Consider the following 72,089-nt stretch of genomic DNA (forward strand, 5'->3'; position numbering starts at 1 on the left):
CCGATAGTATTTGGGTGAGTCCAGTACACGTTGTTCCAAAGAAATCTGGCATTACAATTGTGCGCAATGATAAAGATGAATGCATCTCTGCTCGTATTCCAATGAAATGGCGAATATGCATTGACTATCACAAACTTAATGCAGTAACTCGTAAGGATCACTTTCCACTGCCCTTCATCGATCAGATGCTTGAATGGTTAGCTGGTCATGCGTATTACTATTTTCTAGATGGTTATTCAGGATATTTTTAGATAGTCATAGATCCTGCTAATCAAGAAAAGACTACATTCACCTGTCCTTTTGGTACATTTGCATATAAACGAATGCCTTTCGGCCTTTGCAATGCACCTGGTACTTTCCAACACTGCATGCTTCATATTTTCAGTGATATGGTTGAACGTTTTATGGAAGTATTCATGGACGACTTCTCAATATACGGAGATTCTTTCGATAGCTGTCTATCAAATCTTGAAAAGGTCTTTACACGTTGTGAAGAGAAAAACCTTGTTCTTAATTGGGAAAAATGTCATTTCTTGGTTACAAAAGGAATAGTTTTAGGATATATCGTTCCAAAAGATGGAATTGAAGTCGACAAAGCTAAGATAGAAAAAATTGCTTCACTCCCTATACCAAATACAGTTCGCGACATTCGCGCATTTTTAGGACACGCATGTTTCTATAAGAGACTTATTCAAGATTTCTTAAAGGTTGCTCGACCTTTAACCAATCTCTTGCTTAAAGATGTCATTTTTTACTTCAATTTCAATTGCAAACAAGCTTTTGAGACTTTCAAATCCGCCTTAACTACCGCTCCCATAATTCAACCACCTGATTGGTCTAAACCTTTTGAATTAATGTGTGACGCGAGTGACTATGCTATTGGAGATGTACTAGGGCAACGCCGAGAAGATAAGCCAATTGTCATTTACTACGTGAGTAAAACCCTTAATGAAGCTCAACGTAACTATACCACCATTGAAAAAGAATTTCTCGCCGTTGTATATGCATTGGATAAGTTTCGTCCTTACCTAGTGGGTTCTTCCACAATTGTCTACACAACCATGTGGCACTTCGTTACCTATTTGCGAAAAAAGATGCAAAACAGAGGTTAATCCGATGGATTCTCCTTTTGCAAGAGTTTACTCTAGAAATTAGAGATAAAAAAGGTTGCAAAAATATGGTTGCAGACCATTTATCAAGACTTGTCAGTGATGTTGATACTGATACAGAACCTATCTGTGATTCCTTTCCGGATGAACACTTATATTCCATTTTTTCGTCCACTTGGTACGCTGACATAGTAAATTACTTAGTTACCGAGGAAGTCCCTTCATCTTGGTCTCGTAATGACCGAAAAAAGTTCTTATCCACTGTGAAATTTTATTTCTGGGATGATCCCTACCTCTTCAAGTATTGTTCCGACCAACTAATCCGTCGTTGCATTCCCGACTGGGAACACAATGACGTGTTATCCTTCTGCCATGAACAATCTTGTGGTGGTCATTTTAGTGGTAAGAAAACAACGGCCAAGGTTCTACAATGTGGATTTTATTGGCCAACACTGTTTAGAGATGCACATGAACATTGCAAAACATGCAACCGCTGCCAGCAGCTAGGACGCATTACTCAACGAAATATGATGCCCTTAATGGGTCCCATTTTAATTGTGGAAATCTTTGATGTATGGGGCATCGACTTCATGGGTCCCTTTCCAAATTCTCATGGTTTCCTTTACATACTGGTAGTAGTCAACTACGTGTCAAAATGGATTGAGGCATTGGCATATCGTGCTAATGATCATAAAACTGTCGTTTTTTTCGTAAAAGAAAATATTTTCTCTCGATTTGGCATTCCAAAAGCTATTATTAGTGATGGGGGAAAAATTTCTGTAATAAAATTTTTGAATCATTAGTAAAGAAATATGGAGTCACGCACAAAGTGGCAACTCCGTATCATCCTCAAACCAGTGGCCAAGTAGAAGTCTCTAATAGAGAGATCAAATCTATTTTGGAAAAAACTGTTAATCCATCTAGAAAAGACTGGTCTCTACGATTATCTGATGCCTTGTGGGCATACATAACAGCTTTTAAGACACCTATGGGGATGTCTCCTTATCGCCTCATTTTTGGAAAACCTTGTCACGTGCCGGTTGAACTTGAGCATCGTGCTCTATGGGCCATCAAAATCCTCAATTATAATACTAATGCGTCAGGGGCAAAGAGAAAATTACAGTTAAATGAGCATGAGGAAATTCGGAGTGATGCCTATGATCTCTCAAAATCTTATAAAGCCAACATGAAAAAAGTGCATGACAAGCACATATTGAGAAAATATTTCAAAGTTTGTCAAAAAGTTTTGTTGTACAACTCAAGATTACACATTTTTCCAGGAAAATTCAAAACTCGATGGTCTGGTCCTTTCATTGTCTCTGCTGTCACCCCTTATGGGGCTATATCTTTGAAAAACAAAAATGATGAAAGTGAATTTCAAGTAAATGGCCAACGCGTAAAACATTATCATGAGTTGTGCTCTCCAGATGTCGAAGAGACTCTTCTCAAAGATCCAGTCTACACAGACTAATAAATTCACTGGTGTACTTCTTTCCATGTGATATAAACAGGGAAAGTATGCCATTAGGGTAGCCGGGTCCTCTTCTATTTTCTTTTCTAAAAATGCCTAGAGTGTGTGGTTGCAAGCACCAGAACCTTAGTCCACAAAAACTCTATTCAGAACTGAGTATAAATGTCTTCTGTTAATCGAGCAAACGTGCCTTCTGGTAAACAATAGGTACCAAAAATTTCAACTCCTTCCTTCTCTTCCCTTTTCTATTCTCTTCCTCGCAAACTTCAGCTCATCATTTGGTGTAAATCTCACCCATCTCGAATAGGTAATGGTCGTAGTACTTTTGCTCGAAATCGATGGGCGAAAAGGATGGGGTGGTGTATGAATTGTCAAACACCTTTCTATCCAGGTCTTGATCTACTATCCGATATGAACCGGTATAAGGTATATTATTGTCTAACACCAGCTCAGTAGGATAAACTTCATCGTCGTCCCGTTGCTCCCACAGGTTGGGATTCGTCTTGAGGATCTGACGTTAAAAGACTCACATTCGTCTTGAGGATCTGACGTTAAAAGACTCAACTTGTTTATACTCGTGTCTTTTATTTTCACCTTTGCACTAAGTGTTGTGCACAAAGAGAGTTGTGATATACAACATCGGATGGTCCCTCATTCGCACAAGCAATGGATTTCACCAAGCCAACCCCGAATAGTTTTCTATTTGATTACAGTTCGGGGCGGTTTGAGGCTATACCATATGTACCAAGGGTAATATTATTATTAGACCATTGCACATTGGTCAGGGATGGTACCATCTTGAACCCTAGGCCCCCAAAACATAAAGGTTAAGCCACGATCGCTGGATTGGTTGGGTTAAGCCAGGCCAGACATGACGGTTGCCTCATATTACAATAATGATTTTCTTCTTGAAACCGGTGTTGTTAACACGTTCATCTCCCTTGTACATTTGTATATATAATTTGTAAATAAATAAACTTCCTTTAAAAAGTGGGGTTTGCCTTCTGTTTTTACAAGATTCAACCCCCCACCCCCAAAAAAAAAAAAAAAAAAAAAGGTTTGAATGTGATTATGTCATATTCTAGTGGATGGCATTTTTAATGCCGATCGTTTTGATATCTCATTCGTTCAATTTGGAGTTAAAACGAATCGAAATTCTACGTTTGAAATTTCGGAACATTTCGGGACATAAGGGAAATTTATGGAAATCATTTGGGCTTGGGCCAAAAAATGGGACTTGATCCAAAATCACGGATCCGGTCACAAAACACAACCCGCGGGCCACACCATGCGTCAGCCCCTCACTTTTCTTCCCCCCCAAAATCCGGATCTTGGTCCCCCCCCCTCAACTTCGCAAGACGCGCTTTCAGCCCTGATTTTCACCGCAAGACGCGGGCACAACTCCACCAATTCAAACCCCCTTGCTCCAGCACCATCTCCTCCATCACTCCTAGCAATTTCCACCCTTAGAAAATCATCTAGATCTCTCTATAGCAGCACGAAGAAGAATCACAGTTGAGAGGAATTTCAAAAATCTATTCGATTTGGGCATGTTTCATCCCTTTTTCGATGAAGAAATTGCAAATAGGGAGTCGGAGTATCTGTTGCACAAGGTGCCGGCTAATTACTCGGAATATTTGGTTTTAAAATTTTACAACAATGGTGGTTTCCGGGGTGATGAATTTTGGATTACGGCGGATGGGTTGGAACGTGAACTCACGCTGGAGTTAATATCGAATACATCACATATTCCGATAAACTCAGATAGTCCGACCCTGTTGTTATCAGAGTATCCGACTACGATGGACTTAATGTTTGACACGCTTCTCGAAGGAGAGTATAATAATGGCTCGAATTGCGTGTACCAGCACTCACTCAGACAAAACCAACTAGCCGTCACTCAATGACTGGCTTACAACGTTATTAGAACTTCAAAGACGTCTTACGTGAACAAGACATTCTTGCGCCTGCTGTGGATCCTCCAGGAAAAGAAGAATACTTTCTGTATGGTCCATTTCTTGGGCCATGTTCTTACGACTGAGTCAAACAGGTTAGCTCCTCTTGCTGTACTTGTTACTCAGCTTATGCTTAACTTAAGATTCCAGTCTGCAACTCCTTTCATTCCAACAAGGTCTTTCAAGAATTTTGGAATTTTCGAGATTTGTGTTTTGGACCACTGGGACCCAATAGCTAGAGATGATATTGAGCGTGATAACGTACCTCCTCCTCCTCCTTCACCACCCAACTGTTTTAATGGGATATCATGCGCCGAATCAGCACTCCCATGGAAGCTTTAAGACACATGAATACCAGCATGCACAAGATGTTTCTTCATCAGGAAGAGATTCTTACTTCCCAAAATGACATCCAGCAAGAAATGTGCAATCGCCAAGGCCGTTTCTAGAGAATGATGATGGCAAATCAGCAGCAATTCCAAGATCAACTGCTACAGTCTTTGGGCCACATTCTAGACTAGTCAGCTCAGCTAGGAGTTCGTCATAACCGACGAAGTAGAAACCCTGGTTCATCTTCTGCTAACCCTGAGGATTCCCAGTAGCTGTTTATTTCCCTTGGCTTAGAAATGACTATGTCATTTATTTCCCTTATGCATTGCATTTTTATTTTTCTAGTGATAAAAAATTATATATCGTTTGATTTCTCATAATTTTGTATCTCCAGACGGTTTGAATGAGAAATTATTTATGTTATGCAATTATTGTACTTCTTAATATATTAGTTTGTTCCTTGATGCATTGGGCCTACTCTCAAAGCCCAACGGTCAGAACCCAACGGACTGATCCAAACGATCAGATGCCCAACGGTCAGAATTCTAATTATAAATACAACTCTCCTTTTCCACTTTCACTCATCCACTTCTCTCACTCTTCACAAATTCTCATTTTCTTGAACATAATGAATCCAATCGAGCGATGGAAAAAGGAACAACGCGAATGGGCTATCACATTATTTGTGATAATAGTGTTTATCATTGTTCTGCTGTCACTCATGCATAACATGATCCAAAACATCTAGATCTATGTAACCGACATCTCTCTTTCCGTCTGTCGTTTTGTATATTAGTATGGTGTGTTAAATAATTCTCACACATTTGTACGGGTTACGTATTAAATGGAGAAGTTTCGTATTAAATATTTGTGTTTATTAGTTGTCTTTTCCTCCAAAAAAAAAACACCATCCAAAACTCACCAAAATAATTAAATCGATACTCATGGTGTTCAGAGAAGAAGATCGCACTTCTGAGATGGCACGATAACACTTGTCTCACATGCAGCTCGATTATTCTATCCATATGCTATTACTGAGGTCAGATCATCATTTCTAAAATTACATGTAAGTCTAACTACCCTGTGAAACTTTCCTCCGTATTTTCTAACATTGAAACATCTCATTAATTGTTTATGGAAACCTGACATGACAAGACTTACTATGGATCCCCATTGTTGCTGTTCATAATCACATGGGTCATTAACTACACTTGGAATCCAGATTGGTACGACTCATAGATTGGCTATAAATCTCTTCTTTTCAGCCATTCTCATTTCAAACAATTTTCACTATCCTTCCCTCCGTAATAGTACCAAATGGATCAACCAAGAAAAATAATGTCTGAGAAAGACTACCTAAAAGTTTTTGAAGATGGCAGGTTTTCTCCTTATTTTGACACCGAAATTGTACATCGGGGATGGACGACGCCTCTTCTATATCATTCAGCAGCTGGTTATTCCCGAGAATTGGTTTTGATGTTCTACTAATTTATAGGACCTGAGAATGGAAAATTCTACTTCAATGCTTATGGATGACGATTGGAATTGACTAGGGAAATTATCTCCGACATACTTCAGATCCCAATGAATTCCCAGGAGTTCCTTTTTCCAGAGTCATCATTTGATTCCGTCAAAACTTTACTAAGAGCTACCGTATCTCATGGCGAAGTAGGAAATAGACATCACGTTGTTCTTCAACGCTCTTTGAAACAGAATCAATGAGTTATGCTCCACTGGTTGGGACACAATGTGATAGGTAAATTTCACCAATCAGAAGTCACAAAGTCTCAACTTCACCTACTTTGGGTTTTGTAGAGTCAAAGGGATGATTTTTGTCTAAACCAACACCTCTGGAATGTAATCACCAGGAAAACAAGAAAGTCAGCACCTCTACCTCTACCTACTTTAGTCACGCAAATTATGATTCGTTGGGGTTATCCAGTAATTTCTCCAGAAACACCACTTCAAAGAGCATATATTAGTGTACTCCAAACAAACTACTCCATTGGTTTTTGGACTCCTGATACTCTGACAGATGAACAGAACGACCCAAGCTCAAACCCTGACCATTTCTTTGATGAAAATGCCATGCTAAATTTTTTTAATCCCATGGAAGGCATTCAATTTATTCATCACAGCATGCGGGATACGCTCGTCAGAATATCATCATTACAACTCTTAAGGAATTCCAAGAACGCAAGCAATGCATGATGTTGAACAGGAGGAAATCTTGGAAAATCATTCTCAATCCTTGAAAAATCACGCTCTCCTAATGGAGAATCAAACTACACTCTCGCCACCAAAGGGACATTCAGGATCGACTTAGACAACAAATTGAAGAACTAAACACTGTGGTGCATGATATACGTCTTCAATAGCTTCATAATAATCCATGATTTTCTTATTGAATAAAAATGGAATAATAATACTAAGTGAATAAATAAATAATCATATATATTATTACGTTTTTCGTCGTATTATTAATTTTGTTCTTATCTTTGTGTCTTCTTTTGTAAGAAATGTTTGCTAGAATTATTTATGTTGTGACTAACTAATTTTAACATGTGATTTTCAATGTCATTACAGGAGGGTTTATTTTCTTCCATACTCATTTATCCATCCAGTTGCCTTTCTCATTGCCCATTTCTTTACTTCATCCACCATGGCATCTTCATCAAACATTGTATCTTCATTAAACATGACACCTCCAAAACTCATTCCTGAGCAATTCTTTCAGTCTATGATGGATTCCAATATTTATGGTCATCTCTTCCGTGACTACATCACTAACATTGGGTGGTCTTCCCTAGTTCTTCAACCTGACCAAACTTATTCTCCGAGTTTGGCCGGATACTTTTATGCTAATATGGAGGACACACCAAAGCACTCAATCATGCACATGGCTTCTACTTAGACGGGTTCACAATCCTAGTTGGTGACACACATCATTTTTTTTCTGAACAACAGCTTGCCCTAACTTTGGATCTTCCATATCACTTAACCGCCGCATCATGGCATTACATCTATCATAATTCTTACCGTTCCTTTCAGTGGCAAGCGTTTCGCAAAACTTACGGTGATGGTCTTGAGATTAAACGAGAAGGAGCTGGCCATGTACCATGGCGCGACATCACCATTCCCTTAGCAAGCATGACCATGAACATGGGGACTGCGATGTTGTTTGTACTCCTGAACATCATGGGAGATTGGCATTTTTCTACTGCCAATGAGGCGCCTGCATAGTATTCAATGCACTAGCTCAAGGTCATACATTATTTAACATCTTAGGTTGTGTTATCTCCAACCTGAAACGAGCTCGCACTTTTCAGGATCAGTATATTCTTTTACCTGTAACCGCTTGCCGAATCATGAAGACACATTTCCTATAGTTTGCAGCTACTTTTCATGACTAGGTCAAGGTAGATTCTATGTGCCCAGCAAACAAAATCATTCGTTCATTAAGGTTTAGGCAATGGAAGCGTCCCGCTCGATACCTGAGGTATGTTCGTTGTTACCCGATGGATGAAAATATGAAGAAACATTTGAGGAAATCCAGAGACAAAGAATGGGCAGAAATTTGGCAGACTATTATCTTTTGGCGCGATGCTAAGGAAATGCATTTCCTTATTGAGGACGCCAGACCTACACATCCTGCTGGATGGTAAATTTGAGCTTGCCATTGTACATATATCTAGCTAAAAATTATGTTTCGTGTGCTATTGTCTTTCATTATTCCGTGTGCTATGTTTCGTGTGCATTGAACATTTTATTGTTTCTTTCTGAATAATATATTATGTTATCCAACCTTTCTGTTCCAGCAATCTAGCCCTAATTTTGCTCACGGTTCTCAGGTAATTTCTCTATTTATTTATTGATACTTCGAGGACTAAGCATCATTCAGTTTGGGGGTGCTTTTAAACCTGTAGCAAAAATTAGGCATATTGTAACCTCGTGATATAGTTTTTATTTTCTGGTTAATAATTGTACTTAGTGACAAAGTCTTGTTTCCTTTTCAATGATGAAAATTGTCTAGAAATCTCACATTAGTATCCGAATTAGGATTTGTTTTAAGAAACTTAAGATAATACGTATGCAATAGTTTATACATCTTTTCATGAACATTCATGCACTGAGTATCATCGATTGTACATAGCAGTAAGTTTCTGGAACCAACGGTTAGTTACTTAAACTATAAATCCTGTAAGAATTTAACCAAAAGCCTTGACATGAGTGATTTGTGTGTGATGACACAGAGGAGTAGTTTTTCCGATTAGAGAAAATCACGCGTCTACTTACTTGATCACCACTAGAACCCTAGGTGAGAATTTAGGCCTTCTTTGGATCGACATAGTTAAAAATTCTTACCTGTTAAAATTTTTACCGCTAGTCACTCCACTGAACCTTTCATCAAACCTTTCACTTCCACCAAAATTCCTTACCCATCTATTAAACCAAATAAAAGAACCTACCTAAGTGATGAGTATGAGAAATAGGATGAAATATGGAAAAATAAAGAGAAAGACTTGTCCCAAATAAAAGTCAGTTACTTGTTTCAGGAAAGAAAAATAGAATCATGTTCTTAAGCAATCTAAAAAAAAAAAAAAAAAAAAAAAAAAAAAAAACAAAAAAAGCATCAGTATCCAGAGGCTTAAGAACAAGGTTGGAAAACTCAGTTAGAAGAAGGAAAGAAAACAAGAAATTCTCTAGTATAAATATCTTAAAGACCCTATTCTCTCATACTCGTAAATTTTGATTATCTATTTCCATTTTCTTGTACACCATCACCTGAGCCCCACAATACCTAATAAAGACCTCTAGCTCAATTAGGAGTAGGGTGGTGTGATAATAAGTAGTAGACGTGATTTATCGACATCGGCTCCTCTGATTGTCATTGAGATGTGAGGAAACGTGTGCCCACTGCACACTAGAGTTAACAAAACCTGAGTGGTAAAATTTTGAGTGGAATTGTGTTTTGACATATACCTGTGAGAACCCATTTAGGTACGCTCTCCAAAGGATCCAGAAACGGCCCTACTAGTACATTTCAATGCAAAGTTCACTGTATGCATTATCATATGTAGATGTTTTAATTATTGAATGCATATTAACTTGAGTTTCAAAGAAATCAATCCTCGTTCCCTGCTAAGGAGATGTATGGATATCTGAGATTAATTTAGGAAACGAGTTTTTGTCACTGAGTCGTTATAGTATAAATGAAGTTTGTGAGTATCTTCTCTGGAAAACTCTCACGAGGCTATAACTCGTCCACTAGGGAATTATTAGTGGTTTAAGGCCTTGTTGCATATGGTCAATGCAATCGCACTCTGCGAAATGAGAATTAGTTAGGACTACACATTTTGGCCACTTATCTGTTTTAATGTCTCTTCTTTGCTTGAGGACAAGCAAAGTGCTGTTTGGGGGTAGTGTGATAAGAACCCCAAAACTATAATATGAAACCCCATTGAGACATATAAATTTGGTTAATTATGTGTTTAATAATCATGAAATAAATATATTTTCGTACTTTTGCATGTATTCGCAGTAAACATGAAAATATTGGTTAAACCTGCGTGAAAGCACGGGGAACGACGTATATATGAATTCTTCCAAATCAACCATGTAAAGCCCAAGAAATCCGCACAGAAGCATCAAACTTCCGAAGCTCTTACCTCTTGAACCAGGATTCCGAATGCGACAAGTGAGCTGCTCAGACAATCAGGGCAATGAACTCTACGCATAGGCGGGAAGTTGTAAAATTACCGAAAGACCGGACCACCACTAGACTGCACGTGGACCCACTATACGGGCCCTCAAGATTTGAGGAGTCATCAATCATGGAGCATGTCAAGACAAAAATGCCAAATTATTGGTGCAAAGTTGACACCTTGCATGTAATTAATTAGATTAGGTGTTAATAGTGAAAAAAGGCAAGGTGTCACTTTGTTTTAATGTGGTGGATAAAAAGGAAGTAAATGTGGTTTGATGTTTCACATGGGAGGAAATGAGATTTCTCTCAAATGGAGAAAAAAACAAAACAAGGGGCGGACACTCCATTTACTCCCTTGACTTATTTTCCTTTACCATGTATTATTTTAGTTCTTTAGTTTTTAGATACTTTTAGTTTTTGGTTTTGGGAAAAAAAAGTTTGTAATAGTTTTAATGGAGGAAACCTTGAGTTCCTCTTGAAAAATTCTCACTTCTTCATGCAAGTGAGTTTATAAATAAATAGTTTCTTCTTTTTGTTCTCTCTCTCTCTTTTTACATTCCTCACTTGATTTAGTTTTAGCCCAAGGATCATGAGCTAAACCTTCCCTTTGTGGGGAGTTAATAACACTCATGTGAGAGAAAAGTCTTGTTATTTGGTTTAGTAAGTGTTTAGGAAGAACAACTAGGCCTACATCCTATTCCAAAATGATAGTTGGTGTAGAGTCTAGTTAGGGATCAAGTGATGAGCTTAGAGATAAGTCATTGCTTGGTTCCACATGCTAGCATGTCTGAGCTTAGAGACGAGTCATATTTGTTAGGGATCAAGTTTCTTTTAGTAGAACTTGTCTATGAGTTCTAGGAAGATTTTAATGCACTTATAAAAATCAAATAACAAAAGTAATCTTCACATGAGGAGAATTAACTCTTCACTTTTTTTTTAATAAAATTTTATTGTGTCTTAGTTGCATGATTTCGTAACTTAATGTTTTTAATTTTTGTGTAGTAAGAAACCAAATATTTAGTATTAATATAATCATATTTAAACTTACTCACTAGTTCCCTAAAAGAGTAAAAACCAAGTTGTAAGTGGTCCTAGAATTTAGGTTGGTTTGAATCCTTCCTCCAAACCATATAAACACGAAGATCGTGAGTAAGGAAAATCTTTGAATTCGCACTTTCGCATAAGAAGAGATTCAAATCTCTAATGTAAAAAAGGTGAATATCAAGGACGACGATGACAACGCTCACGTCTAGAATCAGAATAAGAAGGTGAACCTCCTGGTTGGGGAAAATGGCTCAAGACCTCGGCCTGAAAGGCTGCCTGCGCCTCTTCCATGTTCTAAATGGAATTAAGCATGTCGGCGTGGTTATCGGCTATGGTTTGAATGTTATGCTCTAAGTTGCGTTGATCACGTTGAATGGAACCTTGCCACTTCTGTATAGTCTCATTGAGCATAGAAAGGGTTCACTGATGATCGTAAAGCGTATGCATCCCGCTATGGAGTAGGGAAAAAATGTGCAAAATCAACAAAACAAACTAGATATTCATCTTCATCCTCATCGTGATCTATCCCATCAGCTCTCTCTTCAGGCAATGTCCAATTCCATTGGACACACTCACGATATGCCTTTGCGTTTGAGTGAATCTTAAGATGAGTCCTAGGTGACTCAGGCACGCAACCTAAAATAACATAATCTTAGTAATTAAAACAGGGAGGGATGCAATAGTAAGGCCTACAGCCATAAGCTCATTGCGTAGAAAATCAATGAGGCAAAAACCATACCTCTTGTTCTGCAAAACCCAAAGAACGTGCAAGAAAGACAAGTTGCTCAGCTTCGAAGTGCTACAGACGTTTTTGCCTAGCCATCGCGGTCACGACCCATTTGGTTAATCCCTTTATCATCGTTGCACGGGTATAGTGAGAACGATCATTGTATCGACCCTCAAGCATCGTGTCTAGCATCAACTGATGCACTTCATCAAACTGGGATCGCTGTAAGGTCAGGGTGACCTATTTTGCTGGTATCCTAATGATGGTAGCGAGCAAATCATGAGTCACATCCATGTGAACTCCGTCCAAATCCATAAACATTCTCCCTGAAGGAAGGATCCTCTTATTCCTATAAACTTCAACACCAAATCATCAGGGCAGTACTCCTCAGTAGAGTTCCACATTCTATCCCACCCTCTAGCATGCATCTCCGTATCGTAGAATGGCAGAAATATCTCCGCATTAAATGCGAATTCCGGTAAGATTTTTATTGGTCGGGCAATTTTATGGATGAAATTTGAATACGGGTAGGGGTTTAAATAGGGGATGATTAGGGGAAGGTTCTGTAAAAATTTGGAGAAGGTCTGTTTCGATGGAGGCATGGTGCGCGCATGGATTCAGTTCTGAGTAGGCGCAATGCGCGCTGGTATCGATTTAGGTTAGGTTTAATTTTGTTTAAGAAAATGAAGTGAATGGACATATTGGATCTTAAATGGGATGGCCGGTGGGGTATAAATATCGTGGGTTGGGTGGAAAAATGAATTTTGGCTCAAGCCCAAATCTTTTCAATAATACCCATCCTGTCTTGCTGCCTCGTAAACTTAAAACTAAGATTCCCGATTTGCTAGCGGTCTGATTTTGGTGAATGAGGTATGAAAATGATTAGCATGAAAAATACTATCTATTGATCTAGAAAAAACTCAAATCTAACCGTGGGTGACATATGAAATGGTAGAAGAACACATCGAAATGCGTAAATGGCATAAGTTATGAGGGCGAAGGAAATCTAAGAGACTAGATTGTGTCACACGAATCTATAGGACTTAACGCAGCATAAACAAAGATAAGAAGTTGAGATAATAAGGTGGGGTGATTACCCAACCTCAAACAAAATTTTAGAATTGGATGAATTTTTTTTTTGTTGTGGTGAAAAAAGGTCTTTTAAAGTCAGATACCCTAGAGTTTCTAATCTATCTAATATTTATGGGTTTTATATTTTCTAATTTTTATGAAAAGGATTTTTTGAAAAATACAAGAATAAAGCAAGTAAAAATGTAAATCACTCCATAGAGAAACACTACTCAAAAGAAATGAGAAAAAGTGTAAGAAAAGAATGCATGAATTACATGAACGTGGACTAAGGATCTAGCACTTACAACCACACACTCCGAAAGGAGGGTCCGGTTAACATAATGGAGCACTTCCAAAATATAGAATTAAGATAGGAATTACACCAAGCATAGAGGTCAGTCCTCATAAACAGGGTCTTGTAGAAGGGTTTCTTCTACAGCGGGCAAACGTAATTCATGAAAATGTTTTAAGCGTTGGCCATTTAGTTGAAAGGTACTATTGTCTTTGAGATTTAGGAAAGTAATTACTCCTTGAGGAGTGACATCAGTAACCAGAAAAGGTTCGGACCAACGTGTTTTTAATTTACCGGAAAAATATGCAAATGTGAGTTATATAGCAAAACCTTTTGACCAAGGTCAAACTCTTTATGCAAAATGTGTTTATCATGAATACATTTTATGTTAGCTTTATAATCCTTTGCTAAATCGTAAGAATCGCTACGGATTTCATCAAGCTCATTTAATTGTAATTTGCACTTGACACTAGCGGCGTTAATGTTGAAATTTAAACTTTTAATAGCTCACAGGGCACGGTATTCCAACTCAACAGGCAAGTGACAACCTTTACCAAAAACTAAGTGGTAAGGGGACATACCAATAGGTGTTTTAAAAGTCGTTCTATATGCCCATAAAGCATATGTTAGGTGTCTAGACCAGTCTTTCCTATCAGAATTAACTATCGTTTCTAAAATCTTTTTAATTTCTCTATTGGACACCTCTACTTGACCACTAGTTTGTGGGTGATACGGAGTTGCCACTTTCTGGGTAACTCTAATACTATATTTTTATGATCATTACTATGACAAGCCATGGCTTCAATCCATTTAGAAACGTAGTCTACAACTTCAAGAATATAAATGAAACCATGCGAAATGGGAATTGGGCCCATAAAATCTATACTCCAGACATAAAAAATCTCTACTATAAGAATGGGATTTAGCGGTATCATATTACGTTGAGTAATACGCCCAAGTTGTTGACATCTAATACACGCTTTACAGTGTGCATGAACATCTTTAAACAAGGTCAGCCAATAAAAACTGCATTGAAAAACTTTGGCAGCAGTTTTCTTTCTATTAAAATGATCCCTACATGATTGTTCATGGCAGAATGATAAGACTTCATTGTGATCTCACTGGGGAATGCAACGACGAATTATCTGATCTGCCCAATATTTTAAAAGGTAAGGTTCATCCCAATAGTAAAACTTAAAACTTAACTTTGGCCAAAAATCTCTTGCATTCATTCCTGGTCCATATGTCAGGAATGATCTCGGACATTAAAAAATTTATTATATCTGCATACCAAGGTGTAGAAAAAAATTGAATAAAGATGTTTATCCGAAAAAGAGTCAGATATTGATTCAGAATCATTGTCATCCTCATTAGCTAACCTAGATAAGTGATTTACAACTACATTTTCAGCTTCTTTTTTATCCTTAATTTCTAAGGTAAATTCAGTTAGGAGAAGAATCCAACGGATCAATCTCTGCTTAGCATCCTTCTTCGCGAGAAGGTACCTAAGCGTGGCATGGTCTGTATAAATGATGGTCGTGGAACCAATTAAGTAGGGACGGAACTTATCTAAGGCATAGACAACGGCAAGAAATTCCTTTTCAGTAGTAGTGTAATTACATTGAGCATCATTTAAGGTTTTACTAGCATAAAAAATAACAGTAGACTTATTATCTAACTTCTGTCTTAGCACAACACCAACGGCATAATCACTAGCATCACATATAAGATCAAAAGGTTATGACCAGTCTTGTAGTTGTATGATAGGTGCAGAGGTTAAGGCGGCTTTCAAAGTTTCAAAAGCCTGTTTGCAGTCATGTTTAAAATAAAAATGGCATCTTTTAAAAGCAATTGTGTTAAAAGGCTTAGTTATTTTTGAAAAATCTTTTATGAAACGTTTGTAGAAGCATGTATGGCCTAGAATGGCCTTAATCTCACAGATAGTCTGTGGTATAGGCAGAGATCATATTTTATCTATTTTAGATTTATCTACTTCTAGTTCATTTTTAGAAATAATATGACCTAAAAGTATATAGCCGGCTATGCGCTTAAGCATTTGGTCGATAAAGAGTAAAGGAAAGTGATTCTTACTCTTCATTGGATTTAGCTTCCTATAATTGATATAAATCTGCCACGTTATAGGAATTCGGGTGGAAACTAACTCTCTCTCGGCATTACAAATGACCGTAATACTTGATTTCTTAGGGACTACATGAACTGGGCTCACCCATTCACTATCTGAAATGGGGTATATAATGACAGCATCGAGTAATCTCAAAACTTTTGCTCTAACTACCTCCTTCATGGCAGGGTTCAAATGACGTTGTGGCTCATGAGAGGTTTTCGCATTATCCTCCAAATGTATGTGATGTTTGCATATGCTAGGGTCAATACCCTTAATATTGTCTAAAGACCAACCAATCGCAGAACGATGTTCACGAATAACTCTAATCAAATTTGCATATTCAGTAGCAGATAACTGAGATGATATAATAATCGGATGGGTGTCATCCGAATCAAGATGAATGTATTTTAACTCAGCGGGAAAAGGTTTAAGCTCAGGGGTGGGAATTAGGAGGGTTTTCCTCCTCTAAAACGCAGATTTGTTCAGGAATGAGTTATTCAATCTCAGGAGCTATATCATAGATAGGAGTAGATTTTAAGAGTACATGTACTTCTTGGATGTAAGAATCCTCAGTACTGCCAAAGGAAAGAAATTGGTGTATTTGATTATCTGGAAAAGTTTTGTTAAAATAATCTTGAGCGAGGCTTTCTATCATGCTAATTTCGTCATCTATAGTCATGTCTGGTGTTTGTTGCATCATTTTAAAAACATTTACCTCAATAGCAAGATTTCCAAAGGAAATGGACAACGAACCATCGCGGTAATTAATGAGGGCATTGGTAGTTGCCAAGAAGGGACGCCCTAAGATGATAGGAACAGAGTCATGGGCGACTTCTGTGTCTAGAATGACAAAATTGGCTGGATAATAGAAGTCTTGTACTTTAACAAGAATATTTTCAACTATGCCCTTAGGATACTTAATCGAAAGATCGGCTAACTGCAAAGTCATTTTAGTCGGTTTTAGATCGTGTATACCTAGTTGTTTGTAAAGGTAAAACGGGAGTAAGTTAACACTCACCCCTAGATCTAGAAGAGCAGTTGTTGTGAAAGTATCACCTAAGGTGCATTGTGCAGTGGGACGACCAGGGTCCTTGTACTTAACGATTCCGTTGTGCTCATATAAAGAGTGAAACTGTTATGTTAAGAAAGCTTCTTTAGGTATGTTTGTTTTCCTCTTTGTGGTGCACAAATCTTTAAGAAACTTAGCGTGTGTTGGAAGACGTTTTATAGCTTCAAGGAAAGGTAGGTTTATAGTTAAATTTTTAAAAACTTCCCTAATCTCGTCTAAATTATCATCCTTCTTTAGCATAGCTAGCCTTTGGGGAAACGGTGGTTTTTCTCTATATTTAGCATAAGGATATAAGTATTGCCCTTTTCTTTAATTATTGTCGGTTTCCCCTTAGGTTAAGGTTTAACTGGTACTTTTACAGTGGTAGGATCTTCAGTTTCAACTATGGTATCTAGTAAGTTTTCTTTATCTTGTTGTGGGGAATTCTCAGGCATTATTACTTTGTTGTCAACCACTTTCCCTGAATGGAGAGTAGTTACGGCCTTTAGTTCTCCTTGTATTATATTTTCATTACTAGAACTACCATTTAATTCAAAGGTTGTGCTTGTTGATTTTGGATTAGGTACAGATTGACTTGGAAACAAGCCTTTTTGTTGTGGTTTTTCTTGGGCTAACTGTTAGATGGATTGTTAGATGGCTAGTAATATCTGTTGTTGAGCTTGCATGTATGCATCAAATCTATCAGTTTGGAAAGGTTGAGTTGTCACGGGTTGTGTAACAGGAACTATCTCACGTTAATTACTAACGGATGGATTTTGATAGTTGTTATTAACTGGGACTAAACTTCTATTATTATTATTATTATAATTACCTTGCCCTTGCCCTTGCCTTGGTTGATATTGACTGCAGTTATTGGTGGGCCTAATGTTTTGATTATTAAAACCTGGAGGTATTGCTTGTTGGTGATTATTACGCCAACTAAAATTAGGATTTTGTCTCCAAGGTACGTTAGGTATATAATTAAAAGCACAGACATCTTCTAGCTATGATTGTGGTTGTTCATAAGCAAGAGAACAATAATGATCTGAATGTTCAAGACTATAATAGAAATTACAGCAAAGAGAGTTTATATTCATGTTGGGAATTGGTTTTTCTTCTTGTTTTTTAACAGAAAGAGCGTCTACCTTATGAGTGAGGGATTCAATTAACGTTTTAAGTTTAGGATCTTGTCTACTCTCAAACATGCTGGCTACCTTAGCTGTATAAGAAGGAATGGAGCGGGAGTAATCGTTACCTCCCCAGTTATTACTTTTTTTGGATTGATTGTCTAGAAAATTATAAGCATATGTGGCTCCTTTACCTAGAAAATTACCTTCATTCATGATATCTAAAGTCTCTTTATGATCTTAGGATAGGGCTTTAAAGAAGACACGAACTAGTGTGTCTTTTCCCATATTATGATGTGGACATTCTACTAGAAGATTAGTGAAACGATTCCAAGCCTCAGAAAAGGATTCTTGAGGCTTTTGGCGAAAGAAATGAATATTTTGTAGCATCTCATCAATCTTCTGTGGCAGGTAAAATTGTTCCATAAATAATTCTACTAGTTTTTCCCATGTGTCGACAGAGTTCGGCTTTGGTGTTGTTAGCCAAGCAGCCGCTTTGTCTGCTAGGGTGAAAGGAAGCACCCTAAGCTTTATTTGTTCAGGTCTTACGTTAAGATGATGAAATGTAGTAAGAACTTGTTGTATCCTACATAAGTATTGATAAGGCTTCTCATGGTCTAAGCCATGGAAAATAGGTAGCAAATTAAATATATTAGGGGGGATTCTAAATCTCCCGTAGTATCTGCAAAAATTATGCAAGATTCAGGTCCATCGTTTAAAACCTTATAGAAATCAGAGAGGGGTCAGGTCAAGGGAGGCCAAGGAGTTGGCTGAGCAACTCGTATGCTCTCTTACAGTAGCAGAAAAACTCGAAAAAAGTACGAACAATGTTTTAGTGTGTGTTTTGTAAATAGTGAAAATAGTGTTTTTTAATTGATCTAAACACCCGTAATGTAAACGAACTAGATGGCAAGCTGCGCCATTGATAATATATAATTAAGAATAGAATTGATAAACAGTAGAAATATGATGTCATGAACAGTAAATTATGGTGGAAAAATAGTAGATAAAACTCATCAAAATCATGTGATAAAGGGGAGAGTAGTCGTGTTCGTCAAACTTTAATTCGTACACTACTTGGATGTGAATCTAGATTGCAATATGTTTCACTAATAAGAGTCAAAACAATAGATAGGAGATGAAATTAGTAGATTTAAAGAATGAATAAAGGAATTAGAAGGGGTTTAATCCACCATGCAATTCGATTAACTATTAGTTAGTATTGAATCACTTGTATTGATCCCTAGTGAAGACTAAGTCCTCTTGGATAGAGGTTTCACTAGCAAGAGTATATAGCTCCACCACAAATCTCTTTGGTGGTGGCTCTATACTCTAGTTATATGTTATGAGCTCAATCTCTAGTTACTCATAATGAAAAACTTGAAGTTCTTATTTGTAAAACAATAAATCCTAAAGATTAATCATCCTCACATGGCTTCGTAAACCTCCTCTAATGAAGGTTTAGCCTAGTGTCATAGGAATCATTACATAAAGGCAATAATAAGAAAACATAGTGTAAGGAGAATTGAATTGAATATTAAAGAACTAAGCTTTTTATTGATAGGTTATAATAGAGGCTACAATGCTAAACCTAATAAAAGTAAAAGTAATTAAAACTAAACTAAACTAATTATTAAGAGGCTAAGCTAGAGAAGGTAAAAAAAGGAGGAGGAGATGTAGTGTTTAGCCTTAACCCTCTTTATATAGGAGACGGTTAGGGTTATACTTTCGTGCATGGGCCAAAAAGGGGGACTTTGGGCCTCTAAAGTGAGCCCAAAGTCCATTAGGTTAAGTCTAAAAGGGCCACAACATTGGAAATTACTTATGTGCCCTTTTCGTCCACTTTTATAGCTCTGATTGGGGCAAGGTCGGGTCCATTGGAAATCCGATTCTGAGATGGTCATTTTGACATAACGTAGACCCAATTTCGAGGCCCTTGTCTAAATACAGCCTGATGAAATTCTATTGACTTTTTTGTCATTTTTCTACCCGGATTGACTTTGACTGGGATTGAAAAAGGCTTTTCTCCCAGATTCTTGGGCTTTAAATGTATAACTTTCTTGGCAATCATCTTGACTCATTTTCCATTCGAAAGTGGTGCTTTTAGTCACCTAATCAACATCAAGTCCTGAAATGCACAAAAACACGTAAACATTACTTTTTTTTTTTTTTTTTTTTTATCGGTAAATAGATATTTCATTGATATAAAAAATAAAAATATAAGAATAGTAGGATGAGGTTGATAGGGTTATATACTAAAAGCATTACTTTTGTATTAACTCTAATTCTTTATATTTTGAATGAGAATCATATGGGCAAATGTTATGCATATTATATATGTTATTAGTTATATGTATGCGTCTAATACTTTATGTTGTAGATGATTTGGTGTGTGGTGACACACAGAAGATGATATCATCAGTACCTTATAAAGTATAAGTAAACGTTCACAACCTAGATAGATTTGGACAAACCATTGGCACGGTTGTAGTATAATCTGGTATTAGTTTATCTTGACTATAGGATTACACTAGTACACTTTGTGTGTATTGAACAGGACCAAGTGAGGTTGTTTCTCTTTATACTAACTATATAAGAGAACAAACACCTATGTTATTATGGATGCTTGTCCTCTTAATCTGGATATAATAACGGGCACTTACGTGCATTGTACATTGTTTTAAATCATCAATGAGTGAGATTCATTTGTGAATCAACAAACTCGATGGATTGGGTAATGACATTGTATGTAAGGTGTGATGTTGATTATAGAAGGAATATGTGACCCGCAGGAAGTCAGGCTGATGATTTCCCCTTGAGGAGCTCATAAGAATTGTCATGTAAACCCTGCAGATGGATTTAAACCGACATGACAATGAGGTTGAGTGGTACTACTCAAGGACATAAGAAGTTGATTAATGTTCGTAGTTGTCAGTAACTTGACTTAATAAACGGGCATTCGATATCTTAAACACGAGGAGATCAACAAGCATATAATATGGAGCCCATAAACGTAACACGTAATTTGGGAATAAGGTGGTAGTGTAACAATGTCCTTTAGTGGAATAAGTTATTTGTTGACAGACTTGGGCCGTGTGTTCTGGGCGAACATGGGAAGCCCAAGCCTATTAGGAGGCCCAACCCTAATTTTTCCTCATGGTCCCTGTTGTAGCCTATAAATAGAAACCCTTCTCTCCTAACTGAATTCACTATTCATTTTGATTGGAAAAGAGAGGCAAGGAAAGAGAGAAAGAAAGGGTTGGTAGATCGTTGCCCACACAACGTTCATTATAAGGATAAGAATACAATAGAAGATCAAGAGGTTGCTGATTTCATAGAGCTTGGATTCTCAGAGTTGTCACAGCTGATTAAAAAGGTATAAATTTCTAACCAAACCGTTGACACCATTTAATTCCGCTGCGCATGGGTTTTCGCGGTTCGTAAATCATTCGGTGAAACCATAACGGTTCCTACAAAGGTATCCTTACATCGATAACCAACTGAAAGAAAGAACAACAACAAATTTACACAAGAAACAGAAAACACAGTTCTCAAGTCAAAATATCTTCCCATCTACACACAAAGTGCTCAAAAGGAATGTTACTAGTTTCCTCATGAGTTTTGGCCCAGAAGAATAAGAGACCTTTAATTGACATGATTACTTCCTCCAAAGAAGCCACAACACCCCAAAAGTTCTTCTATTCCGTTCCATCTATAGGCCCCACAAAACTGCAAAAGGAATCATTTTCCATATACGTCTTCCCCTTTGAGATTGCAAATCTAAAAACCACGAGGCTAACACACCTTTCACCGAACCTAGACTGACCCATGAACTACCTGACCTTGAATGATAAAACACCAAACTTGCCAAGAAAAATGACACCGAAGGAGGATATGATTCACTGACTCACCATCTTTCAAACACAAAAGACAGAAATTGACTAAGGCTCCCTTGAAATGTCTCTTTCTAAGATTATCGACAGTTAAGATTTTACCCAAGGTTGCACACCATACAAAGAAAGTGGCCTTTAAAGGAACTTTGGACCCCCAAATAACACGACTAGGAAACAGGGTATGCTGAGAGCTTGAGGTCTGTTATGAGAACTCAAGGCATAATACCAACATCTGATGGAAAATTTTCCCTTATTATTGATTGACCAAAGATGTTTATCTTTGTCCGGTCTCACAGGTGAGATGGACTCCATCATGTCTGTAAGAGCTACTACACTCACTATATCCCTGTCAGACAGAGTTGTGTCAATTCCCATGTTCTAAGCCGTATTACCATTATCAATCCTCATGAACGAGCGAATTGGCTGATTTTTCAAAACAGACAAGGCATATAATCTCGAGAAAATCCTAAATAAGGGCCTATCACTGATCCAAACATCCTCCCAAAACCTAAAACTCTCTCTGTTACCTAAGATATATCTAATGTTCTTATGAAACTCATCCCAAACTTTTAAAATGCCTTTCCAAACCCCGCACCTATAAAGACTCGTGACTGGACCACTAAGCCACCCAAGATGGCTATCCCCAAACCTCGATACAATAACCTTTCTCCAAAGGTTATCCCTCTCTTCCCCGAATCTCCACAACCACTTACCTAGCAGTGCCATGTTAAACTCATGTAAGCTCCTAATACCTAGGCCACCATTTCTTTTAGATTGGCACACTAAATTCCAAGCCACAAGATGATATCTATGCCTCTTTTCAGTATCATCCCATAGAAAATCTCTAATGATCGCCTCCATTCTATCTGATATACTGAAAGGCATGTGAAAGAGAGACATATAATAAACAGGAAGGCTAGACAACGTGCTCTTGATCAGAATGCACACTATACCAAAACAGGACATTCCTAACGGTCAGAAACCGTTACTAAAAATATTTCTAACGGTTTTTTTGCGTCACAGTTTTGGCGTTTCTAATGTGTTATTAATATTTGTAACGGTTTAAAACCGTTATATAATTATTTATTGTAACGGTTTTTTCCGTAACTAAAAATATTTGCTAACGGTTTTATTTGCTTAATTGTGTTACTCTTTTCTAACATTAGTAACACTTTTATAGAGTTGGTAACGCTTTTTGACCGTTACTCGTTTTTAACAAAAGTAACGGTTTTATAGTATTAGTAATGCTTTTGTGTGTTACTCTTTCCCAACAACAGTAACGGTTTTAGAAAGTTAGTAACGTTTATTTATGTAACTGATTCATAGAATTTGTAACATTTTGGTAACGGTTTGTAAGTGTTACTTATTACAAAGCTTAGTTACGGTTTTCCACCGTTACAAAACTATTTCATATGTAAAAAAAATAATTTCCCCCAAAACCACTCTTTTTGGGAGACTACTAACCTGCATAAAGATGTCCCCACTTATTGGGTATTCTACAATCGTCCATAACATAAACAAAAAATCTCACAAGTACATCTAATCACATAATATTTTATTAAAATAATATCACCAAAACGTCTTTTCATAAATAAGACTTGTCACGAATGAAATATACATTGTTTTCCAAATCAATGGGACTTGTCCCTAAACTCAAGCTCTCACGTCATTTGTACATAACTCCCACTTTCAATAGTTGCAAGGATCAGGGGATGACTTTGGGATGGTATCATCAGAAAAGTCCTTTTCATCATATACACCAATAGAAATAATAAAAAGGAGTTAGGCAGTAGAAAACAAATATGTATAGATATATACTTATATCATTATATCTTATTCTTAAGTAGTAGCTCCTTATACTCAAACTACAAAATTCAGAAAAGAGAGTATGGTAATAGACTAGTAGCAATAGAAGCATAGTATTGAAAGTTTATGTAACGCCCCAAAACCCTATAACCTTGTCAGACACCTTGACGAAAGACATAAAAATTTCGGCAAAATCTCTTTTGTATTTTCAACATTTCATAGACATAAATCTCGTCATAATCTGAAAATCAAATAATATACTTTCATATCATATATTAAAACCTCAGACCTCGGTCGTAAACCTAACTACTCAAATATATATTGATTAAGTAGAACCGGCTACTTAACCATCTCGACCAATGCCGGTTAAGTCAAATAACTAATCCTCGAATCAAAAGGACACTTTCAGATACACTAGTATATCTTGCATTCTTTGTGGGGGCATGAACAGAGCGGGGAAGATTTTTTTTTTAAGGGGAGGGGGGGGGGGTTTCAAGAATATGAAATGTCCATCTTACTTAGGTTTAAAAGGTTTTTATGCTTTCATACATAGCTTGACTGGATGGGATTGGAATATCAATAAGCTACAAAGAAATCACGAACATACCTTAAGGAGTTTTCCAGCACCCATAACAAAACTGGCATCAGTGTTTCCAATTCCACAGTTGCTGTAATAGCTGAGGAGGTGAATGCCATTACTTTCCAAGTGAGTGTATTTTGCCTACCGTAAGTTGTTCTCATGCAGACAGCTACAATAGTTGTAAAGTATTTCAAACTATTGTAACCCTGTATTTCGTCTTTCTCCTCATACAAGCACCGAAGGCACTGCCACAAAGGAAAACCATAGTTAATGCTAACTCATGATTATGAAGTTAATTTGAAGCAATGAAACACATAGTAACCTGAAAAAGCGCCACCAAGTATGGGATTGTAGCTATGATGAAGTTAAATGTGACGCATTACACACGGAATCCTTGCAAGTATTTTGCCTATGTTTGAAATCTCCCCAACCATAATAGCAGATATAGAACTTCGAGACTCCTAATGGCCTAGACACGAGCAGGAAGAATAAACAGATAAGTTATGTCTTTAAAAATATATTAAAGAAATGAATTACACACTTAAAATTTAATGTCATCTGTTGAACCGAACACGGCTAGTAATCTGGTCACCAAGAAAAAGTTTGGTAATGTAACCTAAATCAAGGAAAAATGAAAATGTAATGTTCATTATCCTTTCTACGTTGAGTTGTAGAAATTGTTGATTTAAAGTTTAGTTCAATATTTACCTTATAGAGGAGCACGTGATACTATGGAATAGACAAGAGAGTAGGAAGAAACGACTTGAGCGGTATATAAAGTTAAATGGGCGCATTGTTATGAAAAGTACAAGCCGCATTGGGAAAGTCACCGATTAATTAAGTAACACATATCGAGCAAGATATAACTTGTAAACGACTATATAAACTGCACAAGTCTAGCTTCAAATCTTACAAGTAACTAATCCTAAAGGCATTAACTCTGTAAAGCCTCGTAATCTTTCGTTTTGGGGTCCATCTCCATGTCCAAGTTTGACAAAGACGGTTGCAAGAGCAAGTGTCGCCAGAGTCGTGGCCGACGAGGAAGACTTCTCTCAGTATCCTAACTCGTTCCTTGCTTGAAACCAAATATAAATGGATAATTGACACGATAACGCCTCCAAAAAAAGAATATGTTGACAGCATACATGAACATGTGTTATACAACTAATCCAAATAAACTGAAGGAAGTTTACATTTCATGATTAACAAGAGACAAGGAAAACAGCTTCTGATTTTTCAAGAGAGCACGTGTGACATATTGGAATTTATAAGAATATTATATCAAGGGTCACCTATAAAGGGGAAATAGGTTTTCCATATATTGCGTACTACCCTTTGTTCCCATGATTCCACGTGCATGTATGATTAGTAGTAGCGTCAACAAGAGAGTCTGTTATGACCCGAGAAAAGAAAACCCGGTGTATAACAAGAACAGATTCAGTTTATCCACCTGATAGCAAGTATCTAAGAGAAGAAAAAATATAAATAAAAAAAAAAAAAAACTAGTTGTCCTATATCATATCTAATAGGATCCAAGTATTTGATTCCGCTTGCTATAATCATACACAGAGAATATGTTACTCTATGCCTTTCTCTCTTTGCTTTTGGCCTTAAAATATTAATTCCTTTACTACGGTTTGCATTTGCAAAGTGTTTGATAAAGGTAGCCTCCACCCTCTCCAAGAGCTTATTGATCTGAAAGAAAGCACAAACAGAACCTTAAAAAATCAAGAATGCAATGGAAAGCATCTAATAGATTACATGAGTGAACATACTAACAGGGCAACCTCATATCGAAGAATTTGCTTCTTCATATAGTTTTAATTTAGGTCGATAAGTTCTTGATTAAAAGGTTAGTTCATAAGGGTAGAGAAGTTTTTTCTCTCATTATATGCAAAAGGAAATATTGAAATAAGAAAGAGCTTACCTCATCGAGCTACTGAGAGATAGGAATTATCAACCATTTTTAAATATGGCGTTGAAGCATTTCTTGAAGTGATCTGCATCAAAGGATTAGTTCCCTGTCTCGGATGTATATACGTGTCAATGGGAAGAGACCAATGTGATATTAAAGTCCACACTCACCTTGTCATATTTCTTCACGATCTTGGCAAATGCCAAGAGATTCAGAAAGCTGTTCTCCCATGAAATAAATTAAGTGAAAAGAGCGCGATAATTTTGGTCTTTACAGAAATGCACTCATGGCTGAAAAGAGACACATACATAATAGAGACTCTATAAGCATGTGCCCCGGCTGCTCAAGGTCCTTGGCGACAATTGGACAAACTTCCAATTGACTCCCCATTTCAACAGCCCAGCTTGCACCATTTTCCTTGCCCTGATATTCAAATAACTCAAAGTTTTTTTTGTCAACAGCCCGCAGAGATTGTTGTTTTCAGATTTGGAGTTGATACATAGTTAATAAATTACATGCCACCTAGGTGGGAAAAAAAAGAAGAATGCTTATTTAGACTGACAGCAACTTACATCTGTATATACACACTGCTTTAACTTCTCAGTTCGGTTAGTAACACTTCTTAGAAACAACATGTGCTTTATGGTTTGGTCCAACAAAGAATCAATGCTACACTATTTCATCACAGAAGAAAAAATGTGAATTACTTGAAAGCAAAAGGCAGAAAAGTCGGTAAAACCACAGCAGAGAACAGAGGATATACTATTATAAAACAAGTATACACCTTTCCAATAGATTATCTACATATATGAAACCATTGCATCCAATAGATTATCTGCATCTCCTTTTTTCAAAATAAATCCATTGGATACCCCAGCTGATGGCTCCCTACTTCCAGTGAAATCGTATTGCAAATTGAGTCGCTAAACACATCATCATCACCGAGCCATTTGGGATCCACGGATAATCATTGCAACTTTGTTTGGAGAGATGGACCAAGTGCTTTTGTGTAACTTCGCGACTCGTGGGAAAGTTTAAAAATCCATGCAAACTTTTACGTCGATCACACCGACCGGACTCGCTTCAAATTGGTGATCCACCATCTCATAATAAGGGGAAATGTTCATACCCATGTTAGTGAGAGCAGAAAAACTATGTTCATTGAATTTACTGGTTATTGAAAACCCGTAGATTTTCCTCTAGACCAAGCAAGGTCAGGTGCATCAAGTCCCATCATATCCAAATGGTTTTCATTCCACAACCTGTTTTGATTATAACGACATCGCGGTAGTATCCATGGTTAGATCTCCAAATCCAAATGCCATTATCCTATCAATATTGTTACTTTGAACACGAAGATAATCTTGACCAATAAACTGGGTTTTCAAGTTTTTCATCCAAGACGGAACACAAGTAAGAGGTAATAAGCTAATTTTGGTGAAAAAATAAAAAACTGGAACCACGGGACATCACTTATTCAAGTGACTTGCTTTTTTTTTCTACATTTAACATCACTTTTAAAGCGGTTTCATATTTTCTAATTTTCAAATCGTTTTTAAAGTGATCCCACTAATAAGAGAATTGAATCCTCCCACTGTTTACCCAAGTGGTCAACCCACAAGCTGCCATTACTGCTATTCATCAAAAGCAGGACCACAAGCTCCGGACAATTAGCTAATTAAGACTCTTAATCATCTTGGTGCACACTAAACATTGGACAACATATTTAGGTGACGGAGAGTAAACAAGCCATTTGGGCCACAACAACTATTCAAGTAGATATGGAGTGGGGACGCACCTGGTTTGTCCAGAGCTCTTTTAGAAAATGGAGGTGGATTGTGCGGTCTGCATGCTGCCACTAAGATCATGAGAAGGATGACCAATGCGATTGCATCAGCTAAGGATCTGTCAAAATGTGCACTGAACACGCATTTGTCACAGAGCCAATGTCCTAAAAGTCTAAAACCTCAGGTTCTTCTCTCGAGAGGCTGAATTCGGGATTCATTCTCTAATATTAAATATCTGAAGTATAACTCACAGTGAAAACAAATTCTGTAGCTGACCGAGTTCCTGAGGAATTTGACCATAGAGTTGATTTTCCGAATGTGTCTCTACAAAGATAATAGCATGGTTAGATTGGTTCAGAAACATTACACATGTATGTTAATGTAATAAAATAGGAAAAACTGGAGGTTCCTTACATCTCCATAACACTTCTTAGATTTCCAAACTCTGTTGGAATGTAACCAGTCAATCTGTTCTTGCTAAGAATTCTAGTGGATAAACATACAAGGCATTAGCTATAACTTGATTTGCTCTTCACAAACAAAGAAGTCCAAAGTCTGTTTCTACATTTTGTCAAATTCCTTTATTATAGATCTTATGGCGTCAAGAAAAATTATGGGTTGACATCTAGTTACACATTACACAAAGAAGCCCGGCCTCTCATTTAAAATGTAGAGAAAAGTAGAGATAAACCAACAGTGCAAAGGTGCATTTTGAACCTGAAATTTATAATTTCAACTTTGACATGTATCCTAAAGCAAATTACTTGTGCTTTGGCATGTATCCTCTACTTATTTGAGCTTCTTTTCAAACTCGGGTGTAATTGTTCGAAAGTCAGCCTCTAAACCTTTAAGTAACATCTCAATAGTTGGCAATGACAAAGTGTCTATTAATTCATTCAAGAAAGTCCGATAACAATCACAAATTTCTACTGAAATGCACTTTAGGTAATAGTTTGGCTACATAAATCCTATAACCATTATGAAGAAATGAAATTGAACAAATATACTCTTTGTTTCAATGTCAATATCATGACCTATTTAAGCCAAGAATACATAAAGACTAAATATGGCGTATCCTTCTTTGATTGGTAAACAGTGACTAGTATTTATGTATTAATGTATGTGGCATTTCCAGGATAACAGGACACGATTAATAAGCCAAGAATCAGGTAGGATGGCATTTGTAGGATGGCAAGACATACGACCAATACATAAAAAAAGGGGTACGGCTGTTAAAAGGATAACATTCTGAACTACGAAAAAATTGTTGAATAACAGGACTCACAAGGACGTCATGCTCTTAAGTCTTTCAAAACCAGGTGGGATACCTCCACTTAATTTGTTGCCATAGAGATTGCTGCCATTAAATCATGCTCTCTATTCGAATATTCACTTAACCAATATAGGACAAACTATTAAATTCGTAATCCAATAAATTGGAAATGATCTCAAATGAACACTCTAAAAATATTTATGATCCACTATATTAAGAGGTAATATGATATGCTAAAAAAGAGCACCCCTACTAACCTTGCCAGCCCTTGAAAAGAATTGAAACACGTCTTTTTCATCTGCCTTCAAAGAAATCTGTCAAACAAAGCTTAAACTCTGAGAATTGAGTAGAAAAAATGATAAAAATAAGCATAAACTTGAATTGGAAAATAAACCGGTACGACACGACATAAATATAGTCCTTTGATCTCGTTCGGATCAGCCTCGCCCTCTGGCTCCATTTCTTCTTCCTTCTTCTCTTTATAAGCGTCAGGAAAGCAGATCCAAGGCTCCACCATCCTCCCTCCTCCGTTATCCGGGCTTGGGACCGGCAAGTGCAAACCAATTATATTGATTTTGCAGGGTGGAGTTAAAATGGGTTAGTACTTTCTTCAACCTGCTAAGCAAACAAGCATACATATACTGCAATCAAATTTAATAAATAGATATAGTACGAACATATCAAAGTCAATACTCATCCATACCAAAAAAAGACCATAAGTTTGTCAAGTCACTATGACATCCATATTAAATAAAAAACAAACGACATTCAAAACATAAAGTAACCAAACCATACTGAAAAATTCCAAATTCAGAAAGTTTGCATATCCCAAACAACTTATTAAGAAAACTGCATCCTTGACTCGAGCCAAATTAAAGGACCTCTTGCACTAAAGCCATCCAAAAATCTAACTCCATCTTGGGGCCCATCGTAAACAAGAGCATCACCAACTAAGACTTCCTCTATGTAGACCTTTTTTTCACCTGTAAGAACTTTTATGCCATGGCAATCTCCAGCTGTCTCTGTCATGACATACCCCTTAGCAACCACTACACCATCCATATCTAATAAAGATACATTTGGTGAAGAACCAAGCGTCCCAGAAGGAGGATTCAAATTTGCAAACATATTCATCAAGTTTTGTTGAGTCGAAAGTGTGAATAGAACTGGAACCGACTTAGGTTTCTGGTGTTGTTTGGCGCCGACGGTGGTTGAAGCGGTCGGTGTTCCATTGCTTTTTGACAGCCTTAAGTACATCGACACAATTTATAGTAACAATTAGTTATACATAATGATATTGTATGCAATAAAGCACAAGTGCAAACTGCAAACTCTCACCTTTAACACGCCCATGACATTAACTAAGGAAGACTTCATCTCATTCATTTCCCCCTTCAACTCAGAATGGATGAAGAGTTTGCTTCTTTGGAATAATGCCTTGGCAATACTGTGACGTTGCAATTGCTTCTTAGACTTGTTGGAGCTAATTCTAGGAGTTCTACTCCCTTTGTCGGGCCCAAAGACTTCAGACAACTCATCATTATCGAAGTCTACTTCCATTACACTGCCCTCACCACCCGTGCTTGCTTCTTTTCTTCTTTTATGAGAAGCCTCTACTTGTTCCTACAATATTAACCACCGATATGAGTAATACAATATGCAACATAGTCTATATACAATACCAACACACAGGTAAGTTCAAGCTTCAATGTTATTAAAACTTACATAATGGGTCCGAGCACTCGCTAATATAGTTCCATCACGACGCTCATGTCCTTTTTTCCAACTATCTACCCGTCCATGTTTTCTGCTAGGATCTTCTTTATCCTACAAAAAAAAATCCTTAATAGTTGTTAGCATAACGTGATAAGAAATCGTTAGTGCAAGAATAGACACCTACCATTTTATCCAGTTTATGGGCATATGTGTCCCGCCCATTAGTATGTCGATATATATTCTTTTTGGCATTCTCTGCATTCTTTGCGTTTCTAGCTCTCACTTCAGCGGTACTCTCATTTCTAACAAACACAGCCCAATGATTTGGGTCCTTACCATCTAGGCATGCTGCAATAGCTTCTTCCACACTCCCGCACTTACGCAAAATTTCTTTCCGCAGGGCATACTTTGCTGATCTAAACTTTTGGGAAAAGTCCTTTTCAACTTCTCGGCGTGCCATTGCTTGGGGAATATTAGGCTCAAATTCTTCCTACATGAACAAAGTGACTTTTGTTTATTTCATATTAAGTAAATTTCCATACATAGGGCTGGACAACATGTAGATATAGGATTTGAAAAACATATTAATATTCAAGAATAATGGATGCTATCATCGAAATTAAAGTACATGTAAATCTTACCATTAATTTATTCCAGACATTATCCTTGAAGCTTCCATCTATTTTCCTCCAATCCTTGTAATGAATTGGAATACGAGATCGAACATAAATACCAACCTGGGTATTCCATTTGGCATGGTTAGGACCCACAGCGACGCCATCCTCATCGAACTCTATAGGTAACTTGGTGTGAGAGTCTGAGATGTGTGAGAGTCTGAAGTTGAATTATGAGATGGAAGTGGGACTGAACTCGATGGCTGGGAAGCAATAGATTGAGATTAACCTAGTGCCATTATTAAATAGCCTACTATATGACAAAAAAATGTTAGAACAAATAGGTAAAATTAGGATACCACAAAAAAATGACAAAGTTCAAAAGTATACATTTATAGAGACTATTCTTCACTACTAAAAAAAAGACATATTATGACGGCTATTATTTTTTTATCTTGATGGTTTTGTTGAAAACTGTCAAGATAAGTATCCCAGTGAAATTTTTATGACGGTTGTTGCAACTTTGTGTCTCATATGGAAGAAGCATCAAGAAAATATGATGACTTTATGACGGATTTCCTAAAACAGTCAAGTTGGACTTTTTTGTTATGACGACTTTGCCTAATTTATGACATCATTAAGACAGGTGTCAAGAAAATTTATGACGCAGCGTTAGGTTAACCGTCACTAGAAGGGGGTATCTTTTGGACCCTGTGAGTTGTTTGGTTTTGGGAATCAAGCCCAGGTAGCATCATCAGGTCTCACCGTTTCACACTCTCACCATAGAAGAAATAAAAACATAAAAAGAAAAGAATATAATTAAGTGACCACGCACACACGAACCATACATCTGTTCTTGAAACTAATTTTTCTCCTCCTCTTCCATTCTCTCTCTGTCTCTCCCTCAACCCTAGCCAAGCCTCCTCTTCCGTATCTCTTTCTCTCTTCCATGCTCGAAATTGCTTCCTAAGCCACTAGGAGATCTCCTCAACTAGTAAACTTGTTTTGAAACTCATGGGAGCATAATTTCGTTGCACATTTTGAGAAGAAAATTTCATTTTTGCACTATATATTTGAGGAGTCAGAATTTTGCTAAGAAGGATCCGATTTTTACTGAACGTTTTGGAGACAGTAAGATTCTTTTATATATATCGTTCTTTTCAATATTGTTTGATGTTTTAACGAAAAAAGTTGCCTCTTTTGAATTTGGTTTCCCCCAATTTAAACATTTTGATTGAAAAATAATTATTGTGCAAGTATTTATCGTATAGAATAATAATGAACTATTGTGTTGTTTCTGTATGTTTTTCTGAAAGTGGGTTGGGGAATATAAGGTGCTTGCATGATGTCGGTCTGTAATAATAATTGACTACTACTGTGTTGATTCTATTGGATTCTTAATTTCTTTGATTTTCTTTTAATTTGTAAGCAACGCTATTTTTTTGTTTCTTTTGAACTTTTTTTCTTGGAATCACTTCTAATAAGTACGTACTATTGGGTATTTTGATTTTTGCTAGTTCCCGCTTAATTCTGTAAAAGAATTGTGGGTAAATCTCACTTATGCTAATTAGGTCATTTGTTAAAAAAATTTATATACGCTCTTACTAATCTTATTAATTAAGTTCTAACAATTCAGTTGTGTTCATGTAATTGTATTTCTATGTGGTTAGTTTAGTCAGCTTATTTCAGAAATATTATTAAGCTACTTACAACAGATGTTCCAACTATACCATTTTGGATACATATAATATATTACTTATGAACTTTATTTTTGTGCTGCATGCTGGAAGCTTGAAACTACATGCCCTATAATGATTTTCTCATTGCAGGCACTTGATACCAATATGCAACTCCATTTTCCGAGAGAGTTTTTCCCTTATCATGTCTAAGTAGGTCAATTGTCATCTTAGCTTGTCTAGATAAGGACCTTCGGTTTCTTTTCTTTTTCTGATTTGTACCAAACTACATGAGGCAATAATGTTACTTCTTTGTGGCAGGTGTTCTCTTTGATAATTAAGGTTGATATCTTACTCCATGTTGCAAGTGCTATTGATGAGCGTGACTCTTTTTAGCCTTTAGTGTTGTCAGCATTAGTTTTTTCAGCAACAACGTCTTTGCTTAGGCGGTAAGCACTAAGCTACATTTTCATGAATAAAAGAGCCTGTGGTTAGCCAGCCTCAAGTCACTCACTATGAATGCCATTTTCAGTTTCCAGGTTCTTGCCTACCAAGTCCCAACACCATCTGTTTGATCTAGAAATATCAAAGGCATACCAAGTAAGTAAATATGAATTTTTTTTGTGAATATTGACCGTATTAATGACGATATTGTATTTGGTACTTATTATAATAGAAAAATGTTAAAATGGTGCATTGTAATTCTTTTTTTGAACTAGATTCATTCAAAAATATTCTTGAACTCTAGTTACTTTTTGTTAGAGACAATGAGAAATTGTAGTGACTTTAGAAAAATTTCTGTTTAGTATTTTGTGAATTCCGGTAACAAGTCCTTGGTAGTTTTTTGTTCTTAGTTGATTGTGAATTTCAACAAGGTAGTGAGGTTGTTCATGGAGCAGGTCCTAACATAGGATTTACATTTACTTGATGGATTGTGTAGGACTTCAATCTATCAAATGCTCTTGATGAATTTGGGACTGTAGCTTGTTATCATTATGTGAAGCTTTACTTGGTTAGCCTAGGGTTCTAAATAATGGTAGTGGTTTGGTGATACCAAAGGTTAGTTATTTGTTCTAGCTTGTTGATTCTTCGTCAACGCGTTTACTTTTATTTTATAATGAGTGTATGTTAATTTTCAAATGTTGTGATTGTCACCCATTATTCCAAACTTTTTCATGACCCATTTACTTAGATATACCGGTCGGATTCACCTTTTCTACTGTGTTTCTTGTTACTTATATATTTTGTTGCTTGCAAAAATGATAGATGATGGTAGATCATAACTAGTCTAGTCGATAAACCTTCATTCAGTACTTGATGCACTTGTTTCTGCCTAACTAATTACTGGGCACTAGCTACAATGGAATTATGCCAGCATCTGATAACTTGAATCCAATAGAACTTTGTTGTATTAAGTCTTTACATACATATAATGATACAGTCCTCTTGGAATGCAGAGTTAATTTAGGTGTACCCTACCTAAACAATCAAACCCCTTTTGTTAAAAGTTATTTCCTTAATAATGTTATTTTTATATCTTCCCATTATGTTGTCTCATTGCTTCCAATATTAGATGATCTTGCAAATAAGGTGTTGGTCATCTGATTGAGAGTTCTCAAAGGTGAAGGACACACACCAGTTAAGTAGCATCCGCGTGTGTGCGAGGGGCTTTAATTTCTGTGGTGCAACTGGAATCCTTGATTACATAGTGGCATTATTTAACACCTTGTTAGATTAAAATAAGTTGTTAGCATCTGAACGAGTAAATGTTTTTCTTTTGTAATGGTTAGTATGTTATATTGTACTAAATTGCCCGCTCATTCACTAGGATTAGTCTGTCAGCTAGCTTCATTTTTCTGTAGGTTGTTTCTTTCATTTTCAATTTATTTTCAAGCGCTAATTCAACTTTTATGTCTTTACTCGGGTTATTTTAGGCAAGTTTACACATTGGTTGGATGGATGACTGAAAGAGGATGGGCCAATGCAGATTCATGTTGTTAGAAGGGGGTTTAGTTAGCATTTTTTGGGAGATGCAAATTAATTTCCGGGTTTGGGAATTATCATGTATAAGCATTTTAGAATGGTGTATACTGATATGTTGTTGTACAATAAAGAAAACGAAAAGTTTTATTGTAGTTTTTTTTTTTTTTTTTTGAAAAATAATACAATTTTCTTGACGCTTTTGAGCAAACCATCATATTCACAGATGATATCATGACGCTTCTTCTCCATACATTACAACGGCTCCACAAAAAACTGTCAAGATATCTCACGCTTTCATGACACTTGGAACTGATTTTGGACATAAAAAAAAATACATGATATGACAGTTTTAATATAACTGTCATAAATTTTATGACAGTTTTTATTGATTTTTTATGACACCCCCAGTAATGACGGCTAATTTTTCACCCAAAAATACGTAAATATAAATTTTTCATAACAATTTTTAGCTGTCATTAAAAGCCCTTTTTTTAGTAGTGCTTGATTAAAAAAAAAGATAAAAAACAACTCAAACACACCTTTCACCCAACTGCACAGACAAACTTCAAAATAGAAAGAGTTTATATATCTAAAAGTAGAAAATGAGAAGTTCGCATGCAACTAAAAATCTCACAATATGATAGTGCAACTATTACAATTAGGTTAGACTTTCCATCAACGGCTGCAAATTAGGTTGGTCCTCAAGAATAGATTGGAAGTCAGTTGGTGCATCTAGTTCATCAACTCGACTTGTCAATCGCCTAGGCGAATTTATGACTACCCACCAGTTAGGATTTCTCAAATCCTCCGAGTAAAACACCTGACTAGCCTCAGAAGCAAGAATCACCGGCTTAACAAAGTATTGATCAACACTCTTTAGCCTATTGAGATTAACCATCACCAAATTAGAATCTGGACAAAGTTTACAACCATTGGTCTTGTCCTCCACCCTCACCCAATTGCAGTAAAAGACAACATGCTGGAAGGTCGTATAGTCCAACTCTATTATCTGTTCGATAACCCCATACCACTTAGTCGATGCATCAATGGGAATTTTGTCTTTCCTACTCGACGTAAACGTAGTGATTGCTTTCATGCAAACACCACTATCTTGTGTGGAAACTGTTTCGTCATGCGACCTAGTAGATAACACAAAACCATTAACACGGTACTTTTTATATGTTTTAGCTTTGAACAATGGTCCTTGGACAAATCGCCATAAGTCACAATTTGTGTCTTTTGCAACCAACAACTGTGAAGTAAAAAAAAACGACAATTAGAAAGATAAAATTAAAATACTAATTGTAATATCCTACTAAACTAAATTATATATAAAACAATACCTTGTCATATAACCACACAATAAACTCAATCTGTATCTCCACTTCTGTCTTTGCTACCCCTTTTCTTATGGCACGTGCAGTTGCTTGCAAGGCACGATATTCACTACAATTTGTTTATACAGTTTGACATAACTATTTATTACGACTTTTTAGACTAGTAAATGTTTGAGTCAAATCTATCAAAAACAATCAAACCTGTAATGTCCATCAAGCTTTTCGATGTCGAGTCGAAAAAGAACCCACCTACGGATTTGTATCCATTGTTCCTTGCCTAGGATCACAGTTTTACCCTCAAGTATAGGCCCCTCATCACTATACTCTCCATCTTCATCTAGAAACGCCTCACGAGTAGCTTTGTGATTTCCATCCCGAGAATTTGGCATGTACTCCATAGCATACCTAACAGACTCAGAAACAATATAGGACTCCGCAATGGAGCCTTCAACATAACGTTTATTGCTCGGAATATTTTTACACTCCTTCATTGCCCTATTAAAATAAACAAAACCAAAATTGTACTTTGTAGTGTCGTCGATAATAATTGCCACTAAATAAGAAATAAAAGTAAAGGCATTTTACATACTGTTCAAATGGAAACATCCACCTAGGATACACAGGTCCACAAATTAGCCCTTCATCAGCCAAATGCACCAAGAGGTGGATGCTGATATCAAAGAAAGTGGTTGGAAAATACTTTTCCAATACACACAATGCCTCTACAACCATGTATTTGGCATCTTGGATTTCCTTTCGGATTAAGACTTTCGAACATAGAAGATTAAAAAATAAGCTAATCTGATGAATAGCTCTACACAAATCGCGGTGTTTTGGAAAAGCGTGCTGAAGCAAAACTGGAAGCAAGTAACACATAATCACGTGATAGTCATGTGATTTCATTGTAAGCAAACCAGGAGGACTCAAAGTGACAATGTTTTTTAAGTTCGGTGAAAAACCTGTAGGAAGCTTCAAATTCTTCAAAATTATGCAGAACTCAAGCTTCTCATCTTTATTCAAGACAAATGGGGCATTTGGTTTAACATATCTCCCTGTGATTGGGTCTGTTTGCATCCATTGACCACTATGAATCCCCATTTTCTTCAAATCCTCTCGTGCCTGAACTGTATCCTTTGTTTTATCTTTCTTGTCAAGAATCGCATTTATTATGTGTTCTGCCACGTTCTTCTCATCGTGCATCACATCAATAACATGTCGAATTTTATGCTTCGGCCAATATTCCAGTTCAAAGAGAATAGACCTCTTATACCATGCTTTAGTAACTTCATAATCTTCATCATCTTCATCATCTCCAATAACAACCACATCCACATCATCTATACTCTGTTTGGTACCTTTTAATACTTTCCCAGGTACATAATGGACACGACTTAACATTTTCTCAATTACTTCTCCTTTTAACCTTGGCGGAGGAGGGTTTAACTCTTTTGTCTTAACTCCTAAGTACTTGCCTTGCCTAAATGGGTGATCAGATTTAAGAAACATCCGGTAATTTGTATAAACGATCTTCCTTGCATTCCGAAGATGCATAGACGGAGTTTCATCACCACAAATAGGACAGGCTTTGTAACCATGTGTTACACAGCCTGATAAATTGCCATACGCTGGTAAATCATGAATGCCCCACATCAACATAGCCCTCAAAGTAAAATGCTCTTTTTTGTGCATGTCATAAGTCGCCACCCCTTCTTTCCATAACTGTTGTAACTCATCAACTAGTGGTCTAAGGAATACATTGATGTTTTGACTCGGTGCCTTCGGCCCAGGTATTAACAACGACATCATATGGAACTCAGATTTCATGCACAAAGACGGTGGCAGATTATAAGGCACCATGAAAACAGGCCAACAACTATAACTAGTGGATTGAACACCACGTGGATTGAATCCATCAGTTGCAATTCCAAGCCAAACATTACGCCCTTCCTTAGCAAAATCTGGCTAATCATCTTTACATGTCTTCCACTGAAGCGAGTCGATTGGATGCCTCATATAATTCCAAGAAGGTGTCGCTCTACTATGCCACGTCATTTCACGTGCTATCCATGATATAGTGTACAACCTTTTAAGTCTAGGAATCAAAGGGAAATGTCTCAATACTTTTCTCGCCTCTTTGTTTCTTTCTTTCCCGATTTCCCCTCCTTTACTTTGTACCTAGGCGTTTCACATTGAGGACACTGCTTTGTTAGGTCGACCGATCTTATAATATAGCATACGATTATTTTCACATGCATCTATGCACTCAGCTTTCATTCCTAGATCTTTCAACATTGCCTTCATTGTAGGATACTTAGAAGGTAAAGTGTTTCCATCTGGCAACCACGTTTTCAACATAGAAAAAAGTGCGGTCACACTATTTCCCGACCAATTATACTGCTTCTTCAAGTTATGGAGGTCCACAACTGCTGAAAGGGTTGTGACAGGAGCCTCACATGAGGGGTATAATTTTTCTTCTGCTTTTTTCTTATATTCATTGTACCTCTTACCCAAATCAGGTTCTAGAACAATAGGTGGTTCAACATCTTCGGCTTGACTTCCATCGCCTCCACTCAAATCACCCACTAATTCTTCATGCATGCCATAAGCAACATCAACAAAATTCCCTATCCCTAGTCCTTCCTCACTATTTTCTTCTTCAACTAGGTTTACCATTCCATCCTTATATGGGTTCTCACCATGTAAAACCCATACACGATATGTTGATTGATATGTTGATTCTATACCGTTATGAATCAAATGTTTTCTAACTATATCATCACGCAAACCTTTTCCTATTTCGACATTTGTTATATGGGCAAGGACACGTGGTCGACGTTTAGTCTTTGCCACTAGCTTAATAGAATAAAATCGAAACCCCTGCCTATACACACTCCCAAGTCTGTCATTTCCATTCATCCAATCTTTTTGGAATCGGTTGAGACATTACGCAAGTAGCACATCAAGTAAAACACAAGGAACAAGTGATAGGGTCAATGTCATTTCCTACTAGCCTGGCTTTTAGCACTATCTGTTTATGAAAATTTGATGCATAATGTTCTATAAATATTGAACTATCTCGGTAAACAAGCTAAACGGTGCCTACATTTTAACCATTAAATTGCTAAACATGAACAGATGTACTTCAATTGGTAAACACAATTAGATACGAACTACTTGGCACTGGAAGGATTAAGTGTGGACTGATTTCAAACGCTTTACTTTGAAGGCATTATAACATATAAGCACAAAATGCAAGACAAAATAAAAGACTTCTCATTCCCCCCAACACGCGTACTCTACTCAAGATAATTGCCTGAAATTCAGTCTTAAAAAAATATAAATATATGCTATCGGTTTGCACATATATACAAACTCATGTAGTTCATTGTAAATTTTATTCCAAAGGCTCAGCCAATAGGATGCGGACTGTCAAATCACTTCGATACAAGTTTGAAAATTTTGAACTTGCTTCAAATATGAGTATGAATTTCAAAAAGAGATACTTTGTGTGCCAGTTCAGATTTTATCTATTAAAACCCACAGTTACCAGAAACAAGACATAGGTTATTCTTTGTTTAAATATTTCAACCCATTCCAGCATGAACTCTAGAAAACCCTATCCACGCTATCAAACTAAAAAAAAAAGGGAGTTAGATACTACTAACAATCAGTGGCGGAGCCAGGATTTTGTTCCAGGGTGAGCCAATGAATGCTACAACTTTGTAAACAGATAGCTTGTAGGAAAGTAGAAACACAATTCATAGACACACAGCTACTAGTTATCTCAGTTTAGAGTCGGATGGTGTGCATCACGATTAGCTAGTTCGATCTACGTAGAGACCACATCTATTAGACGAACAAGAATACAAAAATAATATGAAAAAATGCCAAAAAATTAGAGAGCTCGTCGTTCTGCTGTCTCTCCATCGTATCTTTGTTTTCTGTTTTTCAAAGAAATTATTTTGTTTGAAAGTTCTTTCTAATTTTGCATTTCGATCTCTTCTTATGATAAACTCAATTAACCCCGAAATTAAAGGTGTGTCTATGACCACAGAAGATCCAACCATTAGTTAAAATTTTCAATTTCCAAAGATCCAAAGGTCACATTTCTCAATTTCGAAGGCAACCTCTTTTTAATCAAGTTATCGCCATTATTTCAAAATTTTGAGAGAGATGAATAAGATGGAAATAATAAATACAGAGATGTTAATGAGAGTTCCACCAAAATAAAACGAAAAATACTTATATAACCTACCACTTTGTTTGTTGATTCTCCCCTCTCATTAATATTTCCACAATCCAATCTTTTTCTTTCTTTTATTCAGTTGTCACTCCATAGAAAAGAGAGAGATTGGTTGAAAAAAATATTTCTAAAACATGCCTACTGGTTTTCTGGATTTCAATGTAAAGTTTGATTGAGTTTAGGGAGTTTGAATTAAAGAAATGGAATTATATTAGATTAGAGAAGCATTTGGGTTCCTTTTTAATTCACTACCAAATTACTCCCTCAAACACAATATACGCCATTAAATTTTTTGCTGAAAATGAAAATTATCTTATCTATAAGTGAGGGAAGTTATGGAGGGGTGAAACTGGGTTTGTTTTTCAAATCACTGCTTTTTCGGGGCTGAATATATGGAAAGGAGTACTCCAAACAAAGTAAATAAGTAAAGTTAGTACTCTCTAAAAATAACACTGATTTTTCTGCTAAAATCCAGGGTGAGCTAGGGTGTACCCTGCCCCCATAGCTCCGCCACTGCTAACAATCTAACAATCCACAAACCAATGCTGACAATGGGTAGCTTTTTAATCTGTTATGTGAGATGATAAGCGGACGATTGTTACATCGGATGGGAGTCATCATTTCGATTCGAGCATACCTTGTTAATCACTCAAGACAGAGCTAAGATATTGACCCAGTGTTAGGATCATTCAACCGGTGAAGGGGAGATAACTAACAGATGATTCCCTTTTATTCAGAAATTTGTCATCAACAGGACTGGTGGTATTCATTATACAGACCGTGTGTGTGTTTTCAAACATGAATATTAATCTAACAATCCACAAACCAGGAAAAATATAAATCATAACATAACTAAAATAAGTAATTACTAATTACATATAGAAGAGCAAAATCAAACCACAAAAATCGAATTTTTTAATGAATAACACAAGTAATAAAAATCGCACCTTTGGTTATAATTGTAGCCAACCAACACCCAAGTTAATTTCAGTTGTGATATCACCTAGTAGTAGTGTGAAAAATTGAAAAAGAGATATGAGATGATGAAACATAGAAAATCATAGAAGAAGAAGGCGAAGGAAGTACGTTACCTAATAGCGCAGTGGCGACCGGTGCTGACACCCAAAACTTGTTGAATGATGAACTTGTTGAACGAGAGAGGCGATGAAAAGAGCATACAATATAAAGCTGTTCATTAGTAATCTTAAATAGGGGAGAAGAGCGCGATAATTTTGGTCTTTTCCTCTCACCGAAAATTCTTTCCTCTCACCGAAAATTTTTATTTAGAAATACCGAAAAATTTTATTTAGAAATACTGAAAATTTTTATTTAGAAATCTTAAATTCTAATTTAGCTATTATTTTAATATTATATTTAATATTCACGATTTATTTACGTTTTTTGGTCCAAACAAACCATTTAAAAACGTAACAAATTAATTCTCATATTTGGCAAAATTAACATAACACTTTATATATAATTGTAACGCTTATAAAACGTTAGGAACCTAGTTACACTCTAAAACCGTTACTAAGCAAAAAATTGGAGCGTTACTAATATCCTGTTTTGGTGTAGTGTATGATCCTATCAGCATAAGACAAGAAGCGCCCCGTCCACCCCGCTACTTTATTACTAAATCTCTCCATCACATTATCCTAAATAGCTTTAGACCTATACTTCACACCCAAAGGAAGACCCAAGTACCTCGTAGGCAAGGTGCCCACCACACAATCTATAGAGGAAGCAAGATGATTCAGATTGTCCCTCTGACCAACGCCATAAATCGTGCTCTTACCCATGTTAACCTGAAAACCAGACACAACTTCAAAACAACACAAGAGACCTCTAAGAAATCTAAGCTGATCCAAATCGCGCCCCAGAAAAACCACTGTATCATCCATAAACTGGAGATGAGACACTAAAACCTGCCCTTGACCAACTCTAAAACCCTCAATAGCCCCCAACTGATTCGCTTTGTCAATCATCCTACCAAAAACTTCCACAACTAGAAGGAACAGGAGAAGAGATAATGGATATCCTTGTCTAAAACCTCTGGAGCTCCTAAAAAAACCAATCGGGGACCCATTAATGAGAATAGAAAAGGAAGCTGACGAGACGCACCTTTTCACCCAACTCTTCCAATGCACTCCAAAACCCATGCGTTTCATGATATAATCAAGAAAGTTCCAATTAACATGATCATATGCCTTGGTCAAATCTATCTTGCACACAATCCCAAGATCTTTTTTCGTAATCCTATAATCAATTGCCTCATTTGCTATCAACACGTACACCATCCAAAATTTGTCGCCCAAAAACAAATGCCCATTGTTCTTGCGCAATCACCCGAGATAACACTTTCTTTAGCCGAATCGAAAGAACCTTAGATATTATGTTATAGGCACTCCCAATAAGACTAATAGGTAGCAAATCACCAATATTTTCGACGCCTTTCTTTTTAAGGATGAGTTTCACAAAAGTGTTGTTAAGACTATGAGCTAAAAAGCTAGTCTCTTGAAAATCTTTTACCATCTCCATAAAGTCAATATGCACCACATCCCAAACTTTTCTAAAGAATTCAATGGGAAAGCCATCCAGACCCCGAGATCTATCACTTTTCAGACTTTTTATGGCTTCCCAAACCTCCTCCTCTATAATGTCATCCTCTAAAGCATCTCTTTCTACGTCCGAAATATGAACCACTTCAAGATTATCAACAAAAGGTCTAACGGGGTATGGTTCGGTATATAATTTCGAATAGTAATCAACAACCTTATCTTTGAGATTTTCTTCTCCAGTCACCTCCTCTTCCTCTATAACCAATCTATCAAGATGATTCTCTCTTTGTCTGGTCACCTCCGGTCAATATTACTAACTCTTATTTATTATTAATATAATTGGCCTAAATAGAGTACTATTAAAGGGTTTAAACTACACTTTTGGGTGCTTATCACCTCCAACAGCTATAACAACTAGTAAATTTATCACAAATAAATTTTCTAACAGCTAAATGACGGCTAGTTTTACTAGTCAACAAAATCAATTTTTATTCTCAAGAATTAATTGCACAATTTTAATATTCAAGAAATGAAATGTTTTAATGATATTTAAAAACACCAACAAGATCATTTCATTTGGTGTAAAGTTATTTTACTCATATTTCATTAAACTCAAATATACGTATTCCAAAATGTCATCTTCTCTGTGAAATCTTATATGTCCAAATAATATGTCACAATTTATAAACTCTTCTTTCAAGTGCCTTTTAGGTATCAAGGTATGCATGGTTTATTTTGACTTGGTAAGTTTAAAGATGTATTAAAAAAGAAAGAATGTACATTTGTTTTGAGAAGAGTTACATTACATTCTTGATTCCTCCCCAAAAGTTCATACTATTGCAGTACCCATACGGAGACTCTCACTTGTGTGTGACCATGTAGGTCGGCCCTCATATATCATGTTTTGGTTGTTCAAAAGACTCACGTCATTCTTTGTTGTCAGATCTGCTGAAACATTTTGCCTCCCTCCAAATCAAAGTAAGCTTTAGTGACTGGAAGTTGTGTATGTACACAGTTATTCCATCTCGCCTTGAGCTGCCAAGGGACATTGCATGTATGAAAAACATCTACTGCTGATGTAGAGTCTAACTTGATATATATATATATATAATGTGATTTCATCCGATCCTCTTGCAAGAGCCACTTCAACACCTATAACAATAGCATTGCATTCAGCTTGCTTGTGTCTACCCCCAAGTTGTTGCTGAGCACAAGTTTAAATGCACCCTCGTTGTCTCTATAAGTAACTCCTATGCCTGAAGGACCTGGATTCCCAAAGCTAGCACCATCAGTATTGAGCTTTATCACATGGGGTTATGGTGGCACCATTGACATTCTTGTATGTTGGGAGCAAGTCGAGGTTTAATAGAAATATTCCAGGATCTCAAGATCGATGCTCATAGCGTCGATGGAGTTAAACATACAAGAAATTGGGTTAGGAAGCTTGTTTTAGAAAAATTTGCATTTAAAACATTGAAGAATATTATTTTATAGATTTACTACTATTTGCCATTTTTTAGATAGTGAAAACTACTTGTACAAGGAAAAAATAGGATTTGCAGGCTTTGAGTATAACTACCCACGTTTTGTGGAAGTGGACAATTTAGTTATTGAGTTTTGTAACCATTTTATTCTCTCTTTTACCCTTAAAGAACTACCAAATATTTTCACCAAAAATGAGGTAATAGAATTCACTTATAACCACGTGGTTTGCATTTTAATATGGTATATTTGTTAGTATAAGAATAGTGGTGTTGAGGGTTGTCATGTTCATCTTCAATTCTTTGTTTATAGGATGGGTTTGATGGATGGAAACTATACTCTCTCTACTATTTCTAATCTTTCTTATGGTTGTTAAGTTCTAATGGTGGAAACACTAGTTCTAATCTTAAATTGTTCAAATCTTCAACACATTCAATAAAGAAATATGGAATCAACTTGGTTTTGATGATTATCTTACTCACAAAGTTATACTCATTTGAACTTGCCAAATGAGTATGACTTGTGTTTGTGGTTGAATCAATATGAGATAAGTAGAGAAAACTTGTATATAAGATAGAATGAAAACTTGTATTGAAAGGACTAAAAACTTGTATTGAAAGATTAAGAACTTGTATTGAAAACACTAAAGCTTGAAGAACATAAAAATGGAAAACAAGTAAATATCAATTTAAATTAAAATATTTAATCTATTCCTAATGACCAAAGATTAGCTCTAGGGTAATGTTCTTTCTCTACAACTTTGGTTTATATAGGACATCATTTACAATTGTGCCCTTCCTTCTAGAAACAATCTTGTGGGCTTTTGACTTAAGCCCATACAATATAAGTCTTGATTTGGATTTAGGTCGTCCCTGAGTCTGTAATTTTTAGCATTGAGTCCTTGAGTCTTTGACTGTTACAGTTGACTTGACTTTTGACTTTGACTTTCTGGCACTTTTGCTCCTAAGCTGGAATCTTCCCAAGCAGCGTAAATAGCCATCCTTTTTGTGCTAAAATGCATATATTAGGAATATGCGTCCTAAATGGTCTATATCCTGCAAACGGTAGCAAAAGTTATAAGTTGTTTGTCCATTAAGCATAAGAAGGGCATATTTGAAGCATTGTAAAGGTAATAAAATGCACATTTAGGGACTGATCAACTACCCCCAAACAGCATTTTGCTTGTTCTCAAGCAAAAGATGAGAGAGAGAAAACTAAGATCACAAATGTGTGATTTATTATACTAGTCTTGTTTCGCAGAGTGCGATTGTATTGATCATATGTAATAAGGCCTTAAACTACTAGGACTTTCCTAGTGGACGAGCTTAAGCCTCGTGAGAGTTTTCCAGAGAAGGTACTCACAAACTTCTTCTATCTAGTACAAAGGGTCTTGTTTCCTTGCTTATTCTCAGAGGTCTATACATCTCATTTGCTGGGGAATAAAGAAAAGCTCCTTTGAACTCATAATAATATCAGTACAAGAGATGGGGCCTTTTGCTACGAAATTATTTGCAACGCTAAGAAAGTGCAACAGATACCATACATTAGCAACACTTTTAAGTGTAGCTAAGCTTTCATAGGATACAAGTAAAATTGGCAGTATCGGCAACACTTTTAAGTGTAGCTAAAGATATTTCATATTTTTTAGTAAAATGAAAATGGTTTTTAATTCATTTTAATAGTATCATCGACACTTTGAAGGGCGTAGTAAATAGTTATAAGTTTTTGCTATGCTCAAATCCGCAGCTAATATTTTTTCAGAAGAACGTAAGCTGCTTTCTAAATAGCTTCGCCCACACTTTATTGTTTTGTTGCAAGTGATGGGGCTTTCGCTACGCATTGGGCGCAAAAAATACGTTGCTATAATAGAATTATTTTGGATGTCTTCCTGATGAGTTTTCCCTTATGCGCTCCTTTTTTTTGCCAAAATATCTGGAAAAAAAAAACCTTACCTAAACATACCACCGTCTCCTTCTCACTCACTTCCAGCTCACCTCTATCTCTATCTTTTCCATCTCTATTCGATCTCTCCCATCACTCTCTATTTTCAGTTTGTGCTCAAGCTTTACTAGTAAGTCACTTCTCTTTTTTGTTTAGCCATCTAATTAAAGTGCATAGGTTTAGTGGTTCTAATGTTGAAGAATTTGATTTTAAACATCTATTTTTTTTTCGTTAATCATGAGTCTAATTTTAAACATCAAAAGTCTTAATCTTTTGTTTTTGGTGATTCTAATTTTCTAAAATTTTCTGGAAAGGTGGTGTAGTTAGATCCCAGGTTAAGCTTTTTATTCCAGGTACGCACTTCTTTTATTTTACACATATATGATTTTGGATTTTATTTAATTTGTTTGATTGAATGAGGGGTCATGTTGTTTTGTATTATGTTCTAGTATATATGGTTTAGTAGGGAAATGGATTTTAAGCATTAGATTTCGATTAGTTGTTCATTTTCGAGGAAGCTCGATGTGTAAAATGTGTGAAAAATTAGGGAGATCTAGCCTTATTTAAATTCATTTTGATTGTTTTGAGAGATGGGATTGATTATCAATTTGATGAGGTAACACACTTAGTGAGCTGGTGATTGGGTGTCGTTTGATATCCTTTGTGATTGATAGGTGTTCGAGCACTGAAAACTATTCAGTGCCTTTGTTCACTTGAATATCTTGTGGTTAAATGTTAATGTCCATTTGCTTGTCTTTTTGTTTTTCTTGTTAATTTTTTTATTTAATTTCATTTGTGCTGAAATTAACTTTCTTAAACATTTTTTTTTATAAGAGCTGTCTCATTATTGAATATGGATAAGAGTTGGATTCAATTGCCAGATAGGTTTGGCACTCAATATACCAATGGTATTAATGAATTTATTACCGTTGTCGGTGTTCACAAAGACAAGGCGGATAGAATTCTATGTCCATGCCGGATTTGCAAAAATAGATATTATAAGCTTGTAATGATGTGAAATATGATTTGGAAGAGCATGGCATGGATAAGAGTTACACTCGTTGGGTATATCACGGTGAAGAATTGGAGGTGATGAGTGAAGAAGATGAAGACGAGGATGGTTTTGGTGAGGAAGGTGGTCATTTCGATGGGATCTAGGACCTGCTTGATGATTTAAGAGCACCAACTCACGTGAATAATCCTATTCCAGATATACAGCATGGAGAATTTGGAGATAATTATACTAATGATATAGATGCGGACCCTTCTACTAGCCATAATGATAAGACTGAAGAAAATCCAGATTCTTTTGATAGACTCTTGAATGATGCACGACAGCCTTTGTGTCCATGTTGTGGGAAATTTTCCAAATTAGATTTTCCTGTGAAGTTGCTTTACACAAAGATAATATATCGTTGGAGTAACAAATCATTTGATACGGTACTTCAATTGATAAAAGTGGCATTGCCTGCAGGCAAGACACTCCCGACATCCAATCATAAGGCTAAACAGTTAATACGGGGGTTAAGGCTTGGTTATATTCCAATACATGCATGCGTAAATGATTGCGTGCTGTCTTGGAAAAAAAAACAAGGATCTTGAGAGTTGCCTAGAATGTAATTCACCGAGGTATAAGATTAATGAAGGTAAGAATAAGAGAATACTACAAAAGGTTTTGCGGTATTTTCCACTTACACCGAGGCTTCAAAGGTTGTTTAGGTCAAGGAAGATGGCGGTGGATATGAGCAGGCATAAAGAGAAACGGGTTGAGGAGCAAAATGAACTTAGACACCCAGCAGATTCTAAAGTATTGAAAAAGTTTGACAAGAAGCATGAGTGGTTTACTAGTGATCCTTGCAATGTTCGCCTTGGTCTTGCAAGTGACAGGTTTAACCCCTTTGGTGATATGAGCAATCAATATAGTATGTGGCCAGTAATGGTCATGCCATATAATTTGCCACCTTGGAAATCTATGAAAGAGCCTTTCATCTTCATGTCATTACTTATTCCTAGTCGTAAATCACCAAGAAATGACATTGATGTGTATTTGCAACCATTGATAGATGAATTGAAGGATTTGTGGGTAAATGGGGTGGAGACATACGATGTTGTAACAAAGAAGACATTCCAGATGCATGTTGCACTATTGTGGACTATAAATGATTTTCCTGCATATGGTAACTTGTGTGGGTGGAGCACCAAAGGCAAGTTAGCATGTCCAAATTTCAATAAGGATACTGTTTCTATGTATTTGAAGAATGGCCAAAAGTTATGTTATATGGCCAATTGCCACTTTTTGACGCCACGACATCCTTGGCGAACCTGAGGAAATGAGTTGTTTGATGGAAAGGTTGAGAATAGGCAACAGCCAAAGGAGTTGCCAGGTGATGAAGTGTTATTATAGCTTAATCTTGTTGAAGAATAGAAATTTTGGAAGGGACCGAACAAGAAGAAGAGAAAGCGGACAGAGATTGAGTTGAATTGGAAAAAGAAGAGCATATTTTTTGAGTGGCCATATTGGGAAACTCTTGAATTGCACCACAATCTAGATGTTATGCATATTGAAAAGAATATATGTGACAACGTGTTGGGCACACTAATGGCCTAGAGGGTAAAAACAAAGATTCGGTAAAAGCTCGATTGGATTTGGCTACAATGGGCATAAGGGAAGAGTTGCATGTAATTCTGAAGGGTAATAAATTTGTTGTACCACCTGCATGCTACACTATGTCGTCTATAGAGAGAATTGCATTTTGTGAGTGGTTGAAGTCAGTGAAGTTTCCAGATGGTTATGCATTTTACATCTCTCGTTGTGTAAATACTAAAGATGGTAAAATATTAGGAATGCAGAGTCACGATTGTCATATACTTCTACAAAGACTTCTTCCTATTGGAAAACGAGGTTGTTTGTCTAATGATGTATGCACCGCATTAATTGAGTTGGGTACCTTCTTCAAGGAGTTGTGTTGCAAGACATTGAGATTGGAAATTGGGGGAAAAAGACATTGCCTTGATTATATATAAGCTTGAACGGATTTTCCCGCCGGCATTCTTTGATGTCATGGTTCACTTGGCTATTCACTTGCCCCATGAAGCAATATATGGTGGACCTATGCAGTACCGATGGATGTATCCTATTGAAAGGTGTATGTTTAATATAAAATGTAGCTTATGTTTAAAACTATAGTATCATGTTGTATTCAGTATTCAATAATTGTGAAATTTTATGCAGATTTCTTCACACACTGAAACAATATGTACGTAATAAGGCACACCCAGAAAGTTCAATTGCAGAAGCATACGTTGATACTAAATGTCTCACTTTCTGCTCTATGTTTCTGCAAGGAATTAAAACAAGGTTCAATCGTGAAGAAAGGAATTTCGATGGTGGTAATAGGAAACAACATATAGGGTTGTCTATTTTTAAACAAAATGTACGACCACTGGGGGCTTCTAGGTATATGATCATGGACTTAAAAGAGTTCAATAAGGCTCGGTACTATGTGCTGAATAATACAGATGAAGTATTATCATATCTTGAGTAAGTTGAATAATTATTTAGACCCTATATAGGTGTTAGTAAGTGATGGAAAGACATATAATCATAATATTTTCACTATATGCAGGCAACATAAGACAGAGCTTAACATGCAAAGTCCACATAATCTAGAAGAGAGGCATGAAGCACTTTTTCCTGAATGGTTTAAGCATCAGGTTAGTGTTCATTTAGGGTCCTTTTGATATTGTACTTAACTACATGCCCATTTTGATATTACTGATTAGTCTATATTTTATTGGTAGATGCAAATATTGCGGTTCGAGAAATCTCCTGAAGCAACTGATGAGTTGTACTCATTAGCATGCGGGCCAGATAATCGTGTCAATCGGTATAGCAGATGCATTGTTAATGGAATAAGGTTTCACACTAGGGATAAAGAAGTAAACCTCCACACTCAAAATAGTGGTGTGGTTGTGGAAGGGTGCCACGAATCAAAAGAGATCAACTTTTATGGTATCTTAACAGATGTCATAGTGTTGGACTACTTATTTGGCTATCGAGTTTTTCTTTTCCAGTGTGATTGGTGGGATGTTAGTAACAGAAAAATAGGAATACATATAGACCGCTATGTGACTAGTGTTAATGTTTTGCAGACTTGGTATAAAGATGATCGATTTGTGCTAGCAACTCAAGCAGCTCAAGTCTTTTACATGAGTGATACTAAATTGCGGGGTAGTTGGCAAGTTGTCCAGAAGTTAAAACCTAGGAATGTGTATGATGTTTTAGAACGAGAGGATGAGATTGGAGTAGAGTATGGTGGCAAGGCATATCAAGAAGAAAAGCAACTTGATGAAAGTAGCAATGGAATCAAAGCAGAAGAAGTTGCACCCATACAACTGAATAAAGAAGATTTGAACCCAAGTGAAGTTGACGCGGCTGCAGTCAGGACCATGATAGAGAGAAACTCATTGGTAGATGATGATTTTATTGTTAATGATGGTGAAACTGATGAAGAAGATGATACATTGTCTGAATATTGTAATTATGAAGAAGAGGGCGTAATATCTAGTGATGATGATTCTGACTTAGATTAAATGTTAAGTAAGTTCACTTTTGACATGTTTAATGAATTTTTCTACGTGGTATATATACCTATAGCTAGCATTTTGTTAACTTTTTATAAAGACGTAATGCTGGGTGTACTTTAACTTTTTAATTCTACAATTTATTCCTTTTACAAGGCAATACATGGTGCATTAGTTGACAAAATAGTGCTCTACAGTTAAAAGATGGGAGGGACATGACTCTTCTCGGAGGTATTTTTCATATTTTAATAATTATCTTTTAGGCTATGAGTAATTTGAATTTGGCATATTTGAAAAATCAATTTTGAATTTGAATTTGTCACTTTAAATATGCAAGGTGAACAGGTCAATTAGATTATCAAATTAAACTATTGGAAATTGTTAGTAGAACTTAAGGTTGAGCACTTAACTAAATATGATTGATAAGTTGGGCGTGTTCTTAGTAGTTGTATCAATCTTTGGGGTAAAAATGTATTGAAAAAGGAATTAAGAACATGAGAGTGGGGTGGTTTTGGGACTACTATTTTGGGCTGAGTTCTTCTTTATATAAATTACTAGTTGGTTTTTAGAGATTGGGGTGAGGTGTAAAACCCTCTCTTCCTCACCTTTATCTCCATTCTTCTAAGGTTCTCAAAAGAGTAAATCTAGGGTTTTATTGTGAAGGAGGAAGAACTCACATTATTCCTCGATTGAGTGCCTTCTAATCACATTCTTCACAATTGTTATTAAATATGAAGTAGGGCATTTCGGTAGGGTGTCGAATTGAAGCTAATTTGAAGGGATTTTTTGGATTATGAGCAATTAAAAGCTAAAGGGGTTGAGGCAAGTAATCTCTACTCTCAAATCTCTTAATATTAATTAGAAGTTGAAATTATCGATATGGTGTGTGACATGTTTGAAATGCATGTGGCTAACCACTAAAATCAATTTGATTGGTATGACCAAATTTTTTTAGTCGTCGAGTGGTGGGTGTATAGGTGATGGGTTGTTTAGTTAATTGTATTAATCATCTTATAGGTTGGTTTAGTTTATATTCTAACGGTATGTGCAGGAGCTTATAGCTCAATGTCTGTGGTCTTTATGGCTAAGGTTTTAATTCCATGTGTATGGCTATTGTTAAGATTTATTCTTGGTGTTGAATATGCATTAGGCCTTCACATAGAAACCATGACGATCAAGTAGAATGTATTTGTTGAACCCAATTTGACGAGAGTGGCACTATCGACAATGTTGGACCCATGTCTTGCTAGTGGCGGTAAAGGCATTTTGTAAATCAGTTACTTAATTGCTCTGGCATTGGTTGAGACGTTTAAGTAGCTTGGTTAATCAATGAGAAGTATATTGTTTTGTTTTTTCAAGTTATGATAGGATTTATATTTACGAAATGTCGAAAATACAGAGGAGACTGGCGAAATTTTCAAGAAAAGCCACATGTCATAGGTTTGTAATTGTTTGAGTTTTGGGGCATTACATGAGGTCTTCTCCTACTTAGTCACTGAGTTCATGTTTTTTTATACTTGACTTAACAAAGTGATGTATGACAATACTAGTTTTATATAAGTTCTATTACTTGACAGTTATTGATGAGGAGATTGAGGATGTGGTCGATGATTTAATGAAGACGAAGATGAAAACGAAGATAGAGATGATGGTGAAGACGAAGATAGAGATGATAATGAGGACGACTGAATGGTTTTGTAATTAGATGTAGTTATGCATTTCTAGTTTCTATAGTTCTTGATATTCTGATTTCTATTATTATTGAGAGGATAATTTGTTGTTTCTAGTTGTTGGAGTTCTGGATATTTTGTGCAGTGCGTAGAAGTGTTCTAGTTCAAGTTAAGGCGTGGAGTGTTTTGGTTCAAGTTAAGCCTTGGGGCTCAAGGGATTAGTAGTTTAAGGGAGTAGTTTGGGGTGTCATTTTCTTGTATGGTTTTTGCTTCTGTCAGAACTTGCAGGTCTTGTAAGTGAGGTCCTCTCTCACTATTTGTAAATAGTGCATATTTTTGCAATTCAGTGCACTAGTGCTACAAGTTTTTTCACTTCCATTGTATACTATACATATCAGGGGATGCAATTTTTTTTTTCATCTTAAAGTGGCTGGTTCAACTTGCCTATAATCAATAGTGTAGCTTCCTACAGATGCATCAACTAAGATTGGGGGTTATTTGTGAGACTTTCCATTTCCAGTGCACTAAACTAAAACTGCATACGCTAACTTCATTGAACTACATATAACCAAGACTGCAACTAAAACTTCATTACATAGAAATCCATGGAACAACATTATAAAATGTTAAATTAATTAGTACATTGAACTACATATAAATTCATTACATAACACTGCCTCCTCTACAATACAATTTTCCTTTCATTTAATTTTACATTTTACATGGAGTAGAAGTGTTGCATTTGGTCCGTTGATTCTAAAAAAATTGGTGGTCTAGACTAAAAAACTAAAACTAAAAATTGGTTGTCCAATTAAAAAAAAAATCGCGTGCACGTTTTCCAATGGGGGTTTAGATTTATAAGTGGTAAATTGATATAAACTGCACAGTTTCTACTATCCGTCCATTAATTAATTGGTTCACTTAAATTGAAATATATGGCACGAAGGGCACACTTTCTGCCGTCTGTTGCAATTTAACACACGGAATAACTTTTAATGGTTCAGTATCTCTATGAATATGATTGCTACCAATTTTGGCTAATGGACAACAAGTTTACACTTTTGAATGTTCAAGTTATGTGCGTGCTTTAGTTAATTTAGCAGGAAGTAATCAATGTTGCTTGGGTGTTATACATGTTATGTTGATTGGGTGGATGTATATCTACAAGTAAGGGTGGAGTTCGATCCAAGCGGCTCGGGCTTAGAGCTTGGCTCAAGCTTGCTTGTTTAACTATATGAGCCGAGCTTGAGCTCAAATTAAAGTTCGTGTAACAAATGAGCTTGATGAAGCTTGGCTCGTTTAACTAAAATAATATATTTGTAGTGTAAAATAACCGAGCCACTCGGGCTCGGCTCCTTTAAGCTCAGCACGAGCTCGCTCATTTAACTATATGAGCCAAGCTCGAACTTAATTTAAATCTCATGTAATTAACGAGGCGAGCTTGAGTATGGTAAAGCTCAGCTCGTTTAGCTCGAATTCCACCCTTAACCTTATACAAGCAATGGGGGTTGCCTATGGTGTTATACATGTGTTTGGTATAAATGTATATATGCACTGTTGAACGAATGTATCGAAAGGTTCAAATTGGTTCAATGCATTACCAAGTTTTAGGTGCCGACTAGCAAAGTCAGTCAAACCTTCGGGTGATGATACCAAAGGTTTGGGGCTCGAACCCCGCCAACATGAAAGAGTTACTGATCTTATTTAAAACAGGCTTGCTAATAATAAAAAAATCAATGTATTAACATTTGCAATTGATAGGTTAAATTTGGTTGCCCGAAAAAAAGTTTCCGATTTTCCAAATTTTCTAATTTCGAATTTTCTATTATTTTAAATTCGGAAAAAAAGTTGCCCATCTTAAAAAATTTGATCAAAATTGGAAAGGATATTGCAAAAATTGGAAAAAAGTTATCCAAGATTTTTTTGGCCACCCTTGCTTGGTGTTGTAAATGGTACTTCTTGCAACCCTTTTGTTCTTCATGCCCATTCTACATTGCTTCCCACACTCTTGTTCTTACTGAGCGGCCTATTATTTCAGTGAAAAAATTAGCCATTACTTCCAGTGCCTTTTTTTTCACTTCACCACCTATTTTTTTAGTGAAAAATCAAATAGAGATTGGAAAAAGAGCCAAAGATAAAACTAGCTAAATAACCTATATAACACTGGTGCTCTCTCTCTCTCTCTCTCTCTCTCTCTCTCTCTCATCAGGGTTTACTAGTAAGTGAAATTTCTCTTCACATTTTGGTTTAAACAAGTAAAGTCTAAAGCTTTTTTGGTTTGATGATTCTAATTTGGTGATATTTTCTTGCAAAGGCTTCACATTTTGCTTCTATAACAGCTAGTTTAGTCGAATCTCAAGATAAGGTTTGTTTTCAGGTATGAATTGCTTGTTACCTGTTTCAAAAATTATTTGAATGTTGGTATTGTACGTGGAATGAATATGCCTTTTTTTCCATTTCGAATTGTCATCTTATATGTTGAAACTTGAAAAGTTGAAAGTACTTTATTTGTGTTATATTGTGGTGTTGTTTTCCTATATTCGATTGGAAAAGAACGGTTGGATTTCAATGATAGACGCCCTAGTTATGGTTGAATGTTTGCTTGTATCTTCCTCCTGGAAGTAGAATTTAAAGCTACTTGAAGGAATGGCTTTCTTGCTTTCTATCTCCCTAAAAAAGGTAGAAACTATGGGCACTGTCCACACATGTTATGATAGTTTATTTAAACATATATTTCTCGTAAAGTTATAGGACCAGGTGGACGATCGTTGAGAGCTACTAATGAGCAGTCTCGATCTGTGCAAAACTCAGTTGCACAGTCAGCCAATGTGTCTAGTGTTGGTAAGATAATAGGCTTTCGTATTTACAAACTATATATTAGATCATCTTTTGTATTAAAATGTTGGTTTTGCTTATAATTAGCTTTGGCATCATCAAGAGTAAAAAAAGAGGCAAGGCAATAAATAATACTCTCAACAACTTTAGAGTGAGGCAAGGGGGACAGAAGCCTAGGATTAAGATACTACCTGGGATGTTGAGACCGGTTGGAAAGTGGAGTTCGCAGTTTGCTACTGAGGTTGGCATACTTTGCTGTAAGCAAGCACCTTTGTCTTTTCAAAACTGGATTCTAGTCAAGAAGAAGAACTGGCCTGCTATTACCACTATGCATGAGCATATTTTGGTAATAAATCTCCATATAGTAGTTGTATTGGTTGTGGTACTAAATTCTTATTACTAACCCTCTCACCCAAATTTTATTTGTAGACAAAGTTTGACATTGATTTGCATATCCTGCACGTCAAAAGGGTTGTCACTAGTTTTCTTGGGCAACGATTTAGGGAATTTCGTTATAGAATGCATAAATACTACAAAAGGGCTGGAAGTGACCACCGTAGACTTGAAAAACCATATGATGGTGTCTCACAGGAAGATTGGAAATGATTATTGCCTAGTTCGAAACTGACAAGTTCAAGGTAAATAAAGTTGGTTTAGATTGCACTACACCCTATTGTTATTATATTGTACTATAATGAAAAATTATCATGGCAGAAACTCAGCATGCAAAACAAAAGGAATCGTGCGAAAAAAATTGTGCACCATCGTGGTGGTTCAAAATCATTTTCAAACTACCGAGAAGAAAAGGTACTAGAAACTGTGGATTTTTTTTATTTTTGATATTAAATTCAATGTTGTTGTACATGCATGGTACTCCTTGAATAAATGACACCATTTTTAGATGTCTTTTGAGTTTTAGTAGTGGTCTTTGTATGGAATTATATGCTAATCAAGTTTAACGCATCTAGTTATATCTTGTTAACATACTAGTACATGCTAGTGGGCATACTAATACTAGTGCTAGTGGACATACTAATCCTCATCTGTTTTTATCTTGTAAACATGTTACAACGTGATCCAAAAACTCAACAAGTACCCGGTAGGATTGAATTCTATCGTATGATGTACTTTAATGGTGGGAAAGGATGGGCTGGTCATGTGGCTGAAGAAAATTATGTAATAAATGGGTCTTTGATTTCGCTTGTTGTGTGTAATTTAAAATATTCAAGTTGCTAGAAAGTTATTAATTAATGTTTGATACTTCATTTTTTTCCTTGGAATTTAAACTTACAGGATAAGATATTGGAGATAAAGTCTCAGCTTTTAGTGGAAGGCTCTGGACCTATGACCGAGGATGAGATTGCTGAAATGGTATTAGGTAAGAAACTTGGTTAAAACCGTGGGCTCTGGCATGGCGTGGAGTCAATCTCATCTTCCTCGACTCACCATATTTCTGAAGTGGAGGAGCTTAGAAGGAGAGCAGAGGCAGCTGAGAGACATGCATATGAGTCTGAACAACGTGTTGAGGAGCTCACAGCTCGTTTAATTGATACTGATCTTAGAGTTGAGGAGCTGCAGAGTTGGAAAACTTCTTCTGAAGCCAAACTGGAATTTCTTATGTAGCAGTTTGCTGGTGCTCATGCGGTATGTATTCTTAAGAGGTTACAACTTAAAACTAAATCTTGGAATCCTAGTCTTGGAACCTTTCTGCCTCTACATTATTTGGTCTCAATAAGGTGTGTCATTGCATTCCTAAATTCATATAACTTGGACACTTGATGCGGTTTGCACTGACAAGAGTTAGGTAATTAGTAGCCAATGATCGATTAAGTTTGTGATCTAAAAATTATGACTAAACAATGCCCATGAAGCCACCATCTAATGGTGGCCACTATTTTCCCAAGGTTAAGCTTTGAGCGAGGGATAGCGCATTGACATTCTTAGACTGCATATGAATTTTTATCTAGATTTGTTTGCTTCACTATCCTTCCTGAGCTTTATTTCATTGATCTCCTTACTTTAGTTGCTTACTGGTTTGCAAATTTATTTGATACCAATCTAGCATCTACTAGTTCAAGTTGTATGGAAGAAATGGTAGGGATGTTGGTATGCTCAAAAAACATATCATTTTCTCTTTTCATTGCATTGTTTTCCTGTTAGAAGTTTTATTCTTCTTAGAAGATGGATTAATATTCTATTTCTTTGTCAAAAGGTTAGTTTAATCGCTCTAAGGAAGTACTATAACTTGAATTGGTATCTCAAATAGGGTGATATCAGTCTTTCTGTGCAATATCGATCTTCTATTTATGGTAAGCAGTCTGCCCTTCCCCTTACTAGATCAAATGGGGAAATTTTCATAGTATAGGAAAGACAACTATTGAGTATGCCCCTAATTGAGTAAGTAGAGAATGAACCATTGTATAGCAAATAGTATGGTAAATAGGAGCAAGACGGTATGCAATCAATTAAAGGAAATATTACAGGAGGCTCGAGAGAGCTCTATCTGTCCGTTGCTAAACCGGCCATCAAATCTTGATTGTATGAGCAGTACATTATTGCTCATACACTTCATTTTCAGTTATAGTTGTGAGCTTAAAGAGGGTGTTTGATATATATAGCTACTCCTCTCATCTCTTTTTCCGAGTTACAAATATATTCACATGTTAACCAATATTTCTTGAATATTTAAGCACATAATAAGATGCACCAATTATTTCATTTTCAGTTCATCAATTTCTTTGATTGTAAGACTTTGCAGGGTTTATTAACATGCATGTAAAATAGTTCACTCTACTATTAATTGAATAATGAAGTCTGATATATGATGGTATGATTGGTATTGTATGATATTAATTATTTCTTGACCATTTTAGGTTATGAAGTTTTGATCTCTTGATGTTTGACCAATTTAGTGTGTTGCCACTTTGTTTCCTTATTGTCTTTGTGTTGATTAGTCATTTGCTCTTGTTTTTCGCTTATGCTCAAGTTATTATATATAATCTCACTACCTCTTTTCCAATTGCAGAGTACAAGTATTGGTGCCTAATGTCTTAATGATGTGAGGGAGGATTATGGGGTTCCTGGGAAGAATAAATGCGACAATTCAAAGCTAGAAAAAATTTCTATTACAAGTTTAACAGACATCAACATTTTGGATGCAACCTTTTTGGGTGATACTTTGGATGTAGTGGACGATTCACTAGCTAGTGGTAGTTTCTTTGGATAAATATGATAATGTATGATGCATTTTGGATGATATTTTTGTACTCAAGTTTGGAGAAGTGTATATATATATGACTTATGTTTATTTAATTATGAAAAGATTACGATGGTTTAGATATTTGATGGTTTCAATCTCTCTGAATAGGATTGCAAAAGCAGGGTAAATGAAAAGCAGGACAAATTAAAAGCAAGACAAATTTGCAAGAGTATTTGCCATGCAATAAGCGTGGCTAATGATGAAACAATAACAAACCACTTATTATCTTTTGCTACAGCCAACGTGTTGCCCAAACTGGATAGAACCTGAAACTATGGCACACTTCTTGCAATGCTTTCAAGCATTGCCAATGCATTTCTATTTGCAACGCATTAAAAAGTGTGGCCAATGTTCCCCATCAGCTACGCTCTAAGAAGCATTGCTAATGCAATTCTATTTACAACGCATTAAAAAGTGTGGCCAATGTTATCCCATCAGCTACGCTCTAAAAAGCGTTGCTAATGCAATTCTATTTGCAACACATATGGAAGTGTGGCTAATGTTCCCCTTTCTACTATGCTTCAAAGGGTTGTAGATTGACTGTTTTAGCTATGTTTATACGTTGCTAATGATGGTTAATAACCAATTATACATTTTACAAACAAAAACTCCAAAATACCATCAGCTACGCTTTTAGATCTTTCAACAACGCTTTTGAGTGTAGCGAAAAGAAAGAGTATCAGCCATGCTTTTAACGTTGCCAATTGGATTTTGTTTCGCCATTAGTTGCAACAACCACGCAACGCTTCTGAAAGCATAGCAAAAGATCTTTTGCTACGGTTTGGCTAGTATTTGCTATGCTTGTGAGCATTGCTAAAACCCCCATCTCTTGTAGTGTATATATACATTAGTTTAATCATCTAAAGATAAATGTGCAAAACATGAGCGGTGACCTGCAAAAGTAGAGTCGTTTCCAAAACTTTTGGAGAGCGTCCTTAAGTTGGGTTCTCACAGGGGTGTGTTGCAATGATAGATTCACTCAAGTTTCGTTTTCTCAAGTGCAGAGGGCACTTATATTCCTCACATACTCGTATGACGTCCAAGGAAATCGGGGTCGATTGATCACAATATCCACTTACTATCACACCATCTTGTTCCTAGTTGAGCTAGAGGTCTTTTATTAGGAATTACGGGGCAAAGGTAGTGGTTTAGAAATAAAGGGAAAGGAAAACAAACTCTAATAAATTGAGAATTTGGGTCTTCAGGATATTTGTAACTAAAGAAGAACCTCGTTTTGTTCTTTGCTTCCGAAATTATGATTCATTCTCTAGACCTTTGGCTTTGTAACTCCATAGGATTTTGAATTTTGGGAGTTCTAACTTTGCTTTTGTTTCTTTTGAAATCGACTCTTTTTTATTTTGAACTTTTAGGAGATTTCGATCTTTAAATATTTTCTTTCTTTTATTTCTTTTCTTTTTCTTTTGAAGCTTCTAACTATTCTATTTTTGTACAAGGCCTTCTCTTCTCTTTTTTACAGATCATCAAATACTCAACTCATCAGCTGGGAAAGCTTTTTTATTGTGTATAGTAACGGTTCAGGGATTGATGGCGAAGAAATATAAAGGCTTTTAGAATTTGGTGAAAGCTCAAGGGGGGTGACTAGAGGAAAAATTATCTTTTTGGGTTTTTAACGTTTATTTGGCTATATCGATCCAAAAATGGCCTAAATTCTCTCCTAGGATATGGCGTGGTTATCAAGCAAGTGGACGTGTTATCTTTTTACCCGGACATCCTTGTGGCATCACTCAATAATCATTCAGATGAGGCTTTTGGCTAGATTCTCACAGGATATGGAACTTAACTGTTCTAACCTTGGTCTCGGAAACTCACTACTATATACAATCAAATGCTGATGCATGCCATTCATAAAAAGGTGCAAAAACTATTGTATATATATTAATCTAAGTTCAAAGAACGAATCTTTACTCTATTGCTATAATGAGACTTTTAAACCATTTATTCATCATAGAAAAAGGAAAACAAGACTTTTGGTACTAAACAGAAAAATATTTTTGGTCTTTTCAAAAATTTTAAGAAAGAAAGAAATATGGAAAATCTATCTAATATAAGAAATGCTATATAATAAATGCCTAGTTTTTACAAATGTTACTATACCACCCCCAAACAGAAATATGCTTTGTCCTCAAAGTATGAAGAAAAGGAAAGAGATTACCATAAGAACATGAGCAAAAACGGCAGTAGGTAAAAAATTTGGAGCGTGGGTTGATAGATATAGAACGAGAACTACATGGTTTATCTAATAGGTAAAAAATGTAATTATTCTAACATGAAATTTTTGGCTTTTTTGAATTTTATTTGTAAAACATGAATAGTGTAGAAAATAAGAAAATTTGGGCATGATGTATTTGTATGTCCTTCTGCTCATATACCACAAATCCTTATACATTCCACAAAACACAGACATACATAACAGATAATACTACGAAAAACTAGAAGTGCAGAAAATAAAAAAAAATGTACTACAACAAAAACAATTTACACATAACTATGCGGACACTAGGGAGTTGCCTAGTTAGATTCTGCGCGGGGTAACTAACGACGTCGAGATGAACTCAAGCTACTCCTGTCTTTTCCCTCTCATCGGGCTCTCTCAGGCGTAGAAGCCTGTGGAACTAACTTGTCTCATAGCTCCTGAAGCATCTGGAGAGTGCTGGCCTGAAAGGTGCGCTGCTCATGCTGAATTGAACTCAATTGCTGTTATAGTAAATGCTGACCTTCATGCATGAAGGGCAAAGCATCCAAGGGATGCATGAACTGAGACAGAGCTCCTGGAGCAAAGTAGTCAACAGGAGATGGAAATAGAGCTTCATCATCATCGAGACCGTCCTCGATCTCTTGTACAGCCTCTGGGGACCAGTCGTGCTGAACGCAATAAAGGTAGACAGGAGTGAATGTGGTAGACTTTACTACCACAAAGTCACTTGGAACTGCTACTCCCCAACTAAGCATGATCCTAGTTACAAGGGTAGGAAGGGGAGCAGTGATCCGTCTGTAGGAACCATTATGGTTGCACCGAATGATTACAAACCGTGAAAACCCACGCGCAGCGAAATAAGAGTGTCCACGGTTTTGGATAGAAATCATACCTTTTTGATCGGCTAAGATAACTCTGAGAATACAAGCTCTATGAAATCAGCAACCTCTTGATCTTCTATTGTATTCTTATCCTTAGAATGGACGTTGTGTGGGCAACGATCTACCACCCTCTTCTTTCTCTCTTGGACTCTCTCACTCACAAAATTGGAACCAATTTTGGATCTATTTTTCTTGAGCAAAACCTTGGTAAAAACGGCCAGAGAAAGAGGTTTCCATTTATAGGCTACAACAGAGACCATGAGGAGAAATTAGAGTTGGGCCTCCTGATGGGCTTGGGCTTCCCATGTTCGCCCAGAACACACGGCCCAAGTCCGTCAACAAATGGCTTATTCCACTAAAGGCCATTGTTGTACTACCACCCTAATCCCAAATTACGTGTTACGTTTATGGGCTCCATATTATATGCTTGTTGATCTCTCTGTGTTTAAGATATCGAATGCCCATTGATTAAGTCAAGTTACTGACAACTACATTAATCAACTTTTTATGTCCTTGAGTAGTACCACTCAACCTCATTATCATGTCGGATTAAATCCACCTGCAGGGTTTAGATGACAATCCTTATGAGCTCCTCAAGGGGACATCATCAACCTGACTTCTTGTGGGTCACGGATTCCTTCTATAATCAACAGCACACCTTACATACAATGTCATTACCCAATCCATCGATTTTGTTGATTCACAAATGAATCTCATTTATTGATGATTTAAAGCAATGTACAATGCACGTAAGTGCCCGTTATTATATCCGGATTAAGAGGACAAGCATCCATAATAACATAGGTGTTTGTTCTCTTATATAGTCAGTATAAAGAGAAACAACCTCACTTGGTCCTGTTCAATACACACAAAGTGTACTAGTGTAATTCTATAGTCAAGATAGACTAACACCAGATTATACTATAACCGTACCAATGGTTTGTTCAAATCCATCTAGGTTGTGAACGTTTACTTATACTTTATAAGGTACTAATGATATGATCTTCTGTGTGTCACCACACACCATATCATCTACAAGATAAAGTATTAGATGCATGCATATAACTAATAACATATATAATATGCATAATATTTGCTCATATGATTCTCATTCAAAATATAAAGAATTAGAGTTAATACAAAAGTAATGCTTTTAGTATATAACCCTACCACCATCTACACTGAGAAAGCTAGTCCCACAGGAAAGAAGAAATACAGAACCCGTTGTTCCGGGTCTGTAAAATCCAAAGAATGTGAAGGATCGACTTACTGATATCTGAAGGTTTCATCGTCCCCACAAGGTTGTGCGCAATCTATATTGCCACTGCCAACTAGTTCTTCTCCAAAGAAGTCTGCCTGGCGTAGGTGGAATCAGCAATGTACTCGCCCTCTAACACAATTGCATGCATCAAACCGAACATTGTGCCATGAAACTGTTGACTCTCAGGTACCTCGTGTCGCACTTCAGTACCCAAAACTGATCCAACGACCTGCCTAGTGAACACATGAGAGTGACCCCCAAACAAAACGGTAACCAAGCCTTCGTTATCGCGAGCTAAGTCGCGATAAAAAGCTTGAACAAGAGAAGGGGAGTAATAGGCGGTGGGTTCTAGCAAGAGTGGCATCCAACCTCTTCTAAGGATCTGTTCTCTGAAGAAAACATAAAAAATTCCCGAATCAAAGAGATTTGAAAAATCCATCTCGGGTAGAATCTTTCGATTGGCAGCCATGGGAGGATGTTTTGGTTAAATTGATAGTGGAGATGAGGTATGGTGAAGGTGTGCAAGTGGCAGTCCAAACTGTTTTGGATTTGGAGAAGAAGGAAGCGCGGCATGGGTTAGGGTAGGCGCGGGCACGTGTCGACTTTGGTTTTGCAAGCTAGGGTTTTGAGTGGAGAAGATGGTATATGTCGGACGGTCGCGTGGATGGGTTTTAAACCCGCATACGATCGTCGGTTGTTGGGTTTTTAGGTTTTGAAATTTGTGGCCTAAGCCCATATGAAATGTAGATATACCGAAAAGGTCTCGTTTTGTCTTGTAATGTGTAAAATGCAAATCCCCGCTTCGTTACTAGTTTGATTCGGACAAACGAACTGTCAAAACGATCAGCACAGAAAATCCTATCCAACGGTATATCACATGCTTTCATCCAAGGTTGTATGACACACAAAGTGATAGATGAACGCCTTAAAGCGTGAAAATGACATAAGTTGTATACACGAATGAGCTCTAAAAAGAATAGAGTATGCCAACTTGAAAACAAAGCATATAAATAGCGGAATGAATTAAAAAGAGTATTACGAGAACAAAGGGAACAGATGGTGGAAATAATATACAAACGTGAAATTAAAGACTAATTAATTTTTTTGGATTATATTTTTGAAAAACTGTAAAAATGTGGGTCATTTTTAGTGAGATCCCCAAGACTCGAGTCAGTCCCAACCAGATAGTTGGATGACTCTATAAAGTTGAGCTCTGTGTTTTGGTGTAAGACACATGTACGTAGACTGTAAATACTGAGCCTTCGCTTACCGGCTGAAGCCCAGGGCATTCTGGTGTTTGACATCTCAAGCACTAGTTCTCCCTAACTGCACGCCGTCTGCGGGTGTAGGAACTTTTTCCTGCACCAGGTGTGATGGTGTGAATTCTCTTCCAAATATCATGTTTTATATCAATCGGAAGAGACACAAAAACTTCTGAATCATAGGTTACACGTCTCCATTGAACCTTGCTTAGTGGAGAAGAACTGTCTTTAGACATTTTGAAAGGTTTGTAGAAGGGGGAAGAAAAGAATTTTTTGAAATTTTTTTGGCAACTGGAAATTTTGTAGAGTTTATAAAAGAGGGGGAAATTTTTGAAAATTTGTACAAGGTGAGTCTTTTAACGTCAGATTCTTGAGACAATAATAGAGAGGTGCATGATATAATTAAATAAATCATGGTTTAACTTTGGGTTACACCATTTGTTTAATTCTATAAGTCGACTCCTCGTTTTTTTTTTTTTTTTTTTTTGGTTCTTATTTTTCTTAAAAGATATCTCTAACAAGATAGAAGGTTTTTGCAAGAAGATAAAATCATATGTTTATCTAATAACATTTTGGTTACTCTGGGACATAAGATTTTAAATTTTTATATCCTCAAGTTTTTGAAAACTATGTAGAGATAAATACAAATGACTCTTACAAAAGCAGTGATAAAAACATACCATAACAGATTGTTATAGGCAACTTTCATATCGGTCCGAGTGAACCTAATTCAGACAGACAGAGCATCAATTATACGAGTTAGGAGATTTACTGCGCAAGACATGGAATGTCCTAACCCGTGCAAATAGCACGGTAATATAGGCGACCCTTAATAAGCAAAACTGATCTCAAACCGCCCCTAGATTGCGATTTTCTAGGGGTTGGTCCGTGTAGAATCCATTGCCCATTTTGAAACAAAAACACATGACTAGTGTTGTGTCAAGAATCCTCTATTATAAAAAATGGAAAAACCAAGAACTTTTATAAAAACAACAAGAAAAAGCTAATTTTAACAAAAAGAGTGCAAAATAAAGAAAAATAAAATTGTATACTTGCTCCACAGAGGTACACTACTCAAACTATGGGTAAAAGTGCTAACAAGGAATATGCAAGTATACATGGACTCAAGGCTTCGACATTTACAACCACACACTCCAAGTGGGGTGGTCCGGTTACCTTTTCCGATGTACTCCATATAAATAGATGTAAGGGAATGAAAGGATTAGAAATACATCACGGAACAGAGGATTTAGGCGCTTGTAGCTTCCAAGGCTGAGTTCGCTTGTTTAGGATTAGAAACTGCTTGTCCAGGGAACACACCTTTCTAGGCTTTCTCTTGAGTTAGGTGGCTTCGAGATTGTTGTATGGACACCAAGATTTGAGATTGTTAATGCATCAAGGATAGCATCATCTCGGATGTTTTGTCTAATGGGATATTAGTAGGTTGGGCATCTGGTACTAAGTCTCTTTGGTTATTGATTGGTTGATTTTGGTAGTTCTGGTTAAAGTTAGATGGAACCATTACTCTATTCTGATTATTATAGGTACCTTGTCCTTGTCTGAACTAATTGAATGTATTTTATGGTTTGACATGATTTGTGAACCCTGGAGGTGATTGGTTTTGTGGATTAGTATTCCATTGAAAATTTAGGTGTTCCCTCCATGGTGCATGTAGTATATTGAAAGCACAAACTTCTTCTGGTTGAAGTGATGCTATGTTGTTGAGTAAGGGACAGTGGGTAGATACGTGATTTAGATCTAGATAGAAAGTGCATGGTGTTATATCGATGTTCATGACTGGTGAGGACATGAATGGAGCAGGTTAGAAAATCTATCCCATGCTTCGGAGAATGTCTCACTCCGACTCTGTATGAAGAACTGTATTTTGCTTATTATCTCCTCTATTTTCTTCGGTGGAAAGTACTTCTTCATGAAGGAGAACACTACCTTTTCCCATATATCGAACGAATTGGGCTTCTGCGATAGAAGCCATGCGTGGCTCTTGCCAGCTAGAGTGATGGGAAACACTCTCAGTTTAACCTGAACATTAGAAACGCCCGGATGATTGAACGTACTACAGACCTCATGTATCCGGCGTAGGTGTTCGTATGATAACTCATGTTCGAGACCATGAAAGACGGGTAAGAGATTGAACACATTCGGTGGAATGTGAAAATCGCTATTGAGCTGTGTGAGTCGTATACAAGATGGAGGTCCATCTTGTAATGGTGTGTAGAAACTAGAGAGAGGCCCTTCAGCTTGAACTACTTCATCTGCCATCCTAGTAGCTGGGAGATGAAAATTAGGAGAAAGTCGAGATCGATGTGCTCTCCTACGTGGGCAAGTTTTAAACGCGCTAGGCTTTGTATAGCCTGAGTGTAGTCTCATGCACAATTGCGAGACTATTTTAGAATCTACTTACATGCACACACAAATGTATTAGATGCTCAAACAACAAAATTCATTTGTATCTTTGAAGTTTTTGAAAAGTTTGCACACAATGTCTATAGATTATATACTATGCCCTGTTTGAATTTAACAGTGGGCGCGAAACTAGGTTTTGGGAGCTACACGCATCGAGGGAGAAGATCACTACTTCACCAGATGGTGTGCAACCAAGAATCTCACCCATGGTATTTCTGAGGGAGGGGAGTGAGGAAGGTGGTTGGTCTACTGGAATCTGGTAGTTTACTACTCTCTTTGTTCGTGCTAGATGTTTGTCCTGATGGACATGACTAAATTGGCTCTGCTTGATTGATTTTATCTTTTTAATTTGGTCTATGTAACAAATATTTCACGCAATGTTCGTTCTAAAGTAGGGCTTAATCCCACTTTTTGCTCTTTTAGGGCTCGGGTTTAACCTTAGCGTTAAATGTAAAGATGAGACTGAAATGTAAATCACACAATCATTCAAGCATACTTAGTAACACACAAGTATCTTCTTACACTTTGTAGCGAGGAGGGTTAGAAATTACCGCCTAAGGTGTGCTTACACGATCCTTGGGGTGAAGGCGGCGTGGTGGGACAAAGTGTTTGGGGTCTTGCATGTCAACCCACCATTCGAGGTTTTCCTTTCGGTTACAAATTTAATCTAACTAAGACCCACAAGTCGGGTCGAAATGTTGGCAAAGCCAATAAGTTATAATTGGTTGCCTTCGTGGGCCTAAAACAAATTTCCCTTTGTGGGCTTAAAACTATAAAAGCGGTAAACATGAAAATTAACTACGTTTAACTAAATTAATTATTCACTTAAATAAACAAAATACGTAAAAGTTTGGAAAGTGTTCGTCAAATATTGGAACTTCAACCCCCCAAGTTGGGTTGTGATGTGCACGCGTTGTACTACTCTTTCGTGCCTCGCACATCCAACCGGTCCAAGTTGGTTGAATCACCAACTCTTGGTAAGTAAATTTAAACCAAATAAATACTAAACTTCCAAAGCTTAAACTATTTTGTATTTATCCTAATTACTTTTTTTTATTGTTTTGACTTAACTATATGATATTATCTTAATCTAATCATGCATAAACAACAATTAATGAAAACTAAAACCTAAACATGCTACTAAACTAATTTTTAATGTTTAACTTTGCTGATGTATTACTAATTCATTTTAATTAATAAAAAATTTAATTTTTAAATTGCTTCTTTAATTGTTTTTTTTTTGTTTTGAAAACTCAAAACTTTGAAAATCTATCTACTTTTTATCTACTAACAGTTAAATTAAAAAGACCTGGGGGAATTAAAGTGGACTTACTCACGAAGATTCCAAGCCAACAGAATCTTCGTCGGAGAAAAAGGAGGCGCGGCGCGGGTGAACAAGGTGCGGACGTGTGTCAAACGCGGACATGCGTGAACGGTTCGTAGGTGTGTGTCTTACACGGACGCGTGTCTGATATACGCGGGTGCATTTCGTGCGCGGGCGTGCGTGTGACAGGCTCGACGCGGGTTCTTTTGCTCTGTTTTCTACAGCAAGTTTCGGTGATTCATCTCGTGCTATTCTCGGGCTCCGTTTGCGCAGAAATGTACTGGAAACATATGAAAACTAAACATCAGTAACGAAATTAAGAAAAAACACTAAAAAAAAAATGAAATGAAGATTGAGAAGAAGGATTCAATGAGTGTTGTTTTTCTCCATCTTCCACTTCCCATTTGAATCCATGACGGCGGCGCCATTTGTTGATATGGTAATAGTGGTGTAGAGGGTTGTCATGTTCATCTTGAATTCTTTGTTTAGAGGATGGGTTTAATGGATGGAAACTACTCTCTCTACTATTTTCTAATCTTTCTTATGGTTCTTAAGTTATAATGTTGGAAACACTAGCTCTTATCTTAACTTGTCGAAATCTTAAACACATTCAATAGAGAAATATGGAATGAACTTGGTTTTGATGATTATCTTACTCACAAAGTTATATTCATTTGAACTTGTCAAATGAGTATGACTTGTGTTTGTGGATGAATCAATATGAGATAAGTAGAGAAAACTTGTATATAAGAGAAGATGAAAACTTGTATTGAAAGGACTAAAAACTTGTATTTAAATATTAAGAACTTGTATTGAAAACACTAAAGCTTGAAGAACATAAAAATAGAAAACAAGTAAATAACAATTTAAATTAAAACATTTAATCTATTCCTAATTACCAAAGATTAGCTCTAGGGTAATGTTCTTTCTCTACAACTTTGGTTTATATAGAACACCATTTATAATTATGCCCTTCCTTCTAAAAACAATCTTGTAGGCTTTTGACCTAAGCCCATACAATAGAAGTCTTGATTTTTGCTTTAGGTCCCTGAGTTCGTAGCTTTCAGCCTTGAGTCTTTGACTTTGACAGTTGACTTGACTATTGACTTTGACTTTCCAACATTTTTGCTCCTAAGTTGGAATCTTCCCAAGCAGCGTAAATAGCCATCCTTTTTGTGCTAAAATGCACATATTAGAAATATGCATCCTAAATGGCTTGTATCTTGCAAACAATAGCAAAAGCTATAAGTTGTATATTCATTAAGCATAAGAAGGACATATTTGAAGTATTGCAAAACGCACATTTGGGGACTAATCAATATCACAAACAAAAACCACAAAAATTAAACCACCTACATTATAAACTTAAGACATTTTAAAATGCAGATGCACAACACATTTTAAAATGAATATGCACCCACATTATAAACTTGCTTATACATTTTAAAGTGCATATGTACAATGTATTTTAAAATGCAGATACAAAATACATTTTATTATGACGTGGGTTCTACCAACTACTATGAAATGCAATGAGTTTTTTTTATTATTATTGGAAAAAGTTAGAGGTTAAGCCGTTAAGGGTACCTCAACCTTTATAGATCATGGTCTCAAATACAAAGTACCTTTACAGTCCATTTCCACTATTGTAGCAAGCTTTTGGTCTAGAGGAGGACTATAAATTACAAAATTGTCAACTTGTGACTTACATACCCCAGCCAGGTAATCCGCCACCTGGTTACATTCCCTAAAGACATGATCCATCCATTCTGAATACATCAAACATACTACAAGTCCTAGCGATAGCAACAACTACATTTAAGCAATACCATGGTGGTTGCTCAGATCCTCTCATGATGCAAACCACTCGTAAGGAATCAGATCGTGCATATAGCCTCCTGATGCCAAGTTCTACTGCGAGCCTCAACCCTTCAGCCATTGCTTTTAATTCCTGAAACAGGATTGAGTTGTGTTTTGAGCTCCCACAGTATGCCATAATCATATCCCCATGATTTGTTCTTATAGAGCCAACATATCCATTAGAAAAGGAAGTCACTAAACCATCTATATTCAACACACAAATAACATCTTGTTCCTTTTTCCATCGACACCATCTATAAACTCTTGTGAGAAATTCCACATCAATATCTAACATTTCAGTAATACGTTTTGCTTCAGAGGAGTCATTGGGTCTTTTCCAAGACTTGTTGTAAGTACAACTTCATAGAATTGAGGAGGTTAGAACTAACCTCTTCATGTCTTTTACTCCCATTCTTTTTTAGTCTATAATTTCTCTCAGTCCATATGGCGTGTACTGTAGCACATATCAAAGCTTTCCAAATCTCATATTTAACTAAGCTGGTTCTATATTGCCTGAAGATATAGTACCACTCGGTGTGAGAGTCCTGAACACCTCATTCCATCCCCATAGCTTTCTTTATGGCCATCCATACTTGTTTAGAGAACACACAGTCGAAAAACAAGTGTTTTGAATTTTCTGAGGATAAGTTGCGAAGACAACACTTGGAATCATGTAGAACTTTTTTCTGGATAAGCCTATCCTGAGTGGGTATGCAATTCGAGAACAGTTGCCACATGGTGAAGGAGTGTTTTGGGATAGAAAACTTTCCCCACAACACTCTCTACCATTTAACTTTAGGCCTCACTTGTCTACGGATAGAGTATGCTGATTTTACTGTGAACAGACTAGACAGACTTAAAGTCCAAACTACTTTGTCTTTTTCCAACTCAGTGAAAATTTCAGTTTGGAGGATGTACTTCTTGATGTTGCTATCTGGCATTGAAACTATACAGTCTACCCATATTCCACTACTTATATTATCTGTGAGACTTTAGCATCAGGTGCCAAGTCGAAGGATGACCTAGCCGAAGGAATCAAGAACAAATGCTTACTAATGTACCAAGGGTCATGCCAAAAGAAAGTATCGGCACCATTAGAAATGATATATCTAACAAATTTCCTAGCAATGCTTCTGTGTCTCAGGATGCTTCTCCATACCCAAGAAATATCATTGGGAATCTTCATAGTCCAGAACATCTGCCCCTGATGTGATATTCCCAAGTCCACCTTACCCATAGAGATTCATCATTATTTGCAATCATAAAAATAAGTCCACAGTAAGAGGCTATATTCCATGTCCTTGGGTCAACAATGCCTAGTCCACCTTGATCTTTTGCAAGTCTGAGAACCTCATGATTGTTATGGTGCATTTTCTTTTTCATACCTTGTCTTGACCAAAGAAATTTGTTACAGATTTTTGCTACTTTATCAAGAACAGTTTTTGGAAGCACAAAAGTTCTTGACTAGTAGCCTTGAAAAGAAGAAAGGACATATTTTATAATCTCCAGTCTACCAGCTCTCTCGAGAGTTCTATTATTCTAATTAGAAATTTTGCCTGTGAGCTTCAACAAGTGGAAGACATTCTTTAATTCCAAGTTTACTAGAATTAAGTGGTAAACCCAGATATGCAACTGGGGGATGTATAACCTCAAAACCGAGAACTGCCGCCAACTCATAAGCTTCATCTTCACTGAGACTACCTG

At 36.5% G+C, this 72,089-nt stretch overlaps 4 protein-coding genes and 1 long non-coding RNA gene across 7 annotated transcripts; 1 reads left to right on the plus strand and 4 right to left on the minus strand.

Annotated features, from left to right (window-relative positions):
• Positions 1-30,890: 30,890 nt before the first annotated feature.
• LOC147510927 (uncharacterized) lies at positions 30,891-31,777 on the minus strand. Its single transcript, XM_086599352.1, has 3 exons — positions 31,618-31,777; positions 31,161-31,466; positions 30,891-31,087 (listed from the first exon to the last, which is right to left on the minus strand). Exons 1-3 carry the CDS (start codon positions 31,618-31,620, stop codon positions 30,959-30,961), a joined length of 438 nt encoding a protein of 145 aa, XP_086455478.1. The 5' UTR covers positions 31,621-31,777; the 3' UTR covers positions 30,891-30,958.
• An 878-nt stretch (positions 31,778-32,655) lies between these two features.
• Positions 32,656-35,315, plus strand: LOC147510928 (uncharacterized). 3 transcript variants are annotated; one of them, XR_015216901.1, is made up of 5 exons: positions 32,656-32,721; positions 33,420-33,479; positions 33,588-33,715; positions 33,799-33,866; positions 34,207-34,310. It is a non-coding gene; the product is annotated as an uncharacterized LOC147510928 (long non-coding RNA). The 3 variants fall into 3 exon arrangements; XR_015216899.1 differs by lacking the exon at positions 34,207-34,310 and adding an exon at positions 35,201-35,315 and having other exon boundaries at positions 33,588-33,866; XR_015216900.1 differs by having other exon boundaries at positions 33,588-33,866.
• Positions 35,316-35,907: 592 nt separating this feature from the next.
• Positions 35,908-38,389, minus strand: LOC147510929 (uncharacterized). Its single transcript, XM_086598290.1, has 4 exons — positions 37,176-38,389; positions 36,788-37,081; positions 36,593-36,695; positions 35,908-36,501 (listed from the first exon to the last, which is right to left on the minus strand). The coding sequence occupies exons 1-4, from the start codon at positions 38,387-38,389 to the stop codon at positions 35,908-35,910; spliced, it is 2,205 nt and encodes a 734-aa protein (XP_086454416.1).
• Positions 38,390-42,484: 4,095 nt separating this feature from the next.
• Positions 42,485-43,126, minus strand: LOC147510930 (uncharacterized). The gene is made up of 3 exons (XM_086598291.1): positions 42,951-43,126; positions 42,755-42,890; positions 42,485-42,634 (listed from the first exon to the last, which is right to left on the minus strand). Exons 1-3 carry the CDS (start codon positions 43,124-43,126, stop codon positions 42,485-42,487), a joined length of 462 nt encoding a protein of 153 aa, XP_086454417.1.
• Positions 43,127-70,272: 27,146 nt separating this feature from the next.
• LOC147510931 (uncharacterized) lies at positions 70,273-70,680 on the minus strand. The gene has a single exon (XM_086598292.1). The coding sequence runs from the start codon at positions 70,678-70,680 to the stop codon at positions 70,273-70,275; it is 408 nt and encodes a 135-aa protein (XP_086454418.1).
• Between the last annotated feature and the right edge of the window lie 1,409 nt (positions 70,681-72,089).

Source organism: Coptis chinensis, chromosome 3 (assembly GCF_015680905.1).
Source record: "Coptis chinensis isolate HL-2020 chromosome 3, ASM1568090v1, whole genome shotgun sequence".
Classification (NCBI taxonomy): domain Eukaryota; kingdom Viridiplantae; phylum Streptophyta; class Magnoliopsida; order Ranunculales; family Ranunculaceae; genus Coptis; species Coptis chinensis.

Coding starts and splice junctions, on each gene's coding strand:
- LOC147510930 (XM_086598291.1), bottom strand. CDS start 43,126: ATGGTGTACGTGTTGATAGCAAATGAGGCAATTGATTATAGGATTACG. Junction 42,891..42,950: donor TGGAAGAGTTGGGTGAAAAG/GTGCGTCTCGTC, acceptor TGGTTTTTTTAG/GAGCTCCAGAGGTTTTAGAC. Junction 42,635..42,754: donor TTAGAGTTGGTCAAGGGCAG/GTTTTAGTGTCT, acceptor TCTGGTTTTCAG/GTTAACATGGGTAAGAGCAC.
- LOC147510927 (XM_086599352.1), bottom strand. Junction 31,088..31,160: donor CCCATAAACTGGATAAAATG/GTAGGTGTCTAT, acceptor TTTTTTTTGTAG/GATAAAGAAGATCCTAGCAG.
- LOC147510931 (XM_086598292.1), bottom strand. CDS start 70,680: ATGTTAGATATTGATGTGGAATTTCTCACAAGAGTTTATAGATGGTGT.
- LOC147510929 (XM_086598290.1), bottom strand. CDS start 38,389: ATGTCGTTGTTAATACCTGGGCCGAAGGCACCGAGTCAAAACATCAAT. Junction 36,696..36,787: donor AAGCTTGATGGACATTACAG/GTTTGATTGTTT, acceptor AACAAATTGTAG/TGAATATCGTGCCTTGCAAG. Junction 36,502..36,592: donor TTGTGTGGTTATATGACAAG/GTATTGTTTTAT, acceptor TTTACTTCACAG/TTGTTGGTTGCAAAAGACAC.